The sequence below is a fragment of the Gobius niger genome, assembly GCF_951799975.1.
Source record: "Gobius niger genome assembly, chromosome: 22".
NCBI classification, from domain to species: Eukaryota; Metazoa; Chordata; class Actinopteri; order Gobiiformes; family Gobiidae; genus Gobius; species Gobius niger.
In genome coordinates, this window is record NC_136873.1 from 8,540,930 (window position 1) to 8,613,018 (window position 72,089).

The following is a 72,089-nucleotide window of genomic DNA, read 5'->3' on the forward strand; positions in this document are numbered from 1 at the left end:
ACGTGGAGCGCGCTCTGGTGGACGGGCAGCGCTTTAAAGAACAAAAGGACAAAGATCTGAACGAGGCTCTGATCAGCTACGCCCTCATGCAGGTCAACATGTGCAAGAAGGTAAACGCCGCCCCCTGCAGGTCGACCCACGCAAACACAAACCGACTCTGAACTCTCCCCCTCCCCCTGTGTCGCTGCAGGGAATCCAAATGTGGAGCAACACCAAAGACTGTTTCCTCAAGATGTGACGGGACCGACCAGCCTCCGAGAGTCTCCGAGAGTCGAGAGTCTCCGAGAGTCTGCGAGAGTCTGCAGCAAGAAACCAAAACCAGCTGAAGCTTTAGGTCGATGCTCCGGTTTAGATTCGAGAAGGTGTTTAACCCCTTAACTCCCGCCTGAACCGAGCACATTATCTCCAGTTTGGCTTTACCCCAATCCTAAAGCTTCTGGAAAAAAGGTGTGAAAATAGAGACAGAACTGAGACGAAAACAATGATGGAAATGTGACAAAAAAGTGAGAAAACATTGACAAAAAAGTGAGGAAAAATTTATGAAAAGTGGCAAAAATGTCACAAGAAATTGAAGAAAAAATGACCGAAATGTGACAAAAAAATGACAAAAATTCGATAAAAATTGACAAAAAAATGACAAAAATGTGATTAAAAAATGACAAAAATGTGATTAAAAAAATTACAAAAATGTGATACAAATTTGCAAAAAAATTGACGAAAAATTGACAAAAATTTAACAAAAAAGTGACGAAAAATTTATGAAAATGTGACAAAAAAAATTTGAAAGAAATTGACGATGATACAAATTTGCAAAAAAAATACAAAAAATTGACGAAAAAATGCCTAAAATTTGACAAAAAAGTGAGAAACATTGACAAAAATGTGACAAAAATGGACGAAAAAATGACAAAAATGTGATACAAAAATTACATAAATGTGATACAAATTTGACCCAAAAAAATGACAAAAATGTGATAAAAATTTGCAAAAAAATACAAAAAATTGACGAAAAAGTGACGAAAAATTGATGAAAAAGTGGCAAAAATGTGACCAAAAAATGACAAAAATTTGATAAAAATTTTGATAAACATTGACGAACAAATGACAAAAATGTGATGCAAATTTGACAAAAAAATTACAAAATTACAATTACAAAAAAATGTGACAAAAAAATGTGACCAAAAAATGACAAAAATTTGACAAAAAATGGACAAAAAATGACATAAAATTGATTTAAAAAAATACCAAAAATTGAAGAAAAAATTACAAAAATGTGATACAAATTTGACAAAAAATGACAAAAAATTGACAAAAAAATTACAAAAAATTGACGAAAAATGACAAGTTACAAAAATGAGTTGAATATCCAACAAAAAAAATTATCTGACGACGTGAGGAAAAAGATCCTCTCGGTTCAGGCAGGAGTTAAGAGGTTAATCCGGTTTCCTGTGCACATTTTAAACCTGGAAAAGCAATAGAAGAGAAAAGACGGACATTTTGGGCCCGATCTTGTGTTTCCCGGGGCCGACTGTCCTGGACGCTCTGTGTAATCAACAGTTTCTATTCTGGTTCCATATCGTACACATCTATTCAGCACAACTTCTCACATATCTAGAGTTCATGTTCTCTGTTCTTGGTTCTTGCTCCTGGTCAGTCTGGATTGGTCCTGGGCAGAGGGGAAACTCGCCTAACAGGGTCGACCATAGACGTAAGAAACAGTCGACTCCTTCTGCTTTAATGACAATCGTGTTGTTGATTTCTGGAGATTAAAATGATTCTATATAAAGTGATGAAACTTGTCATGCACCATCATTAAAGCGTGTACTATATATGAACCTACATCCTTTAATAATCTGTGTAACGTTGAATCATCTAAAGATACTTATTTATTCTGTGTGTTTGTGATTTCCGCTGTTGTAGATTAATATTTAAAATAAGTTGTGTGAAAATCATGACTTAATAAAACTTTTATCACTTTGTTCATGTCCAGATGGAGCCTTTCTGTGTGGAGTTTTTATGCAAAGCTATGTTTAACCCCTTAACTCCCACCTGAACCGAGCACATTTTCTCCAGTTCGGCTTTACCCCAATCCAAAAGCTTCTGGAGAAAAGGTGTGAAAATAGCGACAAAAATGTGACAAAAAATGACAAAAATGTGATAAAAATTTGACCAAAAAATAAATAAAAAAATGACAAAAAAATGACAAAAAAAAAAAAATTTGACGAAAAAATGACTTTTTTTTTAAAAACAAATTGACAAAAAATGACAAAAATATGATAAAAATTTGACCAAAAAATTAAAAAAAAATTGACGAAAAAATGACGGAAAAATGACAAAAAATTGATAAAAAAATATGACGAAAAAGTGACAAAAAAATTACAAAAAATAAAATGACGAAAAAAATGACAAAAAAAATGACAAAAAATTTAAACTGTGACGAAAAATGACTTTTTTCTTTTTAATTCACGAAAAAATGACAAAAATGTGACAAAAAAATGACAAAAAATAAAAAAATGACGAAAAAATGACATTTTTTTTAAAACAAATTGACGAAAAAATGACAAAAATATGATAAAAATTTGACGAAAAAATTAAAAAAAAATTGACGAAAAAATGACAAAAAATTAAAAAAACTGTGACGAAAAATGACTTTTTTTTTAATTCACGAAAAAATGACAAAAAATGACAAAAATGTGACAAAAAAATGACAAAAAATAAAAAAAATGACGAAAAAATGACAACAATGTGACAAAAAATGACCAAAAAAATGACAAAAATGTGATAAAAATTTGACCAAAAAATTAAAAAAACATTGACGAAAAATGAATGAGCTAATGTTCACGTTCACGGAGAACTGTCCCTTTAAGATCTCCCCATAATGCACCTCCCTCTGACTCTGACCCAAACATCCGCTGGGCACTTCCGGGTTGCCTCCACGTGAGATTATCCGGTGTGTGTGAAACATGTCAACAGCCGCGTCCTCCCCCCCGGAGCCCCCGGAGCCCCCGGTGAACGGGGCGGACACCGCGGAGGACCGGGAGCACCGGGAGCGGCGCGATGGTTACGCCGAGTTCGAGGCGCTGCACGCGGCCGCGCTGCGGGCGTCGGGGCTGCCCCAGACCCACTGGAGGAGCCTCTTCCACAAGATCAACAACGAGGTGAGTTCAACAAATCACCTCTGAACCCCCGCCTGCACCGAGCGCGTGTACGCCTGTGCGGCTTTACCCAAATCTAAAGGCAAAGGAAAAAAGCGTCAGAAAAGTGACAAAAATGTGACGAAAATGCGAGAGAAAAGTGACGCAAGGGAGTTGATCCGTTAGATGAGAGTTGTAGATTTGGGTAAAGCGGACCTGGACTCGGTTAAGGCGGGGGTTAAGAGGTGAACACGTGTGTCAGTGGTTTTATGTGTAAACAGCAGAGGCGGAACAAACTGACAAACGCTTTGGGGTCAGTGCTAGATCGTCTGCTCCGGAGGGACAGTCTGCTGTGAAAACATGAGATATCATGACACAAATGAACCTGTTACCACCCGCCAAAAAACAAATGCATTCTCTCCTCTTTGCCATTGTCACTGTTTATTTCCCTTATGTGTTTTTGTCACTTTTTTATTACTTTTTTGCTGCTCTTCTGTCACTTTTCTGCTGGATTTTTGACTTTTTTTTTTCTGCTGGATTTTTGTCACTTTTTTGCTGGATTTTTGTCTTTTTTTCCCCTGGATTTTTGTCTTTTTTTTCCCCTGGATTTTTGTCTTTTTTTCCCCTGGATTTTTGTCTTTTTTTCCCCCTGGATTTTTGTCTTTTTTTCCCCTGGATTTTTGTCTTTTTTTTCCCCTGGATTTTTGTCTTTTTTTTCCCCTGGATTTTTGTCTTTTTTTCCGGAATTTTGTCTTTTTTTGCTGGATTTTTGTCACTTTTTCCCCTGGATTTTTGTCACTTTTTTCCGGAATTTCGTCTTTTTTTGCTGGATTTTTGTCACTTTTTCTGCTGGATTTTTGTCTTTTTTTCTGGATTTTTGTCTTTTTTTTTGCTGAATTTTTGTCTTTTTTTGCTGAATTTTTGTCTTTTTTTGCAGATTTTTTGTCTTTTTTTTTTGCTGGATTTTTGACTTTTTTTTCTGATGGATTTTTGTCTTTTTTTCTGATGGATTTTTGACTTTTTTTTTTCTGCTGGATTTTTGTCACTTTTTTGCTGGATTTTTGTCTTTTTTTCTGATGGATTTTTGTCTTTTTTCGATGAGTTTTTGTAATTTTTGTCGCTTTTTTTGGTCACTTTTGTAGCTTTTTTTTTGTCGCGTTTGCATCCTCATTTTCTTCTCGTTTTTTGCCTCTGTTTTGAAGAAGCTTTTAGATTTGGAGAATTTGGAGAAAACATGTTCAGGTGGGAGTTAAGAGGTTACGGTTAGGGCCAGGGAAATGGTTAACTTTAGGGTTAGGATTATTTGTATTTTTAGACAAACCAACTCATAGATCTAAACGAAATCACAGCAGACCGTCCCTCCCGAGCACACGATCTAGCACTAACCCTGCTTTGGTCTGACATAAACAAACGGCGCTGTGTGATGATGTCATCAGGCCGCGCGGCTCGGTTTGCTTGGGCAGGTGTGAGGGCTGGCCAGCAGGGGGCAGATGAGACACAGAGCTCTTAATAGAAGATTAGTTTAGAAACGTGAGCCTACTTAATATAATTTTGAGGTTTTTGATTGTCCAAAGAAGATATTTCGATTGGTCCGTTGTTGTTGCTGTTGTCTGATGTCTGTGTTGATGGAGGTTTGGGGTCAGAGGTCAACGTAAAGTCCGAGTCGTGGTAAACGCGTTTGTGCCGACAGGTCTTCGATGCCGGCGAGGTGTTCGGGATCCTTCAGGTTCAGGAGGACTCGGACGAGGCCACGCCCACTCGCATCGTCGGGTCAAAGGTCGTGGTGACCCGGGAGAGCGGGCTGCAGGCGGCCGACCCCGACAGGTGAGGGCGCCGGCGAGCAGCAATTCCCTCGCCCTGTCGCCACTTCTTTGCTGCTAGATTTGGATAAAGCCAAACTGGAGAACGTGTGCTCGGTTCATGAGGGGGTTTAGATGTTAAAGTAAAGTGTATTTAGGTTTTACATGTTCTTGAACCGAGCACATTTTCTCCAGTTTGGCTTTATCCAAATCTAGAAGCTTCTGGGAAAAAGCTGGGAAAATGGCAACAAAACTGAGACGAAAACAATGATGGAAATGTGACAAAAAAGTGACAAAAAAGTGATGAAAAATTGATGAACAAGTGGCAAAAATGTCACAAAAATGTCACAAGAAATTGATAAAAATTGACAAACAAATGACAAAAAATTGATTAAAAAAATTTACAAAAATGTGACAAAATGTGACAAAAAATGACAAAAATGTGATAAAAATTTGACCAAAAAAATGACAAAAAATTGATGAAAAATGAAGAAAAAATTACAAAAATGTGACAAAAAATAAAAAAAAATGACCAAAACAAATGTACGAAAAAATGACCAAAAAATGACAAAAAATGACAAAAATGTGATAAAAAAATAACAAAAAATTACGAAAAAAATACGAAAAATGCGACAAAAATGTGATAAAAAAAAATAAAAAAATGTGGCAAAATGTTACAAAAAATGACAAAAATATGATAAAAATGTGACCAAAAAATAACAAAAATTTACAAAAAAATGACAAAAAAACACACGAAAAAATGACAAAAAAGTGATAAAAATGTGATAAAAAAAAAGACAAAAAATTGATTAAAAAATGAAAAAAATGAAAAAAATGTGACAAAATGTTACAAAAAATGACAAAAATGTGATAAAAATTTGACCAAAAAAATAACAAAAATTTACGAAAAAATGACAAAAATGTGACAAAAATTGACGAAAAATTTGACAAAAATGTGACAAAAAAATGACAAAATGTGACAAAAATGTGATTAAAAAAATGACGACAAAATGTGACAAAAAATGACAAAAAAATTACAAAAAAGTTACAAAAATGAGTTGAATACCCAACAAAAAAATGATGGAAAATAAACCTGATGACGCGAGGGAAAAAGATCCTCTCGGTTCAGGCGGGAGTTAAGAGATTAATAATTCGTCATGTGACCCCTGACGCCTGTCCCGTCTCCTCAGCGTGTTCCTGGTGGACCACGCCTGGACGTACCGCATGCCCTACGCCCGGCAGCAGCTGCAGGAGGTGCCGGGTCTGCTGCCCCGGATGGCGGCCCTCGTGGGGGTGGACTTCCACGGAGAGGCCCCCGACCCGAACACCGTGGAGCTGGTCCTGGAGGAGATGTGGAAATACAACCAGACGTACCATCTGTCGCAGGGGGTGAGCGTCCCGGGCCCTGGGGGGTTTTGACATAGGGCCTCATTTCCCAGTTATCCAGGGTGTTGATATTTTTTTTTGTAATTCATGCAGTTCTTATGTTTGAAGAGTTTTGTGGCGCTAGGCTAGTGCAAGGCTAGTGCATGTCTATGGTATCAGCTAGCCTGCATTAAAAACAGCGTGACCCGCTCCACAGAGCACCTGAGGCAAATCACTTATAACACCAGACTAACCATAGAAATGTGTGGAGCGGGTCACACTGTTTTTAACCTCTGAACTCCCACCTGAACATGTTTTCTCCGGTTCTCCAAATCTAAAAGCTTCTTCAAAACAAAAAAGAAAAAAAGAAATTGAGGTTGTAAACACAGCAAAAAAGAGCTAAAAAGTGACCAGAAAAAGCGACAAAAATGACAAAAACTCAACAAAAAAGTGACAAAAATCCAGCAAAAAAGTGACAAAAAATCCTGTAGAAAAAAGACAAAAATCCAGCAAAAAAAATGACAAAAATCCAGCAAAAAAAGACAAAAATCCAGCAAAAAATGACAAAAATCCAGCAAAAAATGACAAAAATCCAGCAAAAAAGTGACAAAAATCCAGCAAAAAATGACAAAAATCCAGCAAAAAAGTGACAAAAATCCAGTAGAAAAAAGACAAAAATCCAGCAAAAAAACTAAAAAAAATCCAGCAAAAAATTACAAAAAAACAGCAAAAAAAGACAAAAATCCAGTGGAAAAAAGACAAAAAAAATGACAAAAATGACAAAAATCTAGTAGAAAAAAGACAAAAAAACATCAAAACAGTGACAACAATCCAGCAAAAAAATCCAACAAAAAAATGACAAAAATCCAGCAAAAAAGTGACAAAAATTTAGCAAAAAAAAGACAAAAATCCAGGAAAAAAAAGACAAAAAATCCAACAAAAAAAGACAAAAAAACAGGAAAAAAAGACAAAAAAAATGACAAAAATCTAGTAGAAAAAAGACAAAAAAACAGCAAAACAGTGACAATAATCCAGCAAAAAAAATCCAACAAAAAAATGACAAAAATCCAGTGAAAAAGTGAAAAAAATCCAGCAAAAAAAAGGACAAAAATCCTGCAGAAAATGACAAAAAAACAGCAAAAAAAGAGAAAAAATCCAGGAAAAGTGACAAAAACACATAAGGGAAATAAAAAGTGACGACAATGGCAAAGAGGAGAGAATGCATTTGGTTTTGGCGGGTGGTCAGAGGTTAATGCAGGCTAGCTGATACCATAGACATGCACTAGCCTTGCATTAGCCTAGCGCCACGAAACTCTTCAAACATAAGAACTGCATGAATTACAAAAACAATATCTCCATAAATCAGCGACACTCTGGATAACGAGGAAACGAGGCCCTATGACTCGCCCTTCACTCGTGTGCGGGAGGGCATCTGACGCGCTCTCCCTGGTGCCCCACAGTCTGCGGAGGAGAAGGTGCCGGTGTGGTACGTCATGGACGAGTTCGGCTCTCAGATCCGCCACTCGGACGGCGCCTCGTGTGGACTGGCCCCGTTCTTCTGCGTGTCGGAGCAGCTGGCCTTTTCTCTGCTGTGGCCCCTTCGAGACCTGGACCCGGGAGGTAACGGCAAAGCTTCACTCACTTTGTCTTTATCCGTGTAAGAGGGAAAGAAAAGTCCTCATGAGCCAGTCAGTGTGGGTGTGCCGCAGGGGGTTGTTCGGTCCCCTCCACTTTTCACTGTACATCATTTAATCTCTTAACTCCCGCCTGAACCGAGAGGATCTTTTTCCTCACGTCATCAGATTTCTTTTCCAGGATTTTTTTTGTTGTTTGTAACTTTTTTTTCATTTTTTCCCTTTTTTTCTTATTTTTTGTTACAGTTTTGTCATTTTTTCGTCAATTATTTCTCAAATTTTTTTGTCATTTTTTCGTCACATTTTTGTCATTTTTTTGTCATTTTCTTGTTATTTTTTTTGGTCATTTTTTCGTCATATTTTTGTCCTTTTTTTGTCCTTTTTTTGTCCTTTTTTGTTATTTTTTTGTCATTTTTTTTGTCATTTTTTCGTCAATTTTTTAATCACATTTTTGTCATTTTTTTTGTCATATTTTTGTCAATTTTTGTCAATTTTTGTCATTTTTTTGTTATTTTTTCGTCACATTTTTGTCATTTTTTCGTCACATTTTTGTCAATTTTTGTCAATTTCTTGTGACATTTCTGTGACATTTTTGCCACTTTTTCATCAATTTTCCATCATTGTTTTCGTCTCAGTTTTGTTGCTTTTTTCCTTTTTTCAATCAGTAGCGCAGAATCCAAGTTACAGCTCATTATGCATATTCCAGCGGACGTCTTTCCACGTAAGTCTGTGTAATACAGCCTATGTTTTTATACTGTGGATGCCCCGCCCCCTAAACCAGACGCACCTCCTTAAACACAGAGAGGACGTGCAGGGGAAGGTTTATAACTTTGTACAAGATTAATTTGATCCACACTTTCTTAAACCATTTCTCACAATCTGCCTCAGCGTTAATAATGTCTGTAGTGCCACAAACTGATTCTAACCTGCTCATGTGCGTGTTTTGTGCTCGCAGACGAGGTCACGCGGGACTACGCGTACGGCGAGGCCGACCCGCTGGTCAGGAAGTGCAGGCTGTTGCCGTGGAAACCGGCCGACCTGGACGACGTCAGCAGCGAAACGCCGGAGCCTCCGGACGAGTATTACCTGGTGAGTCCGTCGAAATAACAGGAAGCATCCGTTTACGCCACTTCAAACCAGTGACAGTTCGTATGTGGATCTGTCTGCATGTATGTGGATCTACATGTATGTGGATCTACATGTATGTGGATCTACATGTATGTGGATCTACACTGGTGAAGCCGGACTGTCACTGCTTTATCTCAGGGTCACGGAGCCGAGACACATCAGGGGAAGAAGCACAAAATGTTCTTGGTGACAGGAGGGTCAGTGATAAACAAATAAACAGATCTGGCTGCGTTTTGTGAACGTTAGCTTGTGTTGGTGCTAAGGCTGTCAACATTAACCTCTGAACTCCCGCCTGAACCGAGAGGAGCTTTTTCCAAACGTCATCAGATTTTTATTTCCAGCATTTTTTTGTTTGTGTATTCAACTCATTTTAGTAACTTTTTTTAATCATTTTTTTCTGTCGATATTTATCACATTTTTGTCTCATTTTTTGTCATTTCTTTGTCATTTTTTTGTCACATTTTCGTCACTTTTTAGTCACATTTCCATCATTGTTTTCTTGGGGATTCAACTCATTTTTGTAACTTTTTTTTCATTTTTTTGTCCATTTTTTTCATTTTTTTTGGTCAAATTTGCATCATATTTTTGTAATTTTCTTGTCACTTTTTTGTCACATTTTTTGTCCATTTTTTTGTTCAATTGTTGTAATTTTTTCATCATTTTTTGTCACTTTTTTTTTTTTTAATCAATTTTTTATCATTTTTTCGTCCATTTTTTGTCAATTTCTTGTGACATTTTTGTGACATTTTTGCCATTTTTTCATCAATGTTTTCTCACTTTTTTGTCACATTTCCATCATTGTTTTGTTGGGAATTCAACTCATTTTTAGTCCATTTTTGTCATTTTTTTGGTCAAATTTTTATCATATTTTTGTAATTTTTTTGTCACATTTTTGCTACTTTTACATCAATTTTTCGTCACTTTTTTGTCACATTTTTGTCAATTTTTTTGTTCAATTTTTGTAATATTTTCATCATATTTTGTCACTTTTTTTTTTTTTTTTCATACATTTTTTTATAAATTTTTTGTCTTTTTTTTTGTCACATTTCGGTCATTTTTTCCTCCATTTTTTGTCAATTTCTTGTGACATTTTTGCCACTTTTTCATAAATTTCTCGTCACTTTTTTGTCAATGTTTTCTCACTTTTTTGCCACATTTCCATCATTGTTTTCGTCTCAGTTTTGTTGCTATTGTTGCTTTTGGATTGGGGTAAAGCCAAACTGGAGGAAAAGTGCTCGGTTCAGGTGGGAGTTAAGGGGTTAATCACGATCAATCGCAAAAATAACTAATCGCGATTAATTTAATTATCCTATTTCAACAAAGAATCTTTTAATTTACTCCTTATATTCTACTTCATGAACCTAAAAGTTTGCAGTTTCCGCCCAAAAGGTTCAGCACAAAAGCAAATGTAAATGAATATAATTACTAAAAACAAACAAATGTTGAAAGCGGCCACTAGATGGAGCCACTCTCTCAGTGCTTCTTCTGCAGCTGCTTTATTTAGAACCAGAGGCTGTTTTTGGAGGAACCGCAGCCCTGGAGGAGCCTGGCCGCCTCCAGTGCTCTGAACATGGAGGAAAACAAAAGTTGAGCTTTCCTTGTCGTCAATGAGGAGCCGCCATCTTACTGGAGAGTGAAAAAGATCGTTACCAATGCCTCATTTTGATCGATTAAATAGATTTCGATCATCTCGTGCTTCTTGTTCTTTAGAGTTATTTAGTTATTCTGTGTTTTCATGACATTTTCTTTGGAAATATCACAGTTTCTCCTCACGGCGCTCAAGAAATGTTCACTTTTTCTTCAGTAATTGTTTTGGTCTCTACTTTTTCTACTTTGTGTGTGATGTGACACTCAAAAGTGGAGAAAATGCGCTCGGTTAAGGCGGGGGTTAAAGAGGGGGTGTTCTGCTTTTTTCAGTCCCATAGCACCAGTCTATATCACACTACAATGATGACAAACCTTCTGTTGGTCTGTAAATGCAGTAAATTAGAATAACTGCCTTGTATAAAATGTCTCTCTCAAAATGGCTGTAGTGAATGTCTTGAAATAGGCCTCTGTCTCTTTAAGAACCTCTGAGCCTTTAGACACGCCCCCTCCACACGCTGTCTGTTTAACCCCTTAACTCCCACCTGAACCGAGCACAAAGGTGAGAAAATAGCAACAAAACTGAGACGAAAACAATGATGGAAATGTGACAAAAAAGTGACGAAAACATTGATGAAAAAGTGGCAAAAATGTCACAAAAATGTCACAGGAAATTGACAAAAAAAGACAAAAAATGACAAAAAAATGTGACAAAAAATGACAAAAAAATCACAAAAAATCACAAAAAATAATAAATAATAAATAAAATTACAAAAAATTACAAAAAAACGAAAAAAAACCGACAAAAAATGTGACAAAAAATGTGACAAAAAAGATGAGAAACTGACGAAAAATTGACGAAAAATGTACAAAAAATGATGAAAAAAATGATGAAAAAAATGATGAAAAAAATGATGAAAAAAATGATGAAAAAGTGGCAAAAATGTCACAAAACAATTGACAAAAAGGACAAAAAAAAAGTACAAAAAATGACTAAAAATGGACAAAAAATTACAAAAAATTATGAAAAAATTGGCATCAGTGGGGAGGGGGTTCTGCTGAGGAGCAGTGGTTGGTCACTCGGCTCGGAGGCGTCTCCAGGAGGTGGGGGCGTTCCTAGGAGGACTCAGGCAAACCTATCCCTAAAATGGCCGCCATCAGAGTTTTTACAGATTACTCAGAAATACGTGAATGTGCCAAGGCAACACTTCAGCCATGTTTTTAATGAGGGAGTGACAGAATAACAGGATGGAAAGCTTGAAAAAGTCCATTTTGCAGAATACCCCCCCCTACCCTTTAATTGCCAACTTTCTTTCCTAAAGTTACTGTGGTCCATGTTCCAGAAACACAGTCAGAAATGGCACCGTAAAACATCTGAATTCAAACTTCATTACATTTAACTAACACTTGGATTTTGAATATGGGATGTGTAGAGTTGACAGAAGTAGAAGCAGAATGAAACTAATATAATCGTACGTGTTATACTGATGTGTGTTAACATGTGTGGATTGTTTATCCATCTGAGACTTTAATTCTCTCGCACGACCTCCCCTTTAATGGAGTGACGTGTGTTTGTGGTTTAAACAAGACCCCTTTGTCCAACAGACGAGTCCCTTCACGGTCACATGACAGGTTTACGTCACATGTCCAAAATCACACGCCAGATGCAAGACAAGACAACAAGAGACCCTATGTTCGAAACACGGGACGCGCTCGTCATGGGTTTAAACACGGGACGCTTTATCATCTGATCAGTGATGAACACGGGGTTAAAGGGATGTTTCAGGATGTCTGACATAGGGCCTCATGTTTGAAGAGTTTTGTGGCGCTAGGCTAATGCTAGGCTAGCGCATGTCTATGGTATCAGCTAGCCTGCATTAACCTCTTACCACCCGCCAAAACCAAATGCATTCTCTCCTCTTTGCCATTGTCGTCACTTTTTATTTCCCTTATGTGATTTAGTCACTTTTTTATTACTTTTTTGCTGTTCTTTTGTCTTTTTTCTGCTGGATTTTTGTCTTTTTTTTGCTGGATTTTTGTCTTTTTTTTGCTGGATTTTTGTCTTTTTTCTGCTGGATTTTTGTCTTTTTTTGCTGGATTTTTGTCTTTTTTTTGCTGGATTTTTGTCATTTTTTTTGCTGGATTTTTGTCATTTTTTGCTGGATTTTTGTCATTTTTTTTGCTGGATTTTTGTCATTTTTTGCTGGATTTTTGTCATTTTTTTGCTGAATTTTTGTCATTTTTTTTGCGGGATTTTTGTCATTTTTTGCTGGATTTTTGTCTGTTTTTACTGGATTTTTGTCAATTTTTTTGCTGGATTTTTGTCATTTTTTACTGGATTTTTGTCATTTTTTTGCTGGATTTTTGTCTTTTTTTTCTGGATTTGTGTCATTTTTTTGCTGGATTTTTGTCATTTTTTTGCTGGATTTTTGTCTTTTTTCTGCTGGATTTTTGTCTTTTTTTTGCTGGATTTTTGTCTTTTTTTTGCTGGATTTTTGTCATTTTTTTTGCTGGATTTTTGTCATTTTTTGCTGGATTTTTGTCATTTTTTTGCTGGATTTTTGTCATTTTTTTGCTGGATTTTTGTCATTTTTTTACTGGATTTTTGTCAATTTTTTTTGCTGGATTTTTGTCTTTTTTTTCTGGATTTTTGTCAATTTTTTTGCTGGATTTTTGTCATTTTTTGCTGGATTTTTGTCTGTTTTTACTGGATTTTTGTCAATTTTTTTGCTGGATTTTTGTCTTTTTTTTTCTGGATTTTTGTCAATTTTTTTGCTTGATTTTTGTCATTTTTTTGCTGGATTTTTGTCATATTTTTGCTGGATTTTTGTCATTTTTTGCTGGATTTTTGTCATTTTTTTGCTGGATTTTTGTCATTTTTTTTGCTGGATTTTTGTCATTTTTTGCTGGATTTTTGTCATTTTTTGCTGGATTTTTGTCTTTTTTTTTCTGGATTTTTGTCATTTTTTTGCTGGATTTTTGTCATTTTTTTGCTGGATTTTTGTCATTTTTTTGCTGGATTTTTGTCATTTTTTTGCTGGATTTTTGTCATTTTTTTTGCTAGATTTTTGTCATTTTTTTGTTGGATTTTTGTCATTTTTTGCTGCTCTTTTGTCACCTTCTTGTTGAGTTTTTGTCATTTTTATCGCTTTTTTGTTGTTTTTCTCTTTTTCTTTCTCTCTTCTTTTTCTCTTTCTTTTTCTCTCTTTCTCTCTTTTTCTCTCTCTCTCTTCCTTCACCTACAGGATTTTCACACTTCCTGCTTGTATTTCATGTTTGTCACTGTAAGAATCTCCATGACTTCCTTCTTCACTTCTCTGTCTCTGAAGAGCCGCGTGGCCTAAACTTCTCACGACTTATCTAAATGATGTATGTTTTTCTGTGGCTTTAAAGTGATGAATCGAAGGATCTGAGTCGAGTGTCGTGTCTTTCAGGCGATCGCTCGAGAAAACCGTGAGCAGCTGCCGGAGGAGGTGGAGCCTCACGTCGTCCCCGAAGGAAAAGTCCTCAAGTAAAAAGACCACGCCCCCTTAGACTGAGACCACGCCCCCTCAGACTAACACCACGCCCCCTCTGACTAACACCACGCCCCCAAACATTGACAAAAAAATTACCAAAAAATGTAGCGATAAAATCACAAAAATTTGATTAAAAAATGACCAAAAAATGTTTAAAAAATTGACAAAAAAATTACAAAAATGTAACAATAAAATGACAAAAACTTGATAAAAAACTGACAAAAAAATGGACAAAAAAATGACCAAAAAATGACAAAAAAACGACAAAAATTTAACAAAAACATTACAAAAATATAGCAATAAAATGACAAAAACTTGATGAAAAATGACAAAAAAGTGACCCAAAAAAATTTGACAAATTGTGACAAAAAAATAAAACAAAAATTGACAAAAAAATGACACAAATATGATGACAATTTGACAAAAAAAACAAACAAAAAATGACAAAAAGGTTGCAAAAATGAGTTGAATACCCAACAACGCCCACGCCCCCTCAGACTAACACGCCCCCTCAGAGTGAGACCACGCCCCCTCTGATTAACACACGCCCCCTCAGACTAACACCACGCCCCCTCAGACTAACACACGCCCCCTCTGACTAACACCACGCCCCCAAACATTGACAAAAAAATTACCAAAAAATGTAGCGATAAAATCACAAAAATTTGATTAAAAAATGACCAAAAAATTTTTAAAAAATTGACAAAAAAATTACAAAAATGTAACAATAAAATGACAAAAACTTGATAAAAAACTGACAAAAAAATGGACAAAAAAATGACCAAAAAATGACAAAAAAACGACAAAAATTTAACAAAAACATTACAAAAATATAGCAATAAAATGACAAAAACTTGATGAAAAATGACAAAAAAATGACCCAAAAAAATTTGACAAATTGTGACAAAAAAATAAAACAAAAAATGACAAAAAGGTTGCAAAAATGAGTTGAATACCCAACAACGCCCACGCCCCCTCAGACTAACACGCCCCCTCAGAGTGAGACCACGCCCCCTCTGATTAACACACGCCCCCTCAGACTAACACCACGCCCCCTCAGAGCGATCATGAAAGAGTCTGTGTGTTCCAGGGTTTACTCCGAGCTGTCCCAGGTCACCAACAACCTGAACCACCCGCGGTTCGAGCTGACGGAGCGAGAGGACGAGGCCGACGTCATCTGGGCCTACGAGCACATCAAGGACTTCAGGTCAGGAACAAACCCGGTGGCCTGTTCCTTTAAGGCGGGGCTTAAGCAGTTGAGCTGGAGAGAGTTCCGCAGTGGCCGTTTATCTCCCACACAGAGCGTCCTTGAGCTGCACATGAACCACAACAACAGCTCAGTCGGAAGAGCAGCGTCTCCCCCAGAGCGAGTGTGAAAATGAAGGTGAAGGAAGAGGGAGAGAAAAAGAGAGAGAAAGAAAAAGAAAAAGAGAGAGAAAAGAGAAGAGAGAAAGAAGAGGCCGGGTCTCTAACAGAAACTATAGCGGTAGAAATATTCCCCATGTTAGGAATTTGTCTCATACTGGTGTAAATGAAAACTCTCGTGCAGGAAGTAACAAACTGAACCCGGGCCGAGGGGGACGCTGCGGAGGAGCTGATCCCAGCGTAACTTTGACACAGATTTAGCCACTTTTCCAAACTCCTGTGACCATATTTGGAAACAGGACTTTAATAAAGGGTTTTAATAAAGTCTCCATCGCGTCTTCAAAGCACGTCCAGCTGCTCCGTGTGCAGGTCAGTCCAACGCCTCAAAATAACTCCTCCCATCAGCGCGAGCGTCTCGTCTTCTCTCGGGTCAGTCTCATGATCGATCACAAACACAAACGCTCCGTCTAAACTCGCCTTTTACACAAGAAAACAACAAATAATCCGGTGCTCGGTAAAAACGAAACAGAAACCTGCAGTGACACTGATGTCAAAGCTCCGCTAACAGCAACGAAACACTTCCTGTTGTCCCGACAAAATAAAAGGCGTCAATGTTCCAGCCGCTGGGAGAGGGTTTGACATTTTTTTGGTCATTTTTTAATAAATTGTTTTTCATTTTTTGTCAATTTTTTGTCATTTTTTGATACAATTTTTATCTTTTTTTGTCATTTTTTGTCATTTTTTGTCATTTTTTTGTCATTTTTTGGTCATTTTTTGTCATTTTTTTGGTCATTTTTTTATACATTTTTTGTCAATTTTTTGGTCATTTTTTGATCAAATTTTTGTCATTTTTTGTCAAGTTTTTGTCACATTTTTTTCATTTTGTTGCCATGTTTTTGTAATAAATGAACCTAATATTTTAGGAGCAAATGGACACAAGTCTCGTTTTTCTTCTATTTCCGTTTTGCTCAAATAGAAATAAAGGCCTGTCTCTAACTGTGGCCTGGTTCCAATAAAGGCCTGGTCCTGATGCCCTTGAGTAAATGAAGGCCCCGCAGATATTACAGCGTTTACGGTAAGTACTGCAGGTGGAGGATTAAGTTCAGTCGCTCCAAACCCTCCAGGCTCGGACTCTTAGATGTTGATTTTTACATATCTGTTCCTGCCAGTGAGTCGGTTGTGATTGTGACTCTGTGTTTGTTCTTTCTCTGTATTTCACGTTTTGTGCAGAATGACGGTTTATCAGCTAATCTCTCACTGATGGTCTTAATGTTCTGTAACGTGTAGACAAGGCCAGAGTCAGAGGCTTGTTCAGATTCAGTTCAATCCGGACTTTAAAAGGACGGCTTTTCTACCACGTGTTTGAGTTATAAATTTGGCTAAAGTTATTAACGAGCCGGAGAAGTGTTCAAACTTCTTTGTGAGATGAACGGAAATAAAAAGGCCAGAGACGACACCACACAGCTTTTCATTCAGTTCATTTTCATGTGTTTATTCATTTGAGCAGAAGGTAGAATCTGTTCTTTTACAGAAGAAAAGAAAAAAAAAAAGACTTTTGTGCGTTCTATATTGTGAGGCGTAATAACACCAGGAGGAGTTCGAAATCAGCGGAGTAATCTTCACTTTACTGCGCGGACGCCGAATTACTCCTGGTGTTATTACCACAAAAGTGTCGCAAAAATGTCACAAGAAATTGACAAAAAAAATGACAAATAAATGACGAAAATGTGACGGAAAAATAAGACAAAAAAATGGAAAAAATGCGATAAAAAATGACAAAAATGTGACAAAAATGACAAAAAAAAATGACAAAAATGTGACAAAAAATTTAAAAAAATGTGATAAAAAATTGATCAAAAAATTACAAAAATGTGACAAAAATGTGACGAAAAATTGATGAAAAATGGTGACAAAATGTTACAAAGAAAATTCAAAAATTGACCAAAAAATGACCAAAAAAAATGACAAAAAATTGACGAAAAAATAAAGAAAATGTGACAAAAAAATACAAAATTATGATAAAAATTTGACAAAAAAAAGGACAAAAAAGTGACGAAAAATGAAAAAAATGTGGCAAAAAAGTGACAAAAAATGGTAACAAAATGTCACAAAGAAAATTCAAAAATTTGACAAAAAATGACAAAAAAAAGACAAGAAAAAAAAGACAAAAATTTAACGAAAAAATAAAGAAAATGTGACAAAAAAATACAAAATTATGATAAAAATTTGACAAAAAAAAGGACAAAAATGTGACAAAAAATGACAAAAATTTGATTAAAAAATGACCAAAAAAGTACAAAATTGAGTTGAACACCCAACAAAAAAATGATGAAAAAAAAATCTGACGTGAGGAAAAAGATCCTCTCGGTTCAGGCGTGAGTTCAGAGATTAACTCATCACAAACCAATCTGCTGTAAAAAAGTCCATTCTCTTCAAAAAGTCTATTGAAGGAAAAAGTCCAGTTGGTTTCCTGGACCTCATCCCGTCTCCTCGTCCACAGGTCCCTGAGCGAGTCCCGCCCCCACGTCCTGCTGAACCAGTTCCCGTGCGAGAGCCTCCTCACGGTGAAGGACTGCCTCTCCGCCGTGTCCCGCAGGGTGCCATCCCATTGGCTCCCGCTGACCTTTAACCTCCAGACGGAGCTGCCGCAGTTCGTCCGCTGCTTCCAGACGCGAGCGCAGAGGTACGTCAAAAGGTTAAACCCCATGAGGATGAAAACTTTAAACTCTGTGGTTTGTTGTCGTTTCAGGGGCGACGACAATCACTGGATCTGCAAACCCTGGAACTTAGCCCGAGGTCTGGACACTCACATCAGCAACGACCTGAACTGCATCATCCGCCAGCGGGAGAGCACGCCCAAGGTACTCCTCACCCGGTCACCGAGTACTCCTCACCCTGTCATCAGATGCTCCACACTCTGTCATCAGGAGTCACGAACCCCTTTAAACCTCTTAACTCCCGCCTGAACATGTTCTCTCCTGTTCTCTAAATTCTCCAAATCTAATCTAGTGAACAAAAACAGCGACAAAAACTATGACAAAAATCCAGCAAAAAATGACAAAAATCCAGCAAAAACAAGACAAAAATCCAGCAAAAAATGACAAAAATCCAGCAAAAAAAAAGTTAAAAATCCAGCAAAAAAGTGACAAAAATCCAGAAAAAAATGACAAAAATCCAGCAAAAAAAAGACAAAAATCCAGCAAAAAAAAAGACAAAAATCCAGCAAAAAAAGACAAAAATCCAGCAAAAAAAGACAAAAATCCAGCAAAAAAAAGACAAAAATCCAGCAAAAAAAGACAAAAATCCAGCAAAAAAAGACAAAAATCCAGCAAAAAAAGACAAAAATCCAGCAAAAAAAAAGACAAAAATCCAGCAAAAAAAAGACAAAAATCCAGAAAAAAATTACACAAATCCAGCAAAAAAAAGACAAAAATCCAGCAAAAAAAAAGACAAAAATCCAGCAAAAAATGACAAAAATCCAGCAAAAAAAAAGACAAAAATCCAGCAAAAAAAAGACAAAAATCCAGAAAAAATTGACAAATATCCAGCAAAAAAAAGACAAAAATCCAGCAAAAAAAAGACAAAAATCCAGCAAAAAAATGACAAAAATCCAGCAAAAAATTTACAAAAATCCTGCAAAAAAATGACAAAAATCCAGAAAAAAATGACAAAAATCCAGAATTTTTTTTACAAAAATCCCCCCAAAAAAGACAAAAATCCAGCAAAAAAATGACAAAAATCCAGCATTTTTTTTTACAAAAATAAAAAGACCAAAAAATAAAATAAAAAAAAGACAAAAGTAATTAAAAAAGTGTCAAAAACACATATAAATAAAAAGACGACAAAGGCAAAGAGGAGAGAATGCACTTGGTTTTGGCAGTTACCACAGGTTAACTGTTACAATGGGGTTCGCGACTCCAAAAGGTTGAGAACCCCTACTCTGTGTAAATGAGGTGCGTACAGGGCGTGTCCTTCAGGATAAAAGGCTGGACTCCACACTGTAAGTAAAGGTTGTTTTTCTCCGTGAGGCTGATTGAGACCAGCTCACGGGCCCCCGACAGGACGACCATATATGTGAGGCCTTAAGATTAAGAAGAAGATGCGTGACACACTGGCATACTTATTCATTTATAATATCATTTGAACATAGTTAAAATGATGATTTCAGAGACTAGAGTAGAACAGCCTCTGATTATCTCTCTGCCCAAAACAACTCCATCATGTCAGTAAAGCCGGCGTGCCGCTGTGTTGCAGGTGGTTTGTAAGTACATCGAGGAGCCGGTGCTTTTCCACCGGGAGGAGGTGGGTTTGGTGAAGTTCGACATCAGGTACATGTTGATGCTGCGCTCGGTGAAGCCGCTCAGACTCTTCGCCTACAACGTCTTCTGGCTGCGGTTTTCCAACAGGTACAAGAGTCGCCTGATGCACAGGCACGTCTCTCTCCTTAGCCTTAGCCTTAGCTTTAGCTTTAACCTTAGCCTTAGCTTTAGCCTTAGCTGTGTCAAAACCCCTGAAACATCCCTTTAAACCTGTCAGTTTTCACTTTGCTGCTTCAAATGCTACTAATAGTTCTAATAGTTCACTGATTGTTTATTCAGCAAAACCCTCCCCCTCCCTCACGTTTCCACAGCCCTCCTCCCAGAAGAGCTGAACTTTCACCCAGAAACTGAGGCGTTTCCTGGAGCTTCGACATGTTTTGGAAAGAGGCCCCGAACCCTGTGTTTATCTGTACTTTTACTCGAGCACTGAAGCCGTAATAACGATGTGATGATGTATTTCAGGGAGTTCTCTCTCGACCACTTTGACGATTACGAGAAGCACTTCACGGTGATGAACTACGCGGAGGGAGTCCAGCTCAAGCAGGTCATTCACTCACAAGTATCTCCAAACATCTGCACAGTGTCCAGCAGAACCTTAGCTTTAACCTTAGCCTTAGCTTTAACCTTAGCCTTAGCTTTAGCCTTAAGGCCTATTCATACTCCAGAGCTGCGAGTACAAAATGACGTCATGTTGTTCTCGCAGCTCCTGTTCGGCAGCTCTTGCTGACGCATCAGCTCAGCAGAACTATTTCGGCAGGGCTGCGAGAACTCTGGCTGTGATTGGCTGGATTATTAGTGGGCGGGGTTATTTTGGCGGAAGCGGGAAGCGAGAATCCAATGTTTACTTCCTAAAACCGGTGTGGAAAACGGAGACAACATGGATAGTTTTGACGCACCGCTCGCGGCAGTAAAACACTTCTCTGAACATAGTCCTGGAGAGAAACACGCGGACGTTTTGGGCGTTTCTAACATAATAAACCAGCACGAGATGTGGCTAAACATGAAGTCAATCTTCAAAATGTTTGCAATATCGTGACTGATACATTTTCTAATAGTTTGAAGTCAAATAGCTCGTTTTATTTCGGTCAGTCCTTGTTTGTTTTGGCTGCGGGAAAAAGGGGCGTGGCCGTTCGGCAGAAACACGTCTTGTGGAGAATGAAATGTCAGAGCCCAGACGAACTTTGTTCTCGTTCTTTTTGCCTCAAGAACAAGAAGAAAGTTCTCACGTCTTGTGGAGGATGAAGAGGCCTTTAGCTTTACCCTTAGCCTTAACTTTAACATTAACCTTAGCTTTAGCCTTAGCTTTACCCTTAGCCTTAGCTTTAACTTTAACCTTAGCTTTAGCCTTAGCTTTAACCTTAGCCTTAACTTTAACTTTAACCTTAGCTTTAGCCTTAGCTTTAACCTTAGCCTTAACTTTAACTTTAACCTTAGCCTTAACTTTAACTTTAACCTTAGCTTTAGCCTTAGCTTTAACCTTAGCTTTAACCTTAGCTTTAACTTTAACTTTAACCTTAGCCTTAACTTTAACTTTAACCTTAGCCTTAGCTTTAACTTTAACCTTAGCTTTAACTTTAACTTTAACCTTAGCCTTAGCTTTAACTTTAACCTTAGCTTTAACTTTAACTTTAACCTTAGCTTTAGCCTTAGCTTTAACCTTAGCTTTAACTTTAACCTTAGCTTTAACCTTAGCTTTAGCCTTAGCTTTAACCTTAGCTTTAACCTTAGCCTTAACTTTAACTTTAACCTTAGCCTTAGCTTTAACTTTAACCTTAGCTTTAGCCTTAGCTTTAACCTTAGCCTTAACTTTAACTTTAACCTTAGCCTTAGCTTTAACTTTAACCTTAGCTTTAGCCTTAACTTTAACCTTAGCCTTAACTTTAACTTTAACCTTAGCCTTAACTTTAACTTTAACCTTAGCTTTAGCCTTAACTTTAACCTTAGCTTTAGCCTTAACTTTAACTTTAACCTTAGCTTTAGCCTTAACTTTAACCTTAGCTTTAGCCTTAACTTTAACTTTAACCTTAGCTTTAGCCTTAACTTTAACCTTAGCTTTAGCCTTAACTTTAACTTTAACCTTAGCTTTAGCCTTAACTTTAACCTTAGCTTTAGCCTTAGCTTTAACTTTAGCCTTAGCCTTAAAGGAATAGGCCACCATTTTTACACACGGAGATATGTTCTTACCTTAGCTTTGACGAGTTCTTTAGGACCTGTGCGCAGACGGCGTTAGCATTTAGCCTTCCACGTTTTCCCTATTTAAATATGGTTACGTGAAGTGTTCCACTACAAAGTATAATTACACACAATTAAACAATGTGGATTTTCTAAGCGGATAAAAGGGGGAACTATATTGTAAGGTGTAATAATACCAGGAGCAGTTCGAAATCCGAGCAGTAATCTTCACTTTACTGTCCCAACACTGAGATTCTTTGTCCTGCTCAGCTCAGAGAAACTTCAGAGAATCTTCAAACGACAAAGAGACTCCCTTTGCTCTGGTCTTTAGGTCTTTATGTCTTTAGGTCTTTAGGTCTTTAGGTCTTTAGGTCTTTAGGTTCTTTGTTCTTCAGTGAAGGCTTTAGCCACAGCCTGAGGGCTCTGGTAATGAGGCTTTAGTAAACGTCCTCCATTGACACGGGTCAGAAGTCATTAGAAATGAAACATATTTGTATTTACATCATCTACTGTGTACACAAAAATGTGTGCATTTTTGTTGAATTTTTGTCACATTTTTGGTTGAGCTTTTGTCACATTTTTGTTGAATTTTTGCTGAATTTTTGTCACTTTTTTGTTGAGATTTTGTCACATTTTTGTTGAATTTTCGTCACTTTTTTGTCACTTTTTGTTGAATTTTTGTCACATTTTTGTTGTTGTTTTTGTTACATCTTCGTTGAATTTTTGTCACATTTTTGTTGAATTTTTATTTAATTTTTGTCACTTTTTTGTTGCATTTAATTCCTTGTTTTCTTCTCCTTTTTTGTGGCTGTTTTGTTGCTTTTTCCCCCAAGAAGCTTTTGGATTGGGGTAAAGCCAAACTGTTGAAAATGTGCTCGGTTCAGGTGGGAGGTTAAAAACAAACCTCAGGACTATTGTGATGTAAATGTTGTTTTGTGTTTGTTTTCCGCAGATTCACTACGACGAGTTCATCCCCCTGTTTGAGAAACAGTATCCTCAGTATCTGTGGAAGGACATCGAGGTAAAGGAGGAGCGGGACCGGGACCTGGACCGGGACCTGGACCTGGACCGGGACCTGGACCGGGACCTGGACCTGGACCTGGACCCGGACCGGGACTAAGACCGGCCCCGGGACTGACCCAGCTGTCTGTGCTTTCAGCTGCAGTTGTTCCAGGCGTTTCGGGAGCTCTTCTCCGCCGCGACCTCGCGCCCCGCCCCCTTCGGTCTCCACCCGTACCCCTCGTCCCGGGCCATCTACGCCGTGGACCTGATGCTGAAGTGGAGCACGGCGCCCAACGGTCAGTCTCTCCTCTTCTCTCCTCCTCTTCCCTCCTCTCTCCTCTTCTCTCCTCCTCTCTCCTCTTCTCTCCTCTAAAAAACATAAGAGCCATTGTTGCCCGTGCGGCGCCTGGAGACAAACCTTAAGGACCCCTGACCCCCCATGAACACCCTGCATGTGACTAAACCCCTAAAGGGCCTCTGTCGTCTAAAAATAGAAACTATTAACACATGTGGGGCAACAGCGTATCTGTGTGAACATGGATTTACTGTGATCAAATTAACATGTAATGAATTTAATAAGTTAGTTAATTTAGTTAGTTAATTTATTTTCTTCGGTCATTATGAACATTTAAATCACATGTCACATGTTTTCCAAAGATCTAAGACATTATACGATATATAAGAAAAACACATACATTAAGATTTAAATCTAAATGATGCCTGACCGAAGGGGTTTAGGCTGAAGCCAAGACTTATTCTGCCTAACCCCTTTTACCACTGTGACTCTGTGTCCCAAGATGACACATTTTACACTTTCTTTAATACCAACGATGGTAACACTTAAGCACAAAACTTAAACTTCAACAAACAAAAATTATGCTATGTATCCTCGATCGACTTCTCTTCTAATGGTTTTCATTCAAGTGTTCTATACTTCTCTATCATGTTTGATTTATACATTTTCTTAAATGCTTTAATAGTTTTGGAGCCCTTAAGTTGAACAGATAAACCGTTCCATAGATCAACGCCTTTAACTGATAAACACCTCCTCTTAGTATTACTGAGCGCCAGAGGTTTCTGTAGCAGATCAGTTCCTCTGAGGTTGTTTATAGATTCTCTAGTTTGAAACATCTCCTGTAGACTCTGAGGGAGCATGAAATTGTGAGCTTTGTACATCATAACTGCTGTGTAAACATCAACAAGATCATGCAATTTTAGGATATTTAGTCTGATAAAAAGTGGATTTGTTGGAGCCAAGTATTCTGCATGGCTGATCACTCTAACTGCTTTCTTTTGCAATAAAAAGAGAGGTTGTATGTTAGTTTTATAGGTTTTCCCCCATATTTCCACACAATAGCTAAGGTATGGAAGGATGAGGGAATTGTACAGTATATATAATGCATTTTGATTCACAGAGGTTTTAATTTTACATAGTATGGCAATAATTTTAGAAATTTTAGTCTTTAGTGTATTTATGTGCGCTTTCCAATTTAACTTATCATCAATATTGATTCCCAAAAACTTTGTTACAAACACCCTTTCGATTTCTACCTCCCCAATTTTGAGTTGACACGGTTTATTTACTTCCTTGTTTCCAAATACAATATATTTAGTTTTATGCAGATTTATGGAAAGTTTATTTATATCAAACCATTTTTTTAGTATCTTAAGCTCAGTTTCTACTGTATTTAAGAGCAGCTCGAGATCTTTTCCAGAACAGAACAGACTGGTATCATCAGCAAATAGGATACATTGTAATTTGTTGAGGACTTCAGTGATTTCATTAATGTACATGATAAATAATTTAGGTCCCAAAACGGAGCCCTGAGGAACACCGTGGGTTATTTTTTCCTCCTTTGAGTTGATGTTATTAATATGTACATACTGATTTCGATCACTTAGATAACTTTTTAGCCAAGTGTGAGCTAGGCCCCTGACACCATACCCTTCAAGTTTATTTAAAAGCAATGAATGGTCTATTGTGTCAAAGGCCTTGCTGAGGTCAATAAATACTCCAACAGCATACTCCCTGTTCTCAATAGATGTTGATATCTTTTCTACTAGTTCGGTGACTGCCATTGAAGTGGACCTATTGGATCTAAAACCGTACTGATGTTCACTTAACAGGTTATGCTTGTCTACAAAGCTATCAAGTCGTCTGACAAATAGCTTTTCTAATATTTTTGAAAACTGCGAAAGTAATGAGATCGGTCTGTAATTAGTAAACTGTTGCTTTTCTCCACTTTTAAAAATAGGTATTACTTTGGCGGTTTTCATTTTACTTGGGAAGATACCGGTTATAAAAGACTGATTACATATATGCATGAAAGGAGTGACAATAAAATCAATAATTTCTTTCACGAGGACCATATCTATGTCAGATCCATCTGTTGATCTCTTAGCTTTGAAGGAATGTACAATTTCAATGATTTCGCTCTCACTAACACTTTTAATGAAAAGTGAGCTAGGATTATTTTTTACGTTTCTTTCTTCAAATTCTTTTGCATTGTTTGGTTGCACAATTTCATTGGCTAACTTAGGCCCAACACTGACAAAAAAACTATTAAATGTATTTGCAATATCCTTTTTTTCACTAATAATTGATTTATTCACTGTGAAGTAATTTGGATATTCTTCCTTTTTTCTCCCATTCCTGATAAGGCCATTCAATACCTTCCAGGTACCTTGGATATCACTCTTGTTCTGCTCTAACAACTTGTGATAGTATGCTTTTTTATTGAATCTTATTATTTGAGTTAACTTATTTTTATACGTTTTATACCTTTCTTCAGTTAGATTAGTCCTTTTCTTTAGATGTACTCTATAGAGTTGTTGTTTTCTTTTACAGGCCTTAGCTATGCCCTTGGTAAGCCATGGCTTATCCTGACTGTTTTTGTTTTTAATATAATATTTTTTCTGTGGACAGTGCTGGTCATACAGTTGGATTAGAGTAGATAGGAAGGCATTGTATGCCTTATCAGGGTCAGGAGTTGCATACACTTCTTCCCAAGTTTGGGCACATAAGTCACCCTTGAGCGCAGCAATAGCTTCAGGTGTTCGATGTCTTACAAATTTGAAGTCATTTATTTTGGTTGTATTATTTTGTAATTGTTTAAAAATACTAAAAATAGGAAGATGGTCAGTGATGTCATTGATAAGTACTCCAGAGGTAATTTCACTTGCTAATTGATTAGTGAATATATTATCTATTAATGTTGATGAGTCCGTGGTAATTCTGGTTGGCTTAACAATAAGGGGAAAAAGAGTATTGCTATACATAGCATTGATGAAGTCTGTTGTTTTTATATTTTTCTGAGGGTTCAGAAGATTAATATTAAAGTCACCACACACAATATGGACCTTGTTTAAGTTACTGAAAAGGCTGTCAATTTTTTTGTTGAAAACATCTAGACATGATCCAGGTGTTCTGTACACACAACTAACAACAATATTTTTAGATTTTTCTACAATAATTTCACATGTTATACACTCCAAAACATCCTCAATGGTGGTTGACTTACTACTGATCTTTTTACACCTCAGGTCTGTATCTATGTATAGTGCAACACCCCCTCCTCTTTTATTTATCCGATTGGTAGTGAACAATTCATATCCATCTAATTCTACTTCGCAGCAACTATCTGCATCCAGCCAAGTCTCAGAGACAGCAATGACACTGAATTTATTAAACTGACTGAGGTAATGTTTAATATCGCTATAATGTTTGTTCAAACTTCTACTATTAAAATGTATAATGCTAAAGGCTCCATTCCTATTAATGCACCTAAATTGCTCATCAGTATAGTAGTCACAATCATTAATTATATTATTAAACAAATGCTTATCTGGATCTATGTCACAGCCAAACTCATTTGTCCTATAATTTATATCATCGTACAGAGTGTCTTCACTACCATTTATATATTCTACATCATTGTTGTCAGCATCCACTTCGCTCAATTCACCCTCACTGTCATACATCGTTTTTTAGTTTTGTCATGCACACACATTCCCACCATAAGCACATAGCGTTGGACACACCCAAAGACAGGACCATTCACGCTCATGGAACACACATTCACGCACACGCACTCAGGACACGCATACACACAGCGCAAACATCCACATTTATGCACAGACAACACACTCATAACCACACACAGGCGCGCACACAGCACACAGTCAAACGCACGCAGAAAACTGCAGTCCATTTGGAGATGTCCCGTAAGGTTCCCAGTCCAGAGCATAGTCCCCTTGTCCCCAGTCCTCAATAAAATAAAAATATTAAGGTGGGAGTTAAGTGGCAATATTAACCCCTGAACTCCCGCCTGAACTGAGCACATTTTCTCCAGCTTGGCTTTACCCCAATCCAAAAGCTTCTGGAAAAAAGGTGAGAAAATAGCGACAAAACTGAGACGAAAACAATGATGGAAATGTGACAAAAAAGTGAGAAAAAAATGACAAAAATTGACAAAAAAATGACAAAAATTGACAAAAAATGTCACAAAAAATAAAAAAAATACAAGAAAGACAAAAAAAGACAAAAAAAATTACAAAAAATAACAAAAAAATGTGACAAAAAAATACAAGACAAAAAAAGACAAAAAAAGACAAAAAAAGACAAAAAAAGACATAAAAAGACAAAAAAAGACAAAAAAAGACAAAAAAAGAACAAAAAAAGAACAAAAAAACAAAACGACAAAAATGTGACAAAAAAAGACCAAAAAATGACAAAAAATGTGATAAAAATGACAAAAAAAATTACAATAAAATGTGACAAAAAAATAACAAAAAAAATACAAGAAAGACAAAAAAAGACAAAAAAAATAACAAAAAATAACAAAAAAATTTGACAAAAAAATACAAGACAAAAAAAGACAAAAAAAGACAAAAAAAGACAAAAAAAGACAAAAAAAGACAAAAAAAGAACAAAAGAACAAAAAAAACAAAACGACAAAAATGTAACAAAAATGTGACCAAAAAAAGAACAAAAAATGACAAAAAAATGACAAAAAATGTGATAAAAATGACAAAAAAAATACAAAAAAATGGACAAAAAATTTGACAGAAAACGTGACAAAAAAATAACAAAAAAAGAAAAAAAAAATGACTAAAAAATAACAAAAAACAGACAAAAAAAATAACAAAAATTGACAACAAATGTGACAAAAAATAACAAAAAAACGACAATAAATGAGTAAATCCCCCCAAAAAAATGATGGAAAAAAATCTGATGATGTGAGGAAATAGATCAATTTAGTTTTGTAGATCTTGGCTTTCAAATGAGGCGTTACACTGGCCTACAGGATTTGGGTAAAGCTGAACTGGAGAAAGCGCTCTCGGTTCAGGCGGGAGTTAAGAGGTTAATAAACAGGATTCATGCACAGAAAAAGTATTTTGGGCAGGGTTGAGTCTCACGTCCTCACTGAGGCTGTTCCAATAACAACCTCTGTGTTTTTGTTCTCTCAGCTTCAGCCATTTGGGGTTTTCTGCTCCGGTCCGGGACTCCAAAACAACCCTGTTTGTTCAATCAATAGCACAAAAACACAAGTTACAGCTTAGCAAACATTGGATTGGAGGGTCTGTCCTGTCATTATGGGATTGTTTGTCCTGCTGCACAAACTGACTTTAGCCTCAGAGCAGGTGCAGGTTTGTTTTACCTTTAATCATTAACCTCATTGATCGGTCAGTCTGAGATAAATCTGACCATAATATTTACTTAGCAGTTTTTATGACCATGACAGAACAGGAATCACATGGCAGATGGCTGAAGTGTGGCCTTATTTAGTCCCGCCCCCTTTTCTGTTTGATATTTACTTGTTTGAACCTGACCCTGAACCGAGCACTTTTTCTCCAGTTTGGCTTTACCCCAATCCAAAAGCTTCTGAAGAAAAGGTGAGAAAATAGCGACAGAACTGAGACGAAAACAATGATGGAAATGTGACAAAAAAGTGAGAAAACATTGATGAAAAAGTGACGAAAAAGTGGCAAAAATGTCACAAAAATGTCACAAAAAATTGACGAAAAAATTACAAAAAAATTACAAAAATGTGACAAAAAATTTATGAAAAATTACAAAAAATGATAAAAATGTGACAGAAAAATTGCTGAAAAAGTGGCAAAAATGTCACAAGAAATTGACGAAAAAATTGACAAAAATATTTACAAAAATGTGACAAAAAATGAAAAAAATAAGATAAAAAATTGACAAAAAAATGACAAAAAAATCACACAAAAATTACAAATAAAAAGACAAAAAAAAATGACAAAAAAAAATGACAAATAATGATAAAATGTATCAGAAAAATTGCTGAAAAAGTGGCAAAAAATTTCACAAAAAAATGACAAAAAAATGACAAAAAAAAATGACAAAAAAAATGACAAAAAATGATAAAATGTAACAGAAAAATTGCTGGAAAAGTGTCAATAATGTCACAAGAAATTGACAAAAATGGACAAAAAATGTAACAAAAAAATGTGACAAAAAAATGACAAAAAAAGAACAAAAAAAGAACAAAAAAAAAAACGACAAAAATGTGACAAAAATGACAAAAAATGACAAAAAAAGAACAAAAAATGACAAAATTGACAAAAAATGTGATAAAAATGTCACAAAAAAAGACAAAAAACAAACAAAAAAATGACAAAAATTGACAAAAAATTTGACAAAAAACGTGACCAAAAAATAACAAAAAAAGACAAAAAAAATAACGAAAATTGACAACAAATGTTACAAAAAAATAACAAAAAAACGACAATAAATGAGTTGAAACCCCCCCCCCCCAAAAAAAAAGATGGAAAAAAATGTAATGACGTGAGGAAAAAGCTCCATTCAGATGAGTTTTGTAGGTCTCAGCTTTCCAATGAGGCGTTACACTGGCCTACAGGATTTGGGTAAAGCTGAACTGGAGAAACTGCTCTCGGTTCAGGCGGGAGTTAAGAGGTTAATAAACAGGATTCATGCACAGAAAAAGTATTTTGGGCAGGACTGAGGCTGTTCCCGGTGGTTCTCGTGAAAGAGCTCATGACCAAAAACAACCTCTGTGTTTTTGTTCTCTCAGCTTCAGCCATTTTGGGTTTTCTGCTCCGGTCCGGGACTCCAAAAAAACCCTGTTTGTTCAATCAATAGCACAAAAACACAAGTTACAGCTTAGCAAACATTGGATTGGAGGCCTGTCCTGTCATTATGGGATTGTTGGTCCTGCTGCACAAACTGACTTTAGCCTCAGAGCAGGTGCAGGTTTGTTTAACCTTTAATCATTAACCTCATTGATCGGTCAGTCTGAGATAAATCTGACCATAATATTTACTTAGCAGTTTATATGACCATGACAGAACAGGAATCACATGGCAGATGGCTGAAGTGTGACCTTATTTAGTCCCGCCCCCTTTTCTGTTTGATATTTACTTGTTTGAACCTGACCCTGAACCGAGCACTTTTTCTCCAGTTTGGCTTTGCCCCAATCCAAAAGCTTCTGGGGAAAAAGGTGAGAAAATAGAGACAGGACTGAGACGAAAACAATGATGGAAATGTGACAGAAAAGTGAGAAAACATTGATGAAAAAGTGAGGAAAAATGTATGAAAAAGTGGCAAAAATGTCACAAAAAATTGACGAAAAAATTACAAAAAAATTACAAAAATGTGACAAAAAATTTATGAAAAAGTGGCAAAAATTTACAAAAATGTGACAAAAAAATGACCAAAAATGTGACAAAAATATGATAAAAAATTGACAAAAAAATGACAAAAAAATGACCAAAAAAATGACAAAAAATGATAAAATGTAACAGAAAAAGTGTCAATAATGTCACAAGAAATTGACAAAAAATGTGACAAAAAATTTATGAAAAATGACAAAAAAATTACAAAAAATGATGAAAATGTGGCAAAATTGTCACAAGAAATTGACAAAAAATTGACGAAAAAATGGACAAAAAAATGACAAAAATGTGACAAAAAAATGACAAAAAAATGATAAAATGTAACAGAAAAAGTGTCAATAATGTCACAAGAAATTGACAAAAAATGTGACAAAATTTTTTATGAAAAATGACAAAATAATTACATAAAATGATAAAAATGTGACAGAAAAATTGCTGAAAAAGTGGCAAAAATGTCACAAGAAATGGACAAAAAATTGACAAAAAAATTGACAAAAAAAATTACAAAAATGTGACAAAAAATTACAAAAATATGATAAAAATTTGACGTCTCAGTTTTGTCTCTATTTTCACACCTTTTTCCCAGAAGCTTTTGGATTGGGGTAAAGCCAAACTGGAGAAACTGTGCTCGGTTCAGGCGGGAGTTAAGGGGTTAAACTAGACTCAAACTAGACCCAAACATAAAAATGACTATAATTACACTAAAACTAAACGTCTTTTCTGAACTAAATCTCAAATAACGGCCAAAAACCGCACGAGTTCCGCCACATTGTGTAAGCGTCCGTCAGCAGATTTCCACCGACCACTTCCTGTTTTTCTGAAGCCCGAGTCCTGCAGACGGAGGACGAGTTTCAGACGCTTCACGTTTAAAAACAAACTCATTTAACTTCACACAGTGTTCAGCACGAAGCACGAGATGTAAATCTAAACAGTTTCACCTCTTAAGCCCCGCCTTTAACCTCTTACCACCCGCCTGAACCGAATGCATGCTGCCCTCTTTGGCTATAGGCCTGTGTAACATCTCATTTGAAAGCCAAGACCCACAAAATTGTTTTTTTTCCTTGTGCTGTTGCTGTGTTGTGTCACCTTTTTATGTTTTTATTTATTTTTTTCAAATTTTTGTCACATTTTTGTTGAGTTTTTTCTCACTTGTTTTTTTTTTTTTTTGGTCACTTGTTGATTGACTTTTTGTCACATCTTTGCAGAATTTTTGTCCAAAAAAAATCCAATTTTTGTCACATTTTTTTTTTTTTTTTTTTTTTTTTTGAGTTTTTGTCTTTTTTGGTGAGTTTTTGTCTTTTTTTGTTGAGTTTTTGTCTTTTTTTGTTGAGTTTTTGTCTCTTTTTGTTGAGTTTTTGTCTTTTTTTCGTCACGTTTGTCTTTTTTCTTTTTTACAAAAAATCAATAAAAATGTGACAAAAAATTCAATAAAAATGACAAAAAATTCAATAAAAATGTGACAAAAATTCAATAAAAATGTGACAAAAATTCAATAAAAATGTGACAAAAAATCAATAAAAATTTGACAAAAAATCAATAAAAATGTGACAAAAAATCTATAAAAAATGACAAAAATCCAACAAAAAAATGACAAAAATCCAATAAAAGAATGACAAAAATCCAACAAAAATGTGACAAAAATGGAAAAAAAAAAAGAAAGAAAAACAAAACATACAAAAGGTGACACAACACAGCAACATTGCGAGGAAAAAGATCAGTTTTGTGGGTCTTAGCTTTCAAATGAGTTGTTACACAGGCCTATATAATGGCCAAAGAGGCATTTGGTTCAGGCGGGTGGTAAGAGGTTAAGAAATAACTGATCCAACATATTTGTAATGATCAGATCTTTTATGTGAGTTGTTTATTTTACTTGTAGAAACGAAATACTACAAATATATGAGTAAAGTTCCTAATAAATTTGGACCACAGCTAACATTTTGATTTAGCGACTTCCCCTTTAATTTCAGTGTAGAAACGTCATGTTTTATCATAGCGGGGGCGACGAGGTCCAAAACAATATGAAACATCCATGACTGACTTTGAAGGACTAAAGAAGAGGCAGGAGAGGGAGAACCGTGTCTACATGACCCCCCCGTGACCCCGTGACCCCGTGACCCCGTGACCCCGTGACCCGCACATAGTTTAACAGATAAGATGAGCCACTCGTTTAATCAGCTGCTTTAAAGGGATGTTTCAGGATATTTGACATAGGGCCTCATTTCCTCGTTGCTGATTTAAGGAGATATTTTTTTTTGTAATTCATGCAGTTTTTATGTTTGAAGAGTTTCGTGGAGCTAGGCTAGTGCTAGGCTAGTGCATGTCTATGGTATCAGCTAGCCTGCCTTAAAAACAGTCACTCCACAGAGCACCTGAGGCAAATCACTTATAACACCAGACTAACCATAGAAATGTCTGTGTCCATAGAATCATGTCTGGAATATAACTGACCTGAGGGACTATTTTCTAGCAGATCACTCCGCCGCTGCTTATACAACCACGAAGCTGATGCTGCTCAGATATAAGGTCTTTTAACCCCTTAACTCCCGCCTGAACCGAGCACTTTGTCTCCAGTTTGGCTTTACCCCAATCCAAAAGCTTCTGGAAAAAAGGTGAGAAAATAGCGACAGAACTGAGATGAAAACAATAATGGAAATGTGACAAAAAAATTACCAAAAAATGTAACAATAAAATGACAAAAACTTGATGAAAAATGGACGAAAAAATGAAGAAAATGTGACAAAAAATGACAAAAAATGACCAAAAAATGACAAAAAATAGACAAAAAAAATGACGAAAAAATTACAAAAAATTACAAAAATGTGACAAAAAAGACAAAAAAATTGATTTAAAAAAATTACAAAAAAATGACCAAAAAAAAGACAAAAAATGTGACTAAAAAGTGATGAAAAAATGCCAAAAATGTGACAAAAAAATTGCTTTAAAAAAAATGACAAAATAATTGACAAAAAATGGGACAAAAAAGACAAAAAATTGATTTTTAAAAAATGACAAAAAAGTTACAAAATGAGTTGAAACCCCCCCCCAAAAAAAGCTGGAAAAAAATCTAATGACGTGAGGAAAAAGATCCATTTAGATGAGTTTTGTAGGTCAAAAAAATGACAAAAATGTCACTAAGAAATGTACAAAAATTGGATGAAAAACTGATTAAAAATGATGAAAAAGTGCAAAAAATGTCACAAAAAAATGACCAAAAAATGACCAAAAAATGGCACAAAAATTGACGAAAATGTGATAAAAATTTGATGAAAATTTGACAAAAAACATGACAAAAGTTACACAAAAAATTACATAAAGAATGACGACAAAATGACAAAAGTGACAAAACATTTACAAAAAATGACGAAAAAATTGACGGAAAAATGACACAAAAAAACCTGACAAAAACGTGACAAAAAATGAAAAAAATTAAGAAAAAAAGATCCATTTCGATGTGTTTTGTAGATCTTATCTTTCAAATGAGGCGTTACACTGGCCTACAGGATTTGGGTAAAGCTGAACTGGAGAAAATGCTCTCGGTTCAGGCGGGAGTTAAGAGGTTAAATGATTCTATGGACATTTCTATGGTTAGTCTGGTGTTATAAGTGATTTGCCTCAGGTGCTCTGTGGAGCGGGTCACACTGGTTTTAATGCAGGCTAGCTGATACCATAGACATACACTAGCCTAGCATTAGCCTAGCACCACGAAACTCTTCAAATCTAGCATGAATTACAAAAAAATATCTCCAGGAATCAGCAACACTCTGGATAACGAGGAAATGAGGCCCTGTGTCAAACATCCTGAAATATCCGTTTTTCATCACTGTTTTGACACTTTTTTCAAGAAGCTTTTAGATTTGGGTAAAGCCAAACTGAAGGTCATTGAGGTTCTGTTTGTCTCCACAGGCGAGCGAGTGATGGAGCCTCAGATCCTGGAGCTGAACTTCAGTCCCGACTGCGCTCGGGCCTGTCTGTACCACCCGGACTTCTACAACCACATGTTCCAGACGCTGATCCTGGACCAGCCCCAGGACTGTCCCGTCACCGCCATCGCCTGAGAGGAGCTACAGACCCCCTGATCCTGGACCAGCCGCAGGACTGTCCCGTCACCGCCATCGCCTGAGAGGAACTACAGACCCCCTGAGGAACTACAGACCCCCTGATCCTGGACCAGCCCCAGGACTGTCCCACCATCACGTTGGAACTCATTTCCCAAAAACTGCATTAAACAGAGACGTATTTCCCGACTACTGTGTGTCATTTGTTCATTTTTTTACAGGAGATCGGCCGATATTTGAGGATTTTACGATATCGGATATCGGCCAATCTAGCGCCGATGTCTCCGGGACTGAAAGCTCTAAAACGAGTTCTCCCACAGCTTCCCTCGGCCTCAGGGGAACTGAGAAACATCAGGACGAAGTTTTCTTTAGTAAAGTTACTTTGTCTAGTCAGAGTACTGTGTTCTGAATACTTTGAATACTTTAACCTCTTAACTCCCACCTGATTTTCTCCAGTTTGGCTTTACCCTAATCCAAAAGCTTCTTGGAAAAAAAAAAAAAAAAAAAAAAGACACAAATTCGACACAAATTCGACAAAAAAAATCAACAAAAAATCAACAAAAAATCAACAAAAAATCAACAAATAATCGACAAATAATCGACAAATAATCGAAAAATAATCGACAAAAAAATCGACAAAAATTTGACAAAAAATCGACAAAAAATCGACAAAAAAATCGGCAAAAATTTGACAAAAAATCAACAAAAAATCAACAAAAAATCAATAAAAAATCGACAAATAATCGACAAATAATCGACAAAAAAATCGACACAAATTTGACAAAAAATCGACAAAAAAATCGACAAAAATTTGACAAAAAATCAACAAAAAATCAACAAAAAATCAACAAATAATCCACAAATAATCGACAAAAAAATCGACAAAAAATCGACAAAAAATCGACAAATAATCGACAAATAATCGACAAAAAAATCGACAAAAAATTGACAAAAATTTGACAAAAAATCAACAAAAAATCAACAAAAAAGTGACAAAAATTTGACAAAAATTTGACAAAAATTTGACAAAAATTCAACAAAAATGTGACAAAAATTCAGCAAATTGCGAACAAATAATGGCACTGCTACAATATTGTGTATATTTTAACTACATGATCTGTCGACCCCCCAAATTTGTCTCGCTTGAGGGTCCCGACCCCCAGGTTGAGAACCACTGCTTTAAGATACTTTCACATTGTCTATATATTTGTGTACACATGTGGCATAAAGTTACAAAAATAAAGACTTCGAGTGTTGGAGCCCCTGTTGTAAAGTTACCTTTAATGATGAACTCTTTAACTCTGTCGGCCAATGGGGCAGCAGATACAGCGTCATGTGACACGTGTGTAATGACTCTGACATAAGGCGTTTAATTTTCTTTTTATCTTTATTTTATTTCAGGATGAAAAACAGGTCAAAAGTACAAGTTCTTTCTAAAAACTGTTAAAAACTCCAAAAAGTAAATATCAAGCATTGGCTTAAATGTCTTGATTTGAGGAAATGTTTCTTGTTTTGAGCGGTTTTCACTCATTTAGACACTTTTCCTGATCGGACCAAGTTTCCTTTGCTTGTTTTCTCCAAATTCTCCAAATCTAAAAGCTTCTTCAAAACAGAGGCAAAAAACGAGAAGAAAATGAGGAGGTAAACGCAACAAGAAAAACGCTAGAAATGACAAAAACTCAACAAAAAAGTGACAAAAATCCAGCAAAAAAAGACAAAAAAAAAGAAAAAAACTCTACAAAAAAAAAGACAAAAATCCAGCAGAAAAAAAGAGAAAAAAAAAGACAAAAACTAAAAAAAAAAGGGACACAAATCCACCAAAAAAAAGACCAAAAAACAGCAAAAAAAATGAAAAAAAATGACAAAAACTCAACAAAAAAGTGACAAAAAACAGCAAAAAAAGACAAAAAAAGACAAAAATCCAGCAAAAAAGTGACTTAAGAGCAGCAAAAAAGTAATAAAAAAGTGACAAAAAAACCAAAGGGAAATACAAAGTGACGACAATGGCAAAGAGGAGAGAATGGATTTGGTTTTGTGTTAAGAGGTTAAACAAAGTTCACTACAAAAAGTAAATATCAAGCATTGGCTTAAATGTCTTGAATTGAGGAAATGTTTCTTGTTTTGAGCGGTTTTCACTCATTTAGACACTTTTCCTGATCGGACCGAGTTTACTTTGCTTGTTTGAGGACATTTCAGACCAGTTCTAGGGTAAATCTCGCTTGAAATAAGAAAGTAAAATTGCCAATGAGATAAGACCAATTTTCTTTCCCCATTGACAAAGAAAATGACCTGAAATAAGGACGAAAAAGTCACTGTATTTCTTTCTTTGCAACTGTGAGACATGTTTCACCCCAATCAAACACCCACACAGGAACAATCTCCCCCCCACACACACAAACACACACACACACAAACACACACAGGTGCAGATGTTCGCACTTTCGACGGGAACCATTTATGTTCCTGCGGGAAAACTCCGCCCACACTCAGTGGACCCTCAACAGGGAAACAGGGGAGGGGCCAAACATGCTCTGCTTTATGAGCACGACACCGGGGGCCGCCATTGCTGTAGTACCTCCATATCGCCACTAGGCCCCCATTGAAAAGCATTGGAGTTTAGACACGTTAAAAACAACTTTAACGCCTTAACTCCCGCCTGAACCGAGCACATTAAAATAGTGACAGAACTGAGACGAAAACAATGATGAAAATGTGACAAAAAACAGGGGAAAATTTTATGAAAAAGTGGCAAAAATGTCACAAGAAATTGACAAAAAAATGACAAAAATATGATTAAAAAAATGACGAAAATTGGACAAAAAAATGACCAAAAACTTACGAAAAAATTATGGAAAAGTGACAAAAAAATAACGAAATTTTTACAAAAAAATGATGAAAAAATGATTAAAATGTGACAAAAAAATGAAAAAAATGCGATAAAAAAAGTGACCAAAAAGTGACGAAAAAATTATGGAAAAATGACAAAAAAAGACAAAAAAATGATAAAAATGTGACAAAAAATGACAAAATATGATTAAAAAAAAGATACAAAAATTGACAAAAAAATGTGACAAAAATGTGATAAAAAAATGACAAAAAATGACAAAAAAATGACGAAAAATTTACAAAAAAATGACCAAAAAATGATGAACATGTGACAAAAAGTGTAAAAAAAATTCACTATTTGACAAAAAAATGACAAAAATGAGTTGAAAACCCCCCTCCCAAAAATGATTGAAAAAAAATCTGAAATCTGAAATCTGATGATGTGAGGAAAAAGCTCCATTTAGATGAGTTTTGTAGGTCTTTCAAATGAGGTGTTACAACCCAAAATGATGAAAAAGTGCTGAAAATATCGCAAAAAACTTGACAAAAAACATGACACAAAACATGACTAAAGTAAGTTGGTCATCAAAAATGAGACAAAAAATAGCGACAAAACTGAGACGAAAACAATGAAGATGTGACAAAAAAGTGACGAAAAATGACAAAAAATAACAAAAATTTGACAAAAAATGACAAAAAAGACAAATAAATTACAAAAAACATGACAAAAAATTGACAAAAAGTAACCAAAAATGATGAATATTGACAAAAAAGGACATAAAAAATGACGACAAAATGACAAAAGTGACAAAAAATTGACGGAAAAATCACACAAAAAAAACAGACAAAAATATGAAAGAAAAAAAAAATTAAATGAAGAAAAAAAGTGACAAAAAATTGATTTAAAAAAAAAAATGACAAAAAAGTTACAAAATTAGTTGAAAACCCCCCCCCAAAAAGATGGAAAAAAATGTGATGACGTGAGGAAAAAGAACCATTTACATGAGTTTTGTAGATCTTAGCTTTCAAATGAGGCGTTACACTGGCCAACAGGATTTGGGCAAAGCTGAACTGGAAAAAATGCTCTCGGTTCAGGCGGGAGTTAAGAGGTTAAAAGCATTAGAAGCAGGAACATGGAAAAAGATGCTGTTGGTCGTCAAAATGAAAAAACAAACAAAAAGTGAAAGACAAGTTGAAAAAATAATTAAGGGACAAATTTAAAAAAAAAAAAAAAGGGGAAAAAATGAAGGAATATTGGGGGGAAAAGATGGAAAATGTGGGGAAAACATGGGCTCCAAACCAGCGCAGATTTAATTCAAGCCATGGTTTTTGTGATAGTGGCGTTTTTTGGATCACGTGACCCTGAAGGACGACCTTGTTCCACAAACCCTTTGTTCTGAAGCCCTGATAGCTGCAGCTTTATCATGTTTTTCACCACAGAGCGTCTTTGTTTGTCTGTCTGTGGAGACGCTTTGGTGTGAAAACTCATCTGCATTCACTGAGCTCAGACACAGGGTCGAAAAGTCTCAGGACGAACTACAGACAAACACAAATACCTGAGTGTTTTATTATCTCGGTTTAATGTTAAATGTTTGAACGAAAGCTCCTCGTGTGTGAAACTGTTGCCTCTTGGTCTCGGAAAAATACACTTTGATCCTGAAAGAGAGGATCTTTTTCCTCACGTCATCAGGTTCTTTTTCCATCATTTTTTTTGTTGGGTGTTCAACTCATTTTGTAACTTTTTTGTCATTTTTTCGTCATTTTTTTTATCACATTTTTGTCATTTTTTGTCACTTTTTTTTTTTTTCATCAATTTTTTATCAAATTTTTGTCCATTTTTTTGTTAGATTTTGGTCATTTTTTGTCATATTTTTGTATTTTTTTTGGTAAATTTTTTGTCATTTTTTATCAAATTTTTGTCATTTTTTGTCAATTTTTTTTCACATTTTTGTCACATTTTTTTTTATTTTTTCATCAATTTTTTATCAAATTTTGGTCCATTTTTTGTTACATTTTGGTAATTTTTTGTCATATTTTTGTATTTTTTTGGTCACATTTTTATCATTTTTTTGTCATTTTTTATAATTTTTTCATCCATTTTTTATCAAATTTTTGTCATTTTTTGTCACATTTTTGTCATTTTTTCGTCCATCTTTTTTTCAATTTCTTGTGACATTTTTGCCACTTTTTCATCAATTTATCGTCACTTTTTTGTCACATTTCCATCATTGTTTTCGTCTCAGTTTTGTTGCTATTTTCTCACCTTTTTTCCAGAAGCTTTTGGATTGGGGTAAAGCCAAACTGGAGAAAACGTGCTCGGTTCAGGCGGGAGTTAAGGGGTTAAAAAAAAGGTCAAAGAGAAAGAAAATCATTTATTTTATTTATTTAATCTTTTGCTTAAAACAATAATCAGAACTAAGAAAATAAAACTTAAAACAACAACATTAAATTAATATCACAAAATAACAGTCTTCGTCATATCATTAGAACATCATGGTTGCATCAAGATTCATTCATTTCTGTAATTCAACTTAAAATGTGAAACTAAAATATGATGTTGAGGATTATGAGATTTTTACTTTATATTTTTGAAAAGGTGAACAAATAAAATAAATATGTGACTTTGCATGTAATGAGTCATGTATTAGTTTCACAGTTTAAGTTGAATAACAGAAGTAAATGCACTTTTTCATGATGTTCTAATGATATGACGAGCTCCTGTAGAATGTTTTGTCCCTCTCCTGTTTCACACGTGCAATTTACACAATATTCTCCTCAGATGAACTTCTCATATTGTCGTTGCGCCCTCGTCTATCTGAGCTTCATCTCTCGCCTCGGCAGGATGTGGTTTTCACAGCAGCTCAAGCACTTTGGCAACAATACTTCACAAACTCACACGTCCAACACATTATTATAAAACTGTGATCGTGAAGTGAAAAAGTTTCCTGTTTTTGTCTTCCTCAGATCTCACTCCGTGTTCTTATAAGAGTAACATGTATAAACACATTCACCTCTTACCACCCGCCTGAACCAAATGCATTCTGTCGTCTTTGGCTGTTATATAGGTCTGTGTAACACCTCATTTGAAAGCTAAGACCCACAAGACTGATCTTTTTCCTCGCGTTGTTGCTGTGTTGTGTCACCTTTTTATGTTTTTTCTTTCTTTCTTTTTTTGCGTTTTGCATTTTTGTTGAGTTTTTGTTGAATTTTTGTCACATTTTTGTTGAATTTTTGTTGTATTTTTGTCACTTTTTTGTTAAATTTTTGTTGATTTTTTGTCACTTTTTTGTTGAATTTTTGTCACATTTTTGTTGAATTTTTGTCACATTTTTGTCATTTTTTTGTCACATTTTTGTCACATTTTTGTCATTTTTTTGTTGAATTTTTGTCATTTTTTGTTGAATTTTTCTCATTTTTTTGTTGATTTTTTGTCATTTTTGTTGAATTTTTCTCATTTTTTGTTGAATTTTTGTCATTTTTTTGTTGAATTTTTGTCACATTTTATTGAATTTTTGTCATTTTTTTGTTGAATTTTTGTCATTTTTTTGTTGAATTTTTGTCACATTTTATTGAATTTTTGTCATTTTTTTGTTGAATTTTTGTCATTTTTTTGTTGAATTTTTGTCGAATTTTTGTCGAATTTTTGTCACATTTTTGTCACATTTTCGTCACATTTTCGTTGAATTTTTGTCACTTTTTTGTTGAATTTTTGTCATTTTTTTGTTGAATTTTTGTTGAATTTTTGTCATTTTTTTGTTGAATTTTTGTCACATTTTTGTCACTTTTTTGTTGATTTTTTGTCACTTTTTTGTTAATTTTTTGTTGAGTTTTTGTCACATTTTTGTTGAATTTTTGTCATTTTTTTGTTGAATTTTTGTCACATTTTTGTTGAATTTTTGTCACATTTTTGTTGAATTTTTGTCATTTTTTTGTTGAATTTTTGTCATTTTTTTGTCACATTTTTGTTTAATTTTTGTCACATTTTTGTCATTTTTTCGTCACTTTTTTTATTGAATTTTTGTCACTTTTTTGTTGAATTTTTGTCATTTTTTTGTTGAATTTTTGTTGAATTTTTGTCATTTTTTTGTTGAATTTTTGTCACATTTTTGTCACTTTTTTGTTGATTTTTTGTCACTTTTTTGTTAATTTTTTGTTGAGTTTTTGTCACATTTTTGTTGAATTTTTGTCATTTTTTTGTTGAATTTTTGTCATTTTTTTGTCACATTTTTGTTTAATTTTTGTCACATTTTTGTCATTTTTTCGTCACTTTTTTTATTGAATTTTTGTCACATTTTTGTCACATTTTTGTTAAATTTTTGTCACATTTTTGTTGAGTTTTTGTCACATTTTTGTTGAATTTTTGTCACTTTTTTGTCATTTTTTTGTAGAATTTTTGTTGAATTTTTGTTGAATTTTTGTCATTTTTTTGTTGAATTTTTGTCATTTTTTTGTTTTTTTTTGTCACATTTTTGTTGATTTTTGTCACATTTTTGTTGATTTTTGTCACATTTTTGTTGATTTTTGTCACATTTTTGTTGATTTTTGTCACATTTTTGTTGAATTTTGTGACATTTTTGTTGATTTTTGTCACATTTTTATTGAATTTTGTCACATTTTTGTTGAATTTTTGTCACATTTTATTGATTTTTTGTCACATTTTTGTTGATTTTTTGTCACTTTTTTGTTGAATTTTTGTCACTTTTTTGTTGAATTTTTGTCATTTTTTTGTTGAATTTTTGTCACTTTTTTGTTGAATTTTTGTCACTTTTTTGTTGAATTTTTGTCACATTTTTGTTGAATTTTGTCACATGTTTGTCGCGTTTACATCCTTGTTTTCTTCTCATTTTTTGTGGCTGTTTTGGTGCTTTTTTCCCAAGAAGCTTTCTGATTCGGGTAAACGTGATCCGTTCAGGTGGGAGTTAAGAGGTTAAAGGGAAGGTGATTTAGATCAGCGTTCTTGGTCTTAGCTTTCAAACGGGGCAGAGATCTGGAGGAGGTGCACTCAGTCAGGCGGAGGTTCAGATACAAGAGCAGTGTTTAAACGTGGCCTTGACTCTCACAGAAAGTCCAGACAGTGAGACGTCCTTCAGATAAAACACTGTGTCTCCGTCTCTTTCAGGGCCGTCCCAGGACCTGCAGCTGCGTAAACACAACACACGAGAGAGATGTTTGAGTGTTTTATTGTATCTTTCTGTTTTCTCGCCGGCTGAAGAGAATCTCTGCCATGAACTGATACTGGGATAGGATGAAGTACATGTCAAATCAGATTTTTTTTCAGCACTTTTTTTGTTGGGCAGTCATCTCATTTTTGCCAAATTTTCGTGACTTTTTTGTCACTTTTTCGCCAATTTTGTAGTTTTTTTTTTGGTCTAATTCTTATCACTTTTTGGTCCATTTTTTGTCACTTTTTCGGCTATTTTTTCTCAATTTTTCGTCAAATTTTACACATTTTTTGTCAAATTTTTGTCCGTTTTTGTTTTTTTTTTGTACATTTTTTGGCATTTTTTCGTCCATTTTTTCCTCAATTTTCCATCAATTTTTTCTCATTTTTTGGTCAAATTTTTGTCCGTTTTTGTCGTTTTTTGTCAAATTTTTTGCCACTTTTTTGTCCATTTTTTTTAATTTTTTTGTCAAATTTTTATCTGTTTTTGTCACTTTTTCGCCAACTTTATCTCACTTTTCTCACATTTACATCCTTGTTTTCGTCTCAGTTTTGTTGCTATTCTCACACCTTTTTTCCTCTCCATGTCTTTGTACTTTTCTCTAATGATTAGAAAACGTGCCGAGGTCGGACTCTCTCACTGTGAAGACATCATGTATCAAAGAAGAAGGAGGAGGAGAAGACATGGGAGATGATGAATGTATGTAACAACTGTCACGGAGGCAGTTACCCGGGAGGAGCTCGGAGTAGAGTCGCTGCTCCTTCCCGTCGAAAGGAGCAGAATGTTCTCCTTCAAACAAGACAAAACGTCTTATTTTAAGATTTATTTCCTTGTTTTTAGTCGGGCACTTTTTGCAGTGTAAGTGATTTGCCTCAGGTGCTCTGTGGGGCGACTGTTTTTAATGCAGGCTAGCTGATACCATAGACATGCACTAGCCTAGCACTAGCCTAGCGCCATGAAACTCTTCAAACATAAGAACTGCATGAATTACCCAAAAAAATATCTCCAGAAATCAGCAACACTCTGGATAACGAGGAAACGAGTAAAAAATCCTGAAACATCCCTTTAAGACAAAATTTGCCTGACCCTTGCAGGCTCCTGTAGCTTCTCACTGGTCCTCGTCAAAGGAAGATTCTTGGTTGTTTCTGCTCAAACAAATGATAAAAATGCATTTGTTGGACGAACAGCCCGGCCCCCTCTGCACACACTCCCTGGGAAAACCCCAAACTACAACTCAATCCCCTGTTTGTCATCCTCACTGACCCTCAGCCCCCCCTCAGCCCCCCCTCAGTCTCCGTCTCGGCCCCTCCTGAAATCCTAGCTGTTGTTCGTCTCGTGTCCGGCTTAAACTTAGACATATTTAACCTCTTAACCCCCACCTGAACCGAGCACCTCTTCTCCCCATTTCAACAAACAAACTTTAAGATCTCAAAGGAAACTCTCATCCTGCTGGTGAACAAACCTGGGTCCAGTTTGAGGGGTTTTCCTGGACATCACGCTGCAAAAAGTGCCCTCCTACAAACAAGGAAATCAATCTTAAAATAAGACGTTTTGTTTTGTTATAAGGAAAAAATTCTGCCATTGGGGTCAGTGTTTTTTTCTTGCTAAGAATTCTTATTTCTAGAATATTTTTCTCATCATAAAACAAGAAAGAAACACTAAATTTAAGCAAATAAATAACAAGAATTAAGCAAAATGTCCTCAGAAAATGGAATAATTTAAGGAAAACTTTCTTATTTAGGAGAAATTGTGGGCACACTGCAAAAAGTGGATTCTAAGCAAGTAAAAAATGTCTTACTTTAAGAAATAAGTTCTTATTTTTCCCTAAAAAGTAATAATGTCTCACTGAGCAAAGTTTTCTTGAGAAAAAAAATCTTATTTTAGGAAATAAAATCTAGTCATTTCTTGTTCAGATAAATTTGCTAAAAACATGATTATTTTTCTTGTAACAAGAAAGAAAAACTTTTTGAATCTTCAGTTTTAGACAAAGAATATTTTTTCTTATTTTAGGAAAAACACAGAGAGATAAAACATTCCATTCTTTGGGCGGCTCGGTGGCACAGCGGTTAGAGCCTCAGCTTCACAGCTCGAAGGTCCCGGGTTCGATTCCCACCAGGACGGGGCCTTTCTGTGTGGAGCATGTTCTCCCCGTGTCTACCACTAAAAACATGTACAATAGGTGAATCCTCCAGCAGGTGATTCTGACCGTCAGCCTGGCTCCACATCATGGAGACGGGTCTCCGGGCAATACTTTCCTTAAATATTAGTATTTATTAACAACATTTTACTTAAATCAAGCAACATTTAAGTAAAATATTCACATTTTTTCACTAAACAAGAATGTTTTCCTTAAATGATTCCATTTTCTGACGACATTTGGCTTAATTCTAGTTATTTATTTGCTTAAATCTAGTGTTTCTTTCTTGTTTTATGAAGAAAAATATTCTAGAGAAAATAACGCTGACCCCAATGGCAGAATGTTCTCCTTAAAACAAGACAAAACGTCTTATTTTAAGATGTTTTTCCTTGTTTTTAGGAAGGCACTTTTTGCAGTGTACGCTTGTTTAGCATTGTATTTTATATTTTACTTATTTTACTTTAATATTTTACTCAATAATTGACTGTGGAATTCTTCCGCAGTCAATTATTGGTTTTCATGTTCTTTATTATTATTCCTCTTCCATCTTTTTCCCGATTTTCTAGAGCTTTCAGCACCTTCATGCTTTGTGCAATTTATGCAAGTTATGCATCAAAACGTTCCGCATGTTGAGGAGAAGGTGCTGTTACTTTTGGGACTTCTGCAACTTACGGTTTTTCCGCAATCGGCCAAAATGTCGGAGATTTTTCCCATTGACTTATAATGGGGCTGCCGCAAATCCATGCTTTTCTGCACTTTTTTCTGCATTTTATGCAATTTCTGCACTTTGTGCATGTTCAGCTTCTGCAACTTGTGGGTTTTGAGAAAAACTTGTCCTTCTGCAGTTTTCCAGTTTTTTTTACGGGAGTTTGAAATGTTTGCATTAGTGTGTATGGGGGAATCCAGCCAATGGGGAGACTCCGCCTTTCAGCCATTTGTGCTTCTGCCAATCAAGCACTGAGGCCATTTCAACAGTTTGACCAGTTTATGGAATATACAAGTTTATGCAACATTAATAATATATGCAAATTATCCCATTCATGCATTTTACCACTTTATGCAGTTTATACAGTTTATGCAACATGACATTTTATGCATTTTACCAGTTTATGCAAATTAAGCAATTTATGCAATTTGAACAGTTTATGCAATTTCTGCATTCGCTTCCCGCAATTCCGCAGGCAATTGCAATGGCGCAGCCGCAGCCATTGCATTTCTAGTTTACTTTGATGTACTATGCATATGTTCCAGTTGTCGGCCCTCAGGTCAAAAGTGTAGAGGTTGTAGAGAGGTCGAGAGGACCCCAGTGAGCCCTTCTGAAACCGTGCAGAGCGATGGACAAGGCGGCTGATCAAAGGTCAAGCAGCCATCTTCAATACGGGGCCTCGAGAGGACACACTGCAAAAAGTGCCCGACTAAAAACAAGGAAAAAAAAATCTTAAAATAAGACGTTTTGTTTTGTTTTAAGGAATAAATTCTGCCAATGGGGGTCAGTGTTTTATTCTTGCTAAGAATTCTTATTTCTATAATATTTTTCTCATCATAAAACAAGAAAGAAACACTAAATTTAAGTAAATAAATAACTAGAATTAAGCAAAATGTCCTCAGAAAATGGAATCATTTAAGGAAAACATTCTTATTTAGTGAAACATTTTACTTAAATGTTGCTTGATTTCAGTAAAATGTTGTTAATAAATACTAATATTTAAGGAAAGTATTGCCCGGAGACCCGCCTCCATGATGTGGAGCCAGGCTGATGGTCAGAATCACCTGCTGGAGGATTCACCTATTGTACATGTTTTTAGTGGTAGACAAGATTTTTTTTCTCAAGAAAACTTTGCTCAGTGAGACATTATTACTTTTTAGGGAAAAATAAGAACTTATTTCTTAAAGTCAGACATTTTTTACTTGCTTAGAATCCACTTTTTGCAGTGCAGGAAGTGAACTCCGTCCTGCAAATGGAAAGACTGTTTGAACACCTGGTGTGGGGGAAGTACAAGTGGGAGGAGCGACCTAGAAAAATGGGATAAATATGATGTGATTTGTGAGGTAGAGAACTGGATCAGGACCTTCTAGGACCTTCTTGTCTCCTCCTGTCCCTCTAATCTGAGACCTCACTCTCCACCTCCGGCCTTTATCTAAACTCTTTAACCAACTCTAACTTGCCGCTGTGGGGGAGGAGCATTTTTGGGATTCCCCCTGTCTCGCAGTTAAAGGGTCTTTAATGAACCTTCTTTGTCGCAGAACTCTCACAGATCTCTCTCCTCTTTTAGCGAATCAGCAATTTTATCTGCTCAGTATTTTAGCTTTAACAGAAAAAAAAAAAGAGTTTTGTAGTTTAGATCAACCACAAAAGGTTTTTTGTTTTAGTCCAGGAGTTATAATTTTCTATATTATTATACTACTATACTACTATTACTATTATTACTATATTATTGTCACATTTTTGTCATTTTTGGTCAAATTTTCATCACATTTTTGTCACATTTTGTCACATTTTGGTCTTTTTTTTTGTCAATTTTTGTCATTTTTTGGAAAAAAAATTGTCAATGTTTTCTCACTTTTTTGTCACATTTCCATCATTGTTTTCGTCTCAGTTTTGTCGCCTACCGACCAATCAGAGCAGCTCCAGCAGTAGCTTTTCTACGACAGGGTCCTCAGACTAGTCTCCTGTTTATTCATGAATAAACATCGGAGATTAGTCCTGATGCCGGGCTGCCCCAAAGGCGGAGACGCTGAAGACGCTGTGATGCTAATGAGGCCGAGTCACAGATCAATGAGCGCTCGTTTTCACACGTGCTCGTCTTCACACGTGCTCGTCTTCAGTGTGTCTTCAAAAGAGGCGTCAGAGTGAGGAAAGGTCAGCCTGAGGTCGACCGAGAGAGACTCGTGTGTGAGCGGGAGTGAAACAGGAGTCAGTGCGTTTGGATTCACACTGACCTCAAGCCGCCGCTCTCATGTTTTTTGAATGGCTGGATTAGAATAGAGGCCATTGCTGTTGTACCTCCATATTGAAGCTAGTCTCCCATTAAAAAGCATTGGAGTTTAGACACGTTAGAAACAAGTTGGTTTGTAATTTTGAAACTCTTTCTAAGGCTGGATATATTATAGAAACTTTAACCTCTTACCACCCGCCTGAACCATCTGTCCGTCTGAAAGACCCACAAAGCTGATCTTGTTCCTCGCGTTGTTGCTGTGTTGAGTCACCTTTTGTATGTTTTTTTTTTGTTGAATTTTGGTCCCATCTTTGTTGAGTTTTTGTCACATTTTTGATGATTTTTTGATGAATTTTTGTCACATTTTTGTCACATTTTTGATGAATTTTTGTTGAATTTTTGTTGAATTTTTGTTGAATTTTTGTCACATTTTTGATGAATTTTTGATGAATTTTTGTCACATTTTTGTGACTTTTTTGTTGAATTTTTGTCACATTTTTGTCACATTTTTGTCACATTTTTGATGAATTTTTGTCACATTTTTGATGAATTTTTGTCACATTTTTGATGAATTTTTGTGACTTTTTTGTTGAATTTTTGTTGAATTTTTGTCACATTTTTGATGAATTTTTGTCACATTTTTGATGAATTTTTGTCACATTTTTGATGAATTTTTGTGACTTTTTGTTGAATTTTTGTCACATTTTTGTTGAATTTTTGTTGAATTTTTGTCACTTTTTTGTTGAATTTTTGTCACATTTTTAATGAATTTTTGTCACTTTTTTATTTCAGTTTTTGTCACATTTTTGTTGATTTTTTGTCACATTTTTGATGAATTTTTGTTGAATTTTTGTCACATTTTTGTCACATTTTTGATGAATTTTTGTGACTTTTTGATGAATTTTTGTGACTTTTTGTTGAATTTTTGTCACATTTTTGTTGAATTTTTGTTGAATTTTTGTCACTTTTTTGTTGAATTTTTGTCACATTTTTAATGAATTTTTGTCACTTTTTTATTTCAGTTTTTGTCACATTTTTGTTGATTTTTTGTCACATTTTTGATGAATTGTTGTTGAATTTTTGATGAATTTTTGTTGAATTTTTGTCACTTTTTTTGCTGAATTTTTGTCAATTTTTTGTCACATTTTTGTTAAATTTTTGTCACTTTTTTGTTAAATTTTTGTCACTTTTTTTGCTGAATTTTTGTCAATTTTTTGTCACATTTTTGTTAAATTTTTGTCACTTTTTTGTTAAATTTTTGTCACATTTTTGATGAATTTTTTTCATATTTTTGTTGCGTTTCCATCCTTGTTTTCTTCTCATTTTTGTGGCTGTTTTGATGCTTTTTTCCAAGAAGCTTTTCGATTAGGGTAAAGCCAAACTGGAGAAAATGGGATCCGTTCAGGTGGGAGTTAAGAGGTCGCTTCAGAGAACTGCCCAAATCACGTGTGAATGCGACAATGTGTTTGCATCTGTGGGAGAACTACAAAAAGTAAATATCAAGCATTGTCTTAAATGACTTGAATTGAGGAAATGTTTCTTGTTTTGAGCGGTTTTCACTCATTTAGACACTTTTCCTGATCAGACCAAGTTTCCTTTGCTTGTTTGAGGACATTTCAGACCAGTTCTAGGGTAAATCTCGCTTGAAATAAGAAAGTAAAATTGCCAATGAGTTAAATGTGGAGGGGGGTGAGGGGGAAGCAGAGGTCGGGACACTAGTGCTATAACAGTGAGACAATAGGCGACTGTGTGTTTAGGCTTTGAGGTGGAACAACCAAGAAACTCCCTTTAACCCCTTCACTCCACCTGAACCGAGCACGTTTTCTCCAGTTTGGCTTTACCCCAATCCAAAAGCTTCTGGGAAAAAGGTGTGAAAATAGAGACAGAACTGAGACGAAAACAATGATGGAAATGTGGCAAAAATGTCACAAGAAATTGACAAAAAATGTCCCCTCCAATTTTTTCAACTTGTCTTTCACTTTTTGTTTGTTTTTCATTTTGACGACCAACAGCATCTTTTTCCATGTTCCTGCTTCTAATGGTTTTAACCTCTTAACTCCCGCCTGAACCGAGAGCATTTTCTCCAGTTCAGCTTTACCCAAATCCTGTAGGCCAGTGTGACGCCTCATTTGAAAGCTAAGACCTACAAAACTCATCTAAATGGATCTTTTTTCTCACGTCATCACATTTTTTTCCCATCATTTTTTTTGGGAGGTCAACTGACTTTGTAACTTTTTTTTTGTATTATTCTTTTTTTTTTTTGTCACATTTTTTGTCGGTTTTTTTTGTCATTTTTCCGTCAATTTTTGGAATTTTTTTGTAAATGTTTTGTCACTTTTTGTCATTTTGTCATCATTTTTTTTTGACACTTTTTCATCATTTTTGGTTATTTTTTCGTCAATTTTATGTGATTTTTTTGTACATTTTCTTTGCATTTTTTTGTCATTTTATTGTCATTTTTTTGTCAATTTTTTGCCAAAGTTTTCTCACTTTTTGGTCATTTTATGGGTCATTTTTTGTCACAGTTTTTGTCACATTTTGTCATTTTTTGGGTAATTTTTTGTCTCTTTTTGTCAAATTTTTGGTCATTTTTTGATCAATTTTTTGTCTCTTTTTGTCACATTTTATTTTTTAATTCTTTTTTTTTTTATCATTTTTTGTCACATTTTTTTCGTTTTTTTTTTTGGTCATTTTCCCGTCAATTTTTGGAATTTTTTTGTGATGTTTCTGTGACATTTTTGGCACTTTTTCATCATTTTTGGTTATTTTTCGTCAATTTTATGTGATTTTTTTTAAAACATTTTTTGTTATTTTTTTGTCGTTTTTTATCAATTTTTTGCCAAAGTTTTCTCACTTTTTTTGTCACATTTTCTCATTTTTTTGGTCATTTTTTGTCAAATTTTTGGTCATTTTTGGATCAATTTTTTGTCTCTTTTTGTCACATTTTTTTGGTCATTTTTTATCCATTTTTTGCCAAAGTTTTCTCACTTTTTTGTCACATTTCCATCTTTGTTTTCGTCTCAGTTCTGTCTCCATTTCCTCACCTTTTCTCCAGAAGCTTTTGGATTGGGGTAAAGCCAAACTGTAGAAAATGCTCTCGGTTCAGGTGGGGGTTAAGGGGTTCACGTCCCTGACTGTGAGTAAACTCTTGGACATCCATCAGCTCCTGGTCTGTGTCTCAGTCACAGGTTCACACAGTATTATCTTCTATATTTACTCTTAATGTTTGGGTTATTTCCCTGAAGGAGCTTCTGTTTGGATCTAAGAGGAAAGTATGGTCTGTTTCTGGTATATTGAACATGTGCTTTGTTCCTTCTCCTGTGACTCTCATGTCAGTGAAGCTCGTGACCTTCTGACCAGGGCTTAATAATCAACTTATGAGTCGGACAGAAGGATCATGTGTCTGAGGTCATGTATGTCCAGAAATCAACAACACTCTGTGAGAAATCCTGAAACAAGGGCTTGTATTGTGATGTCTAGTGGTTGTGTGGTGATAAAAAACGTGTTGTAAAGTTACTGCAGGATAGACAAAATAACCCACGTCCTCATTTGCCTACAGTTCATGACCTTTGGAAAAACAGAGATTTGGTTCCTCTTTTTCTTCCTTGTGGTGAAAAATCACAGAAGGGGAAGTTCTGCTTTCGGTGTTGTTGGCAGATACTCGTTATACCTGTTTTATCCTCTTCCTCCTCGCCTTTAACCTCTTAACTCCCGCCTGACCCGAGAGGATCTTTTTCCTCACGTCGTCAGATTTTTTTTGTTGGGTATTCAACTCATTTTTGTATCTTTTCCGTCATTTTTTTGTCACATTTTTGTTTTGTTTTTTTGGTCAAATTTTTATCACATTTGTGTAATTTTTTTGTCAATATTTTATCAATTTTTTTTCACTTTTTGTCACATTTTTTCAATTTTTTGTCAATTTTTTATAAATTTCTTTGTCCATTTTTTATAAATTTTTAGTCAATTTTTGTCACATTTTGGTCAATTTTTGTAATTTTTTCATCAAATGTTTGTAATTTTTTTTTTTCACATTGTCACATTTTTGTCATTTTTTTGGTCAATTTTTGTTTCAATTTTGTATCATATGTTTGTCAATTTTTGGTCCTTTTTTATCAAATTTTTTTTGTTGTTTTTTTTTTGTTAATTTTTTCCGTCATTTCTTTATCAAATTTTTGTCACATTTTTGCCACTTTTCCATCAATTTTTCGTCGCTTTTTTGTCACATTTTTGTCATTTTTTCGTCAACTTTTGTTTCAATTTTTTACCACATCTTTTTCATTTTTTTGTCATTTTTTGTCGTAAGGCCGTAAGGTCTCTGGTGCCTGTCGCGGCGGCAATCCCCGAACCCGGTGGTGGCGCCCGGAAGTAAGGGATGCCGTCAAGCTGAAGAAGGAGTCCTACCTGGCCTTGTTGGCTTGTGGGACTCCTGAGGCAGCTGAGAGGTACCGGCAGGCCAAGCGTGCTGCGGCTCGTGCGGTCGCGGAGGCTAAAACTCGGGTCTGGGAGGAGTTCGGGGAGGCCATGGAGGAAGACTATCGGTCGGCCTCGAAGAGATTCTGGCAAACCATCCGGCGCCTCAGGAGGGGGAAGCAGTGCTTCACCAACACTGTTTACAGTGCGGGTGGGGAGCTGCTGACCTCGACTGGGGATGTCGTCGGGCGGTGGAAGGAGTACTTCGAGGACCTCCTCAATCCCGTCGTCACGTCTTCCAATGAGGAAGCAGAGGCTGGGGACTCGGAGGTGGGCTCACCCATCACCGGGGCTGAAGTCACCATGGTGGTGAGAAAGCTCCTTGGTGGCAAGGCTCCGGGGGTGGATGAGATTCGCCCTGAGTACCTTAAGTCTCTGGATGTTGTAGGACTGTCTTGGCTGACACGTCTCTGCAACATCGCGTGGCGGTCGGGGACAGTGCCCCTGGATTGGCAGACCGGGGTGGTGGTCCCTCTCTTTAAAAAGGGGGATCGGAGGGTGTGTTCCAATTACAGAGGAATCACCCTCCTTAGCCTCCCCGGTAAGGTCTATTCCGGGGTGCTGGAGAGGAGGATCCGGCCGATAGTTGAACCTCGGATCCAGGAGGAACAATGCGGTTTTCGTCCTGGTCGTGGCACACTGGACCAACTCTATACCCTTCATCGGGTACTCGAGGGTTCGTGGGAGTTCGCCCAACCAGTCCACATGTGTTTTGTGGATCTGGAGAAAGCGTTCGACCGCGTCCCTCGTGGTGCCCTGTGGGGGGTGCTCCGGGAGTATGGGGTCCGGGGCCCTCTGCTAAGGGCTGTCCGTTCCCTGTATGACCGCAGCAGGAGCTTGGTTCGCATTGCCGGCAGTAAGTCAGACCTGTTCCCGGTGCGTGTTGGTCTCCGCCAGGGCTGCCCTTTGTCACCGGTTCTGTTCATTACTTTTATGGACAGAATTTCTAGGCGCAGCCAGGGGCCGGAGGGTGTCCGGTTTGGGAGCCTCAGAGTCTCATCTCTGCTGTTTGCGGACGATGTTGTTCTGATGGCTTCAACGAACCGGGACCTTCAGCACGCTCTGGGGCGGTTTGCAGCCGAGTGTGTAGCGGCCGGGATGAGGATCAGCACCTCCAAATCCGAGGCCATGGTTCTCCACCGGAAAAAGGTGGTTTCCCCTCTTCAGGTCGGTGGGGAGTCCTTGCCTCAAGTGGAGGAGTTCAAGTATCTCGGGGTCTTGTTCACGAGTGAGGGACGGATGGAGCGTGAGATGGACAGACGGATCGGTGCGGCGTCAGCAGTGATGCGGTCGCTGTATCGGTCTGTCGTGGTGAAGAGGGAGCTGAGTCGGAGGGCAAAGCTCTCGATTTACCGATCGATCTACGTTCCCACCCTCACCTATGGTCATGAGATTTGGGTCATGACCGAAAGGACAAGATCGCGAATACAAGCGGCCGAAATGAGTTTCCTTCGCAGGGTGGCTGGGCGCACCCTCCGAGATCGGGTGAGGAGCTCAGTTACCCGGGAGGAGCTCGGAGTAGAGTCGCTGCTCCTTCACGTTGAAAGGAGCAGCTGAGGTGGCTCGGGCATCTGTTCCGGATGCCTCCTGGTCGCCTCCCGCGGGAGGTGTTCCAGGCATGTCCTAGTGGGACAAGGCCTCGTGGAAGGCCCAGGACACGGTGGTGGGACTATGTCTCCGAGCTGGCCTGGTGTCGCCTCGGGGTCCCCCCAGAACAGCTGGAGGAGGTGTGTGTGGATCGGGAAGTTTGGGCATCTCTGCTGAGACTGCTGCCCCCGCGACCCGGCCCCGGATAAAGCGGAAGAAAATGGATGGATGGATGGATTTTTTGTCCAATTTTTGTATTTTTTTTCTTGTCAATTTTTTGGAAATTTTGGTCAAATTTTTGGTAATTTTTGGTCAAATTTTTATCATTTTTTGTCATATTTTTGCCACTTTTTCATCAATTTTTCATCACTTTTTTGTCAATGTTTTCTCAGTTTTTTGTCACATTTCCATCATTGTTTTCGTCTCAGTTTTGTTGCTATTTTCTCACCTTTTTTCCAGAAGAAGATTGGGGTAAAGCCAAACTGGAGAAAATGGGCTCGGTTCAGGTGGGAGTTAAGGGGTTAACGATACTGTTTACTGATGAACGTTTAAGAAACCAATCAGCCTCATGCACCTCATGTTTGGAACAAAAGCTTCTGCACCTGCAGCATCAGCCGCAGATACATGAACCCACAAACCCACACAGGACGAGCCGCTGGAGAAACGACTCACACAAACCTTTGATGTTTCTGTATTGTGAGCCTTGTGAAGGACTCGGCGCCTCGAGCTCGACCTTCTGCCTCTTTTCTATCTCCTCTCGAGCCTCGGGCTGAGAAAACTGATCAGATCTCATCTAGAATAGAACAGAAATGGAAAAAACTTTATTGTCTACCATGCACAAGACAGCAGAAATGTGGCACAAGGAAGTCTGTGTCTCTGCCCTGAAGGAGCTCAAAGTGACGGGACGATGGGCGGCCGTCGTCTGTGATCTTAATACAGACACGACTGCTTTACTGTAACGCTGAGACGAAAACGATGATGGAAATGTGACAAAAAAGTGACGAAAAATGGATGAGAAAGTGGCAAAAATGTCACAAAAATGTCACAAGAAATTGACAAAAAATGACCAAAAAAGTATGAAAAAATTACCAAAAAAATGACAGAAATGTGATAAAAAATGACGAAAATAAAACTAAAATGTGACAAAAAACAACAAAAAATACAAAAAAAAAAACAAAAAATGTCACAAAAATGTCACAAGAAATTGACTAAAAAATGACCAAAAAATTATGAAAAAAAATATGAAAAAATGACCAAAAAATGACAGAAATGTGATAAAAAATGTGACGAAAAAATGATGAAAATAAAACAAAAATGTGACAAAAAACAAAAAAATGACAAAAAATCCAGCAAAAAAAGACAAAAATCCAGCAAAAAAATGATAAAAAATCCAGCAAAAAAAGACAAAAATCCAGCAAAAAAATGATAAAAAATCCAGCAAAAAAAGATAAAAATCCAGCAAAAAAATGATAAAAAATCCAGCAAAAAAAGACAAAAATCCAGCAAAAAAGTGACAAAAATCCAGCAAAAAAGTGACAAAAATCCATCAAAAAAAATGATAAAAAATCCAGCAAAAAAAGACAAAAATCCATCAAAAAAGTGACAAAAATCCATCAAAAAATGACAAAAATCCATCAAAAAATGACAAAAATCCATCAAAAAAATGATAAAAAATCCATCAAAAAAATAATAAAAAATACAGCAAAAAAAGACAAAAATCCAGCAAAAAAAGACAAAAATCCAGCAAAAAAGTGACAAAAATCCATTAAAAAAAAGATAAAAAATACAGCAAAAAAGTGACAAAAATCCATCAAAAAAATTATAAAAATACAGCAAAAAAAGACAAAAATCCATCAAAAAAGTGACAAAAATCCATCAAAAAATGACAAAAATCCATCAAAAAATGACAAAAATCCATCAAAAAAATGATAAAAAATCCATCAAAAAAATAATAAAAAATACAGCAAAAAAAGACAAAAATCCAGCAAAAAAAGACAAAAATCCAGCAAAAAAGTGACAAAAATCCATTAAAAAAATGATAAAAAATACAGCAAAAAATGACAAAAATCCATCAAAAAAAATTATAAAAATACAGCAAAAAAGTGACAAAAATCCAAAAATTAGAAAAAAAAAAAAAAAAAATAGAAAAAAAAAATTATGCTAATTTTGTAATCGTTTACTGTTGTAATCGAAATCGTAATCGAATTTCGATTAATTGCACAGCCCTAATCTGCACCCTTGAGGCAAACCTGTGTTTAGCTTTAAACTGTCAGACATCACATTATCAACTTTGACTCTTTGGGGTCTGCTGTAAAGAAACTCCTTCAGCCACTGAGCAACGGTGGAGTTTACCCTGAGAGCAGTGTGTTTATGTTCACTGTGTTAAAGCCCATGAGCAGAACGCGAACCCGAGACTTAGGTTTGTTGAGGTGTTCAGTCACTGTCTGCGAGTAGGTCTATATCACCATTACAGCTGTCAAAAAACACCTCCCAACTCAGCCATGACGGACATCGAGACCAGGAATAAGCAAGTCAGAGCCTGTTGAGTAACTGTGAAGCTGATTCCCCCCCTCTCTCTCTCTCTGACAAAGTCCGAGGTTGCTTTGTTCCCTTAGTTTATTGATCAATTATTGGTTTTCATGTTCTTTATTATTATTCCTCTTCCATCTTTTTCCCGATTTTCTAGAGCTTTCAGCACCTTCATGCTTTGTGCAATTTATGCAAGTTATGCATCAAAATGTTCTGCATGTTGAGGAGAAGGTGCTGTTACTTTTGTTCCTCATGTTGAGGAGAAGGTGCTGTTACTTTAGTTCCTCATGTTGAGGAGAAGGTGCTGTTACTTTTGTTCCGCATGTTGAGGAGAAGGTGCTGTTACTTTTGTTCCGCATGTTGAGGAGAAGGTGCTGTTACTTTTGTTCCGCATGTTGAGGAGAAGGTGCTGTTACTTTTGTTCCTCATGTTGAGGAGAAGGTGCTGTTACTTTTGTTCCGCATGTTGAGGAGAAGGTGCTGTTACTTTTGTTCCGCATGTTGAGGAGAAGGTGCTGTTACTTTTGTTCCGCATGTTGAGGAGAAGGTGCTGTTACTTTTGTTCCGCATGTTGAGGAGAAGGTGCTGTTACTTTTGTTCCTCATGTTGAGGAGAAGGTGCTGTTACTTTAGTTCCTCATGTTAAGGAGAAGGTGCTGTTACTTTTGGGACTTCTGCAACTTACGGTTTTTCCGCAATCGGCCAAAATGTCGGAGATTTTTCCCATTGACTTACAATGGGGCTGCCGCAAATCCATGCTTTTCTGCACTTTTTTCTGCATTTTATGCAATTTCTGCACTTTGTGCATGTTCAGCTTCTGCAACTTGTGGGTTTTGAGAAAAACTTGGCCTTCTGAGAGTTTGAAATGTTTGCATTGGTGTGTATGGGGGAATCCAGCCAATGGGGCGACTCCAGGCCTTTCAGCCGTTTGTGCTTCTGCCAATCAAGCACTGAGGCCATTTCAACAGTTTGACCAGTTTTCAGTCATTTTTCGTCCATTTTTTGTCCATTTCTTGTGACATTTTTGCCACTTTTTCATCAATGTTTTCTCCCTTTTTTGTCGCCTCGCTACGATCTGATAAACAGAGCAGGAGAGCGATGGCCCCGAGGTCAGGAAAACACCCGTGAGTCGTCAGCCAAGGTAAACTTGTTGAGATCGAATTGCAGCCGACAGAGCAGCTGGATTTATCCAAACTCCTGCTGCCCGACAGGCCACGTCAGAGGCGAGGGAAGCGAGGGGACTTTCCACCAAACCACAACCACGTGCCTTGTTCTGAGAAGACTGAGCGCTCGGGGGTTTCCTGTTATTGTTCTCGTCTCTAACCCCAGGTTCAGGGCGGACTTTGTTTACAGTCTCCAATCATCACGTAGAGGCCACTCCTCTGCCTAGTTACAAAGTTATTATTACACATGTTACAGAAAACTGATCTGAAAACCTGATCAGACCAAACAATCATAACCCTCATAATCATTTCTATAGCACTGATTTCTTTGTTTTGTTATTTTTATAGCATCCTGGTCCTGAAAGGGAACCTTGGCTAGGTATACTCTTTTTATTCTTTTTATATCACATTTTTGTCGATTTTTTGTCGAATTTTTGTCGATTTTTTGTCGATTTTTTGTCGATTTGTTTGTCGATTTTTTGTCGATTTTTTGTCGAATTTTTGTCGATTTTTGTTCGAATTTTTGTCGATTTTTTGTCGATTTTTTGTCGATTTTTTGTCGATTTTTTGTCGATTTCCCCCCGATTTTTTCCAATTTTTTGTCGAATTTTTGTCGATTTTTTGTCGGTCCTGAAAGGGAACAAGAGGAGAGGAGAGAGCAGGGGGGAGGACAGAGGAGAGAGCAGGGGGGAGGACAGAGGAGAGAGCAGGGGAGGACAGAGGAGAGAGCAGGGGGGAGGGAGCTGATAACACTAACTACAAACACCTGCACCTTCATCAGCCAAAAATGACAAAAATCCTCAAAAAAAATGACAAAAATCCAGCAAAAAAAAGACAAAAATCCTCAAAAAAAAGACAAAAATCCAACAAAAAAAAGACAAAAATCCAACAAAAAAAGTGACAAAAATCCAGCTAAAAAAGACAAAAATCCAGCAAAAAAAGACAAAAATCCAGCAAAAAAAAGACAAAAATCCAGCAAAAAAAGACAAAAATCCAGCAAAAAAAAGACAAAAATCCAACAAAAAAAGTGACAAAAATCCAGCTAAAAAAGACAAAAATCCAGCAAAAAAAGACAAAAATCCTCAAAAAAAGACAAAAATCCAGCAAAAAAAAGACAAAAATCCAGCAAAAAAAAAGACAAAAATCCAACAAAAAAAGACAAAAATCCAACAAAAAAAGACAAAAATCCAGCAAAAAAAAAGACAAAAATCCAAAAAAAAAAGACAAAAATCCAGCAAAAAATGGCAAAGAGAGAGAGAGGAGAGAGCAGGGGGAGGACAGAGGAGAGAGCAGGGGGAGGACAGAGGAGAGAGCAGGGGGAGGACAGAGGAGAGAGCAGGGGGAGGACAGAGGAGAGAGCAGGGGGAGGACAGAGGAGAGAGCAGGGGGAGGACAGAGGAGAGAGCAGGGGGGAGGACAGAGGAGAGAGCAGGGGGAGGACAGAGGAGAGAGCAGGGGGACAGAGGAGAGAGCAGGGGGACAGAGGAGAGAGCAGGGGGACAGAGGAGAGAGCAGGGGGAGGACAGAGGAGAGAGCAGGGGGGAGGACAGAGGAGAGAGCAGGGGGAGGACAGAGGAGAGAGCAGGGGGACAGAGGAGAGAGCAGGGGGACAGAGGAGAGAGCAGGGGGACAGAGGAGAGAGCAGGGGGAGGGCAGAGGAGAGAGCAGGGGGGATGACAGAGGAGAGAGCAGGGGGAGGACAGAGGAGAGAGCAGGGGGAGGACAGCAAAAAAGACAAAAATCCATCAAAAAAAGACAAAAATCCATAAAAAAAAGACAAAAATCCATCAAAAAAAAGACAAAAATCCATAAAAAAAAATGACAAAAATCCAACAAAAAAAAAGACAAAAATCCAACAAAAAAGACAAAAATCCAGCAAAAAATGACAAAAATCCAGCAAAAAAAGACAAAAATCCAGCAAAAAAAGACAAAAATCCATCAAAAAAATGACAAAAATCCTCATAAAAAAGACAAAAATCCAACAAAAAAAAATGACAAAAATCCAGCAAAAAAAGACAAAAATCCAGCAAAAAATGACAAAAATCCAGCAAAAAATGGCAAAGAGAGAGAGAGGAGAGAGCAGGGGGAGGACAGAGGAGAGAGCAGGGGGGAGGACAGAGGAGAGAGCAGGGGGGAGGACAGAGGAGAGAGCAGGGGGGAGGACAGAGGAGAGAGCAGGGGGAGGACAGAGGAGAGAGCAGGGGGGAGGGAGCTGATGACACTAACTACAAACACCTGCACCATCACCAGCCAAACAAATGACTGTTGAACATGAGGGCAATTTTTTAGGTCAAATTTTTGTCACACTTTGTTACATTTTTATCATTTTTTGGTCATTTTTTGTCAATTTTTTATCAATTTTTTAGCATTTTTTTCGTCACATTTTTGCCACTTTTTTGTCACATTTCCATCATTGTTTTCGTCTCAGTTTTGTTGCCATTTTCTCACCTTTTTTCCAGAAGCTTTTGGATTGGGGTAAAGCAAAACTGGAGAAAATGTGCTCGGTTCAGGCGGGAGTTAAGAGTTTAACCTCTTAACTCCCGCCTGAACCGAGAGGATCTTTTTCCTTTGGGTTTTTTTAACAATTTTTTTTGTCAAATTTTTATCACATTTTTTGTTATTTTTTGGTCATTTTTTGTCAAGTTTTTGTCATTTTTTGTCAATTTTTTAGCATTTTTTTTGTCATATTTTTGTCATTTTTTGTCACATTTTTGTCATTTTTTTGGTCATTTTTTGTCAAGTTTTTGTCATTTTTTGTCAATTTTGTAGCATTTTTTTCGTCACATTTTTGTCATTTTTTGTCACATTTTTGTCCATTTTTTGTCACATTTTTGCCACTTTTTCATCAATTTTTCGTCACTTTTTTGTCACATTTCCATCATTGTTTTCGTCTCAGTTTTGTCGCTATTTTCTCACCTTTTGTACAGAAGCTTTTGATTGGGGTAAAGCCAAACTGGAGAAAATGTGCTCGGTTCATGTGGGAGTTAAGGGGTTAAATAATGAAGTTCAGAGATTAAAAAAAAAAAATCAATAAAAAAAAAGCGATATTTTATTTTGCATTAATGTTACTGCAATACCCCAATCAACAGCGTATTTCCGTACAATGTTTAATAAAATAATTTTAAAAGATAAAAGTTTTAGTGCTGCCTACGTCACTGCTCTCTGGACCAATCAGCGCAGAGGAAGCCGGCGTATAAAACCTGCCGCTCTCTCGTTTTCTCCCCAGAACCGCCGCGGCAGTGAGGAGTCCTCGAAAAGACACGGAAAACGGACCAAGCCTGCGTTTCGTGGACGCTTTTTTACTTCTCCTCGAAGAAACATCGACGTGACCGAAGCCCCAGACCTTCCTCGACGCCCGGAACATCGCCACGAAGCCCGGGGAACGCCAAGGATACACCCCCCGAAGCATTTAGTTGTTTTTTTTTGCCAAGGAATGTAACGCGGAGGGGATTCAACGGTAGGTGAAACAACGTTAACTGTAAAGATTTCAGCTTTTAGGAGGAAACAAACGTAAAAAACGTACCGTAGAGTTACATTTCCCCAGCAAATATCGTTGATTTTAAGCTAGTTTAGCTCATTTCGCGACCGTTAACTGTTTCAATTTAAGTTAACGGTCCAGTGCCGCGAAAAAAATCTTCAAAAACAAGGAAGCGTCTTGTTATTTGTCCAAGCGGTTGTTTTTTTTTAAGTAAATGCCGTTTTTTAATTAAATTAGTTTCGTCTGAGAGTGATATTAACGAAAAGCGTCGTGAAATGCGTAATAAAAAGTTTGGTAGGAAAAACGGCAGTCACTCAACGGTCTTTGGGTCCCTCTGGTGGTCGGACCAAGGCGTGGCAGGTCTATCCGATATATAGGAAGTTGATATTGATCTACTTAAACCTCTTAATCCCCACGTTTTCTCTGGTCGGGCTTTACCTAAATCTAAAAGCCTGTGTCACGCAAAGTTAACACCAACAAAACTGATCTAAACTAAATTTTTCGTACCGTATTTTTTTTTTTTCATCACATCTTTGCCGCTTTTTCAATGCGTTTCCTCACTTATTTGTCACTCTTGCCTCTTTTTTTTTCTGTCAAATTTTGCCACTTCTTTGTCACTTTTTCTACTTTGCTTTTGTCACTTTTTGATTTTATTTTTGTCACTTTTTCGACACTTTAACTCTTTTTTTTCCCCAACAAGATGCTTTTACATTTGGGTGGAATTTTAAATGACCCAAAGAGCGACAAAAACTTGATAGAAAAGCAACGCAAAAACGGACGACTGAAGCCTGATGACAAAAAGTTAGCCATAAAGACACTAGCAAGACAAAAACACTTCCTTAAAGTGACTAAACCGCGGTAAAAGAGCCACAAAGACGCGATATAAAGAGGATTGAAAAAAACGAGGAAAAAAAAATCAACGAAGAGCGACAAAAAAGCTACGACGCGTCACGCTGGTCTATCGGCTTTTAGATACGGAGAGAATGCGATTGGTTAAGGCGGGGGTTAAGTGGTTAACGCGCGTAAGGAGTCAGTAATTGAGTATTTACTTTTTTCATAAAACAATATTTAATTTGAGTGACCAGATTACATTATTTTGAACAGCACATTAATTGCTTGTTATTTTATCAAACCCTAGCCATATATAATTTTAATTGTTAGCTAATAACACCGTCGTGGTGAATCCGGTGCACAATGGAAACAGACGGCTTGTCGAGTTGCGCTACTTCTCGTTCCTGCGCATGTGCAGAACTATCGAGTCATTTTAAATGCAACCATCGAGTTCCGCTTTTTCAGCAAATAACATGATTTCATACATTTTACTGTCGAATTAGGCAGTTTATTCTACATGTAGTTAGTAAATGACGCAGCTGCTAAAACAATTTGCCTTTAAATATCTGTCTGTTGAAAATATAGGCTTTAAAAACAAAAAAAAGTACAAGTTTTGTCAATAATCAGAAGGCGTGACCGTTTGAATGTAATAAAAGTTGCTGCGGAAAGAGTCGACTGCTCTTTAGTTGCGTAATATTATGCAAGACAAAGTTTACCAGCTGTTAATAACTCGTTTTTAATGAGAGATAAAGACGTGTGCACATGCGCCCTGATTCTGTCTGTGCAGCTCGACAAAGAAGTGCATTTCGACGTTACACCGGCGCGCTGTCGTGGATTTGCCTTTGGTCTGGACCTGCAGCGTTTTAAAAAGATTTATCTGCTCTAACGCATGAGATTTATATGAGAAGCTCTTCTCCAAAACGCTATGACTCCATTTCAATAGTTTTCAGTTATCCTGTTTAAATGTTCAGTTTTTTTTTTGGCTCAGTCTGAACATGTTGAACCATAATTCTTATTAAATCAAACAACAAGTTTCTTTATTAAAAATTCAAAGTTAATTTTTTTTTTTTTTCCAAAACGTTGTATAATTTCCCCCCTAAATTGATAGTTTGTCAACATGCAACATATAATCAGGGACTCTTCTATAAATGAATGAAAAGAATGAAAATTAAATGAGTGCAAATGCATGAAATATATAAAAGCCAAATAAAATAAATAGTAAAATAAACTATATAGTAAAAGTAATGTGCGGAAGTGAACTGTGCATTAGGGCTGCACGATATATCGAAAAAATATCGTGATATTGGCACATGCGATATCTATATCGAAAAGATGCGCGATAATTTCAAATAATGTAATGTCTAAATCATGCATATTCTTATATACGCACGTTGACCAATCCGCTGCGACCTTAAAGGAATAGGCCACCGTTTTTACATACTGAGATATGTTCTTGCCTAGCTTACGCAGCTTCTACTGACGGAAGTGAGCGGGCGAAGTCTTTAGGAGTTACTGCGCGGACGTTGTGCTCCTCGTATCATTACGCCTCACAATATAGTCCCCCTTTTTATCTGCTTATAAAATCGACATGCTACATTTCTGTGTAAATATACTTTGCATGAAAACACTTCACGTAACTTTATTTAAATAGGGAACACGTGGAAGAGCTTGGTAGCTTCTATCGTGAGCTTTTTCGGAGCTATGTGACATGTGGGAGAGGCTGCGTATGTGTGAGCGCACGGACAAAGACCAGACGGGGATATATTAACTCGACTAAAGTGAGGTAAGAGCATATCTCAGTATGTAAAAACAGTGGCCTATTCCTTTAAATGGGTTCTCAGTTGCTGCCTCGCTATTGGCCAGAACAAGCACATGCGCGGCGGACGACGTGCAATAAGAAAAACAAGCATGGCGGGTGACGAAGAGAATGAGGACGAAAGCGGAGAGCAACTTATTCCAAAAAGACATTGTACCTCGAGAATATGGGACTACTTCGGTTTTAGTGCACAAGACGAATTTGCAAATCATGTCGAAAAAGAGTGGCTACGTCGAGGGGGAACACGACTAATCTCCACAGCCACTCGCAACACAATCCCAAGGAACTTGACGCTGTGTATAAAACGCCACAGCCAACTCCGGTAAAGTCATTGCAAAGAAAGGCAAACCCGCAAACAAACATCAGCGACAGTTTCGCTTCTGTCACTCCTTATGAGAAAACATCGAAGCGACACAAAGCAATAACTGCAGCCATTACGCGACACATGGCCAAATGCACACTCTCCGTTAACGTGGTGTGTAAAGAGGGCTTTTTAGAAATGGCAAAGGAGTTCGACGGGCGATATCAAGTGCCATCTAGAACCTATTTCTCACAAGTCGCAATTCCGGATTTTAAATTTTTTTTAATAGATTTTCTCTTGCGATTCCTGCAGATAGCATTTTTAGGTGAAAGAATATAATATCGCAATAATATCGTTATTGTAATACTAGTATATCAATATCGTGCAGCCCTACTGTGCATACAGGGGACAACAGGAAGTGTTTCGCTTTGACATTGATTTCAGTGCAGAGTTATGTCATTTTGTTGTTGCCGAGGACTTGGCTTGTTTGTTGTTTTGTGTAAGGCGTTGGGTCATCGTATTGAGGATGTGGGACTTACGTGAGGATGTGGGACTAACCCCCAGATTCCACATTCTCCGTGCTCGCCCCGCTCCGCTCGGTTCCACTCCGCCCCGACCTCCGCAGCAAATACGTTGCTATGTTGAACGTTCAGAAACATTCCACATCGTCCACTCCGCTCCGAGGGGCCTACGTCGCCTCTCCGCCTCGCCACGATAAAAATATGGATCAACCCTATTTTCAGGTCCGTCTGTGCCCCGTCAGCTCCGGCCGGATCAAGCTCTACAGTTCAGACGCACCAAACGGGAAAGAGAACGACAACAATATCCGTATTTTCAAAGTAAATTCCCTCCGAGCGGACTTTATTTGAACGAAAATGTCACTATTTCACACAAAGTGACCTCGATAATTCCCTCTGCGGAGTTTGTTATCACAAAAACAATCACACGACCTGATTAAACTTCTGTTGCTTTCGTTCACGTAACTTTTTTTCTTGCCTCTCTCTCCCTCGCGCATAAGGGGGGGGCACAGGCTTCATGCTTCAACGCGGTATCGCTCGCATGCTCATAAATAGTTGTTTATTATTTTATTGGGAGGTTTATTTCTCAATGTCGTTGCTTTGTGCACGTGCTCCTCGTGGCGGAGAGGCCCGGGGCGGACTGAAGTGGAGACAGTGGGCGTTGATGTCGCAGCCGTTCGGAGTCGGGGCGGAGCTGAGCGGAGCGCACAGGCGGATGATGTGGAATCCCGGGGTTACGCCTCACTTCCCTTGAGGCGTGGGACTTTCCTGCTCACGGAGGAGAACAGTTGGATGTGCTTCCGGGACGCGACAGGACTTTATTAAAACCCCGGAGGGTCACACGGCATTCGTTGCTCGCCCGGTTTCCAAAACAGCCACAGGAGGTTTGAAAAGCGGCTAAAACTGTGTCATAGTTACGCTTGGACCAGCTCCTCCGCAGCGTCCTCCCATTCCACTCAGTTTGAGGAATCGAACATAAACAAACCTCTGTTCAGAGCGCGCCGTGTTGGATTGCTTTGAACGCTCACCGGGATGTATCGCACTTAGGCTAAAATTAGGTTCGGCACTTGTAGCGGTTTGTTAATATTTAGGTATAAGATGCCCTACTTATCCAAACTGACTAACAAATCTATCTTTTTTTTCACCAATGTTTTAAATCCTAACCACACGAATTTGGTTGGTGTTGCACGGACAAACTATTGAGACATCACACATTCCGTTATTGTAAAAGATTAGAATAGAGTCCAGGGGTCTGCAACCTTTAACATCCGAAGAGCCATTTCAGACCATTTCAAACCAAAAGAAAGTCTCAAAGAGCCACAATAGTTTAATATTCGAACGACCCAACGGATTAATATTAATGTTTCATGTATTATGTACGTCCTGCATTCTGTTGCATTTCAGATGTTAATATTTTAGCTGCTTGCATTGATACTGCAATCTACAAAACTCTGATATTCTAACACTGTAAATGGGACACCGGGTTTTGTGCCTCCCCCCAACCCCCGATTCTCCGCCCCTGCTTCAACGCACTCGGAACCACACCGGGGCTGAGCCAAACGAGAGGAGAGAGCGTAGTTTAAGATATGTATGAAGAGGAGTATTTCACAACAGATAGGCTTTTATGTACAATTTATGTTGCGCGGCTTTAAAAACATAGCCTACGACGCAAACTTGTAAATATTGTCCCGTTCACCCACGGTTTCTTAAACATTACGTCAAAATTGAGCAGATGCAAATAATAAGCTCCGATTTGCATTTGTATTCGTGTGATAAGAGCCTTGGTGTTGAGGAGCAGATGACGCTCTGAATAAGTCGTTCTCCTACGCACAAGTTTTGACACATTTCTTTTGCAAAATTTGTGTTCGATCACTCTGTTCAGAGCGCGTTTAGTTTAGATCTATTTATGGTTCACTGTAAAGCAACTCACCAAACAAGTCGGTTTGAACCTAAAAGTTTGCTCTTTTAGATATACTTTTACAGCCAGCTTAAACATTGAGTGGCTTCTTTGTGACAAAAATCGGCCCAAGATGACGACTCAAACACTGCAAAGGTAGATTTGCACACACACTGTCAAGATTCAAATCTTGGTCTGGTCCGAGACTTCAAAACGACTCTCAGGAGAAGTTCTTTCGAAGAGGTCTTTATTCGATCAATAGCACAGAATACACGTTACAGCTCAACATGCGTTCAAACGGGAGTCTGTCTTAAACCAGCCTCTCTTGTCATTATATACTTTGGATGTTCCGCCCCTAACCAGACGTACCTCTTGACTTTTAACACAGATAATACATGCAGTTTTAAGCAAAACAAGTTTACTTAGACATTAATCATTAACCTTTTGGTTGGACAATCAGCATTTTGACCAGAGTTCAAGGAAATTGACACAAACAGCTTATCTAACCATGACAAGACAAGAAGACATGTGTCACAGTAAAAGTATATGACCTCTGCGAAGGTTTTATAACTTTATACACGAGTAATTTTATCCACATTGCGTATTTTCAATATGAAAGGTCCACAACCACGTACTGCAAATAGCTGCGCGTTCGGAAATGCGGTTTGGATAAAGCATTGTGCGTGTCAACTGTTAAGACACGAGGAGGCGGTGGAGTCTAAAACACGCATTCTGGAGAAAAGGACTGACCTGATTTTTCTGGAGCAGCATAACGACCTCTACTACATCATAAAGACAAAAGTGAAACAAACACTGCTTGAAAAAAGGATGAAAAGCTTTGACAACACAGCAGCAGTCGGTAACATGCCTTTCCCGAGCCCACGCATTCGGATCAGAGGAATTCTAAGTTTAATACGAAAATGCGGACGCAATAAAGAATGCACTGGATTACAAGGGAATTTTATCATGACATGATCCTGGACAGATGGGTACTGCACATTCCAAACCCACAGGCACAGAGCGACAACACGTATTTCAGAAATTTAGAAATTAAAAGGATTAAACCCAATTTTGAAAATTCTTAGTCAAAATGTGACGAAATGGGTGTTTTTACTTTGTGATTTCACATTGACTATTTGAGTTGACCATGCACATCAACAAATCTTAATGCTGCATAAATTTCACCTAGGCAAGGCAAGGCAACTCAATGCGCCTATAGGCTGTAGATAGAAAAGAAAAGTCAGGTTTGGCTCCTTTTTTAAGGCACAAAACTAATTGTGCCTTTTTCTTTTCTTCCCCTTCTAGACGTGGAATGAAGTATCTAACGTATCTTCAAGGAGATTCCTGGCAATGATCTCTGAAGGTGATCGCAGGGAAGCGCTGGTGTCTCCTTCCATTTATCTACAACGGAGCCACCTTAGGACTGTGTCCCCAGCGGAGGCCGAACCTTCTCCCTGCGCTTCAAGTGCTCAACGGAGGATTGGGCAAACTGGGGTGTTCAGTCCACTTCCAAACCTCCGTGGCCATGCACAGATGTCAACACATGCAATTAATGGCTCTGCCCAATGGCCTCACGGACAGCTGTCACTCCTGAACCAGCAACACCCGAACTTTAGTTCCAGTGATGGCAGCTATCAGAGGCATTTGTCAAAAAGCCCAAAAGATACTGGCCATGTCAGGGATGTCAACAGATTACTTAAAGATAGTCCCTTGCTGAAAGCGTTATTAACCAACCGCAACAGCAGTAATGATAAAGTCCCACGTCCTCAACAGTCAAAGGCTACTCCTCGATCAGCAGCTGAGACCTTCACCCATTCCAGATCTACTCCTCGATCAGCAGCTGAGACCAACAGATCTGCGACTATGCCCCCTGTCGGTAAACGATACCTGGACGACGATCAAATTCTTCAACTTATTGAGGAGAAGCTCATAATCTTTAGAGACCAAATGAAGGAAATTAATTTGAGTCAGTCTGGCCCTAGTGAATTGGACGACCACATTTCAAAAGACCTTGGGGTAAAGACGGCTTCAGACTTCTGCAGGCACAGTCCAGAGCTGTTAGAGATGAACAGCAATGGTGCTGCTACGACAAAGCCAAATACAGGTACACCCCTCTCCTTCAATACATGTCATCTGCCGTTTTTTCACAAAAATACTTCCACTAAAGATTCTTGTTTAACTGAAGAATGTACCTATTCAAAGGATTACTACTGTCCTGCTTTTAAATCGGACTTAATGGACATTAGCACTATCAATTATTCGTTAACCGCTTTGAAAGAGCTAGTCAGCAGTTTGGACAGTGTAGAGACTCCTCAGAAAGAAATATTTGTTAACAACATATTGCAAACGTATTGGAATGGGGACTTGGATAACATTCGTCTGTTTACATCCACAGAATACGTTAAGATTATGAACGAAGCCGCAGCCATTTGCTCGAAGAAGGAAGGGGAGTCTCCGGTGGTTCTCCAGGCGCCCGGGTGTTCCGCGACTTGGGAAGAGTTTGCGAAGCAGAAACCCTCACTCACCTGTCGCCACACGCCGTCCCATCAAGATTACCAGTCGGCGTGGAGGAATAATCCAAGAAACGATGAGGTCAAAGAAAGTGACGTACATGCACTGAAAGAAATAATGAAGATAGTCAACAACCGACCCAGTGTTGCAGACGGCTCAAAACTAAGGGAGTCTACGCCAACTCTTTCAGCACTTGAGCCTTCAGTCAGGAGAACCTTTCCTGTAGCTGAAAATACCAGTGACACCAGTCTACCTCACTCTTCTGACGACCATGCGAATGAAATGGAGCACTTGAATCAAAATTCAGACCCAAGTCCAGACCGTGCTGATAAGTCCTCAGGTACAGATGGACATGTGGAAATTAAAGATGAATCAGAAGGATTTACAGAGGAAACGCAAGAAAAAGAAGTTCAAACTGGGGAAAGCAAAATGGAAAGAGGAGTGTTTTATCTTAAAAATCCTCAATACGATGACCTAACGGATGACGAAGAGGCTGACTTAACAGCACAAGATTCAACCCTTGACATTTCATTACAGAGCAAGAACATTGATCAAAATGGTCTCCCAGTGCAGCCAATTCAACTATTGACCAATACTGAACCTACTGAGAAGGTGGACATAGATTTGTCCACAATTCAGACCCCAAAAAGCAGTGTGCAGTGGGTAGACATTACAGATGACGATGATGATGGACCAGATGATGAAGGACCAGTCACTGGGGTTGGGTCTGTACAAGCGCAAACCTCTAGATCCCTGGAGCAGAAAGCAACAATGAAAGAAACTTGCTGCACAGTTGTTGAAACTGAACAGACTGTGAAACCGTCGCCAAAGCAGCATCTTGAGTGCACTTGTCCAATATTCGTTGAAACTGAGGATGGTTTTGAAGAAGGCCTCTGTCCAAAATGTGTCCAAGACATCTCACAAAGATGGGAAGGTGGGTCTGAGGATTATGCTGGCTTGGCATCTGGTCATTCGCGACATGAGAATCCCATGGATCCTCAGAGTGATGAAGATGATGATGATCATCAGTGGTTTGTTGTTCCTTTTGAAATACATGATATCCGACTTGAGCAAGATATTGTTGTTTTGGATCACATTGAAGATGTTAATGAAGAAAACAAGAAACCCTCAAGTCCAGAGCAACCGCATCAACCCAGTCTGTCTTGTTTCCAGAAACTCCCAGAGTTTGACTCGTTGGAAAGCTTTTACCAATCGGCATTTGAAAAATTCAACCAGAAGCTTCCGGTCGTAGATTTTAGTGCAGTCCACAATGAACGTTTGCCATCGCCCAACAATTTACCAAAAGTCCAAGCTGTTGAAAAAGCTACATCTGCGTCCGCCACAGCCCCTTGTGCTGAGACTGAAGACAGCTGTGATACAGATGATAGTTCTGATTACCCTTTGCAACCGAAACGCAACAGACTTACACCGTCCAGCCAGTTATGTAAGAGACCTCAACCACAAAAGACCACTAGGCCCAGGCTTCCTTCTGAATCAATATCAAGCAACACTTTTTGCCCTCATGATGAAGATTCCACAAACAATGCCTTAAATAGCACCACAGTTCCATCGTCTGTTACAGAGGGACCCAGTAATGAGACATCCCCAATTAAAGAAACTACGACCCATCACAGAAAAAGAAAATTCAAGTCACGTGTCATTGCCAGTGATTCTGATGATGATGATTTCAACCAAGACAAACCCTCTAAATACGGAAGAAGTGCTTCCTTGGTGTCTGGCCAAGCTTCAACTCAGCACAGCCGAGGAAGGGCACCCTCCCACCAGTTCTGTGCTTCAGGCAGTGCAGAAAGCGAGATTCCCCAACAGCAACGGTCCATCACGCCTGAGCTTTCTTCTGAATTATTATCAAGCAACACTGAAGATTCCACAAGCAATGCAATAAATAACACAGAAAGACTCGGTAATGAGATGCCTCCAATTAGAAAAACTAAGACTAAGAAGAAAAAAATAATCAAGCCGCCTGCGAGTGCCAGTGATTCTGTTGCTGATCTCAACCGAGACAAAAACTCGAACCATGGGAGAAATTCTTCCACAGCGTCTGGCCAGGCTCCTACTCTGCACAATCGGCTGACTGGAAAATCTGGGCCTGCAAAAAAAGCACAAAGCTCAGCCTCAGTTTCAGACAAAAGGTCAAGTCCCATGGATCTAGACAGCTCTAGACAGAAGAGCTCCTCAACAACTTCCACATCGAAGCACAGGAAAGAACAGAGAAGACAAGCGGGACCGAACGAGGCGTCAGTGGGTGTGGTGCAAGACGTGCCCGAGAAACCTCCGTCTAAGGGCAATGCTGCATCTGGAATTCATAATCGCAAGAAGACTGCAAATACAAACGCTTCACAAACAACAAAACAAAGCAAAGCATCTGTTCCACTTCCTAGTCCAATTGTACGATTTTCTCTTCCTAGAATGTTGTTGGATGGGGAGCCGTACCAGGCATCGAGTCTACCTGGCAACAATCTGAATCAATCCAACCCTCAAAAGTCGTCCATGGAAAAAACAAATCAATTGAATTCGTACAGCACTGAAAAGTCAACACCAGCAAAGCAAAGACTTGTGGAGGTCTGGGGAAGGGAACTTGTCGACACACCTGCTATGAACAGAAGAAGACGCAGCAGTGACCCGAGCGCTTGCACCAGTACGCCTAAAAAGGCAAATGTAAGAGATCATCCTCCTGCAAAACCGAGGCACAATTCCGATAAGGCACCGTTGTTGCAGAAGTCTATATCGGACATGAGGAAGCAGTATCCGTCTCTCCAACCACCGAAAGAGCGGAGTGTGTTACGTTTGAGTTCTGTTTAAATAAATATTATTGGAGATGAGTGAAATTGGACATGAATGTATCTTCCTGATTATTCCAGGTTCTGAAAACCAATACGAAGGGTACAAGTGGAAGGAGCCTAAGGCCAACAATGGTAAGACTTAATTTCATGCCCACACTTCAGTATTCAAATGTAGTAGTTGTTTTACCTTCAGTTTTTTCCTCTAGTTCTCTTGTCACTACTGTCCTTTTTTTTCCTAACTGTCAATTAGGATGACTTGGCAATATTAAAACTCAACAATATTCAGCCGTTCATTGTACGTCTTGGTAGCCTACAATACAGGATTCGCCCAGTCTGTGTCATATCTCTGCACTATGACTCTTTTTATCCCTCTCCTTCCTCTGTCCTTCAC

At 37.4% G+C, this 72,089-nt stretch overlaps 2 protein-coding genes across 3 annotated transcripts in view; both read left to right on the plus strand.

Annotated features, from left to right (window-relative positions):
* The window catches only part of LOC306981323 (sorting nexin-4-like), a 13,483-nt gene extending 13,235 nt beyond the window's left edge, over positions 1-248 (plus strand). The window contains exons 13-14 of the mRNA XM_079580901.1: positions 1-110; positions 191-248. The exon at positions 1-110 is cut by the window's left edge and continues 5 nt beyond it. Of these exons, the coding sequence (XP_079437027.1) occupies positions 1-110; positions 191-238 (158 nt within the window). The 3' untranslated portion in view covers positions 239-248. The remainder of the gene's footprint in view (positions 111-190) is intronic.
* Positions 249-2,937: 2,689 nt separating this feature from the next.
* On the plus strand, positions 2,938-34,816 carry ttll12 (tubulin tyrosine ligase-like family, member 12). Of its 2 annotated transcripts, none has more exons than XM_079581048.1 (14): positions 2,938-3,158; positions 4,825-4,958; positions 6,124-6,322; positions 7,759-7,918; positions 8,888-9,021; positions 14,079-14,155; positions 15,253-15,369; positions 18,028-18,388; positions 19,782-19,933; positions 20,309-20,390; positions 22,971-23,039; positions 23,178-23,316; positions 34,586-34,735; positions 34,804-34,816. In XM_079581048.1, coding segments are annotated over exons 1-14 (1,971 nt in total). In that variant the 5' UTR covers positions 2,938-2,963; the 3' UTR covers positions 34,806-34,816. The 2 variants fall into 2 exon arrangements, with proteins under 2 accessions (XP_079437174.1, XP_079437175.1); XM_079581049.1 differs by having other exon boundaries at positions 18,028-18,210; positions 18,277-18,388; positions 34,586-34,814.
* Positions 34,817-72,089: the final 37,273 nt, after the last annotated feature.

Bases quoted from the DNA above. Each gene is read 5' to 3' on its own strand.
- ttll12 (XM_079581048.1), top strand. From the start codon at position 2,964: ATGTCAACAGCCGCGTCCTCCCCCCCGGAGCCCCCGGAGCCCCCGGTG. The intron at 18,389-19,781 runs GTACTCCTCACC...GCTGTGTTGCAG, and splicing joins AGCGGGAGAGCACGCCCAAG to GTGGTTTGTAAGTACATCGA. The intron at 19,934-20,308 runs GTACAAGAGTCG...GATGTATTTCAG, and splicing joins TGGCTGCGGTTTTCCAACAG to GGAGTTCTCTCTCGACCACT.